General features: G+C 34.8%; 4 protein-coding genes and 1 long non-coding RNA gene across 7 annotated transcripts; 2 read left to right on the forward strand and 3 right to left on the reverse strand.

Annotated features, from left to right (window-relative positions):
* Positions 1–11,796: 11,796 nt before the first annotated feature.
* Positions 11,797–13,842, reverse strand: LOC125499363 (uncharacterized). Its single transcript, XM_048647992.2, has 2 exons — positions 13,496–13,842; positions 11,797–12,504 (listed from the first exon to the last, which is right to left on the reverse strand). Exon 2 carries the CDS (start codon positions 12,378–12,380, stop codon positions 11,961–11,963), a length of 420 nt encoding a protein of 139 aa, XP_048503949.2. The 5' UTR covers positions 12,381–12,504; positions 13,496–13,842; the 3' UTR covers positions 11,797–11,960.
* Positions 13,843–14,177: 335 nt separating this feature from the next.
* LOC125491916 (uncharacterized) lies at positions 14,178–15,394 on the reverse strand. The gene is made up of 3 exons (XM_048633992.1): positions 15,041–15,394; positions 14,790–14,946; positions 14,178–14,644 (listed from the first exon to the last, which is right to left on the reverse strand). Exons 1-3 carry the CDS (start codon positions 15,392–15,394, stop codon positions 14,178–14,180), a joined length of 978 nt encoding a protein of 325 aa, XP_048489949.1.
* An 8,499-nt stretch (positions 15,395–23,893) lies between these two features.
* On the forward strand, positions 23,894–25,102 carry LOC109133593 (uncharacterized). The gene is made up of 2 exons (XR_002038738.3): positions 23,894–24,398; positions 24,845–25,102. It is a non-coding gene; the product is annotated as an uncharacterized LOC109133593 (long non-coding RNA).
* Positions 25,103–28,342: 3,240 nt separating this feature from the next.
* On the forward strand, positions 28,343–30,985 carry LOC104899210 (rho GDP-dissociation inhibitor 1). Its single transcript, XM_010686360.4, has 5 exons — positions 28,343–28,663; positions 29,051–29,114; positions 29,206–29,427; positions 30,405–30,529; positions 30,647–30,985. Exons 1-5 carry the CDS (start codon positions 28,490–28,492, stop codon positions 30,713–30,715), a joined length of 654 nt encoding a protein of 217 aa, XP_010684662.1. The 5' UTR covers positions 28,343–28,489; the 3' UTR covers positions 30,716–30,985.
* A 403-nt stretch (positions 30,986–31,388) lies between these two features.
* LOC104899211 (phospholipid--sterol O-acyltransferase) lies at positions 31,389–53,575 on the reverse strand. Of its 3 annotated transcripts, XM_010686361.4 has the most exons (16): positions 53,167–53,573; positions 51,493–51,628; positions 50,793–50,937; positions 49,298–49,467; positions 49,147–49,223; positions 47,564–47,777; positions 47,298–47,466; positions 43,624–43,723; positions 40,040–40,134; positions 36,151–36,202; positions 35,932–36,003; positions 33,460–33,628; positions 32,666–32,770; positions 32,504–32,588; positions 32,291–32,381; positions 31,389–31,705 (listed from the first exon to the last, which is right to left on the reverse strand). In XM_010686361.4, exons 1-15 carry the CDS (start codon positions 53,377–53,379, stop codon positions 32,300–32,302), a joined length of 1,884 nt encoding a protein of 627 aa, XP_010684663.2. In that variant the 5' UTR covers positions 53,380–53,573; the 3' UTR covers positions 31,389–31,705; positions 32,291–32,299. The 3 variants fall into 3 exon arrangements, with proteins under 3 accessions (XP_010684663.2, XP_048503929.1, XP_057246940.1); XM_048647972.2 differs by lacking the exon at positions 43,624–43,723 and having other exon boundaries at positions 40,040–40,162; positions 53,167–53,574; XM_057390957.1 differs by lacking the exons at positions 31,389–31,705; positions 32,291–32,381; positions 32,504–32,588 and having other exon boundaries at positions 32,666–32,760; positions 53,167–53,575.
* Between the last annotated feature and the right edge of the window lie 18,514 nt (positions 53,576–72,089).

Consider the following 72,089-nt stretch of genomic DNA (forward strand, 5'->3'; position numbering starts at 1 on the left):
AAAATTATTTGATCACCTAAGTAACATTGACCATATTTAATTATGATCCCACTCACTCTGATCAACTTAAACTCATCAAACATAATTGATCACTTCAATAAGCATCAAAATTTATACTTCTATCCTCATCACTACTACAACTTGTTAATAGTTGACCTATATAAAGCAACAAAAAAAAATCTTCTAAATGTCTCCCAAAAAAATTCTCAATTAGAACATCAATTTTTCTGGGTCAATATGGAAAAAGGCTCATTTTTGTGTATTTCAATCCAAAATCCCTTTTAACATTAAAAACAAAAGAAAAGAAAAAAAAAAAACACCCCCCACATTGGATTTCAATGCAGTATAAGCAAAGAACGAAACTTTAGGAGAAAATGATGAAGATCAAACCTCAGAAGCAGAAATATGAGATGGTGAATTCTGACAATGGCAACAAAATTTTGGAATAGTCAAGTTATTATTCCTGCAATGGAAGAAGTGATCATCAGAATTTGGCCATTTTCTGGAGTTCTTTGGCCTAATTAGAACTGTCAAGTTCCATACTGATGTAAATGTGTAAGGTTTTGGAGTAGATACTCCAGGTTGAGTAATATAATTTGTTATCTATGTTGCATTTTAGCAACCTGACAGTAAAACTCAAAAGTTAAAATTACAGAGTTTAAGCCATACATATATAACAAGGACATATGACTGTGCTATGAGATCTGGCACCTGATGACATCTGCAAAAGCTTGAAATTATTCACATAAATCAATAAACAATGAAATTAATCATAAACAAATTACAAAACTGTAATACAAAATATTGAAAATCACAAAATTAATCAATTTGGAAAAAGCTTCAAATTAAAAACATATTAAATGACTAAAACACATATAATAGAAATGAATAATATGTCTTACACATTGAATACGACAAAGCGATAAAATGACAAACATATTGTCTTACAACAAAAGCAAACTACATAAGGTAAAAAATACACTAAACGTCATCAAACAAATCATCATCGTCAGTCAAATTACCAGTCTCGTTGCTGCTTTCATATTACTTGGTTCTCCTTGTTCATTCGGCGCCTAAATCCATGATCTCATCATTATTGTTGTCGTCACCAACATCATAATCTGGTATCTCATCCGGAGCACAAAGAACTGCAGCGGTATCAGTTCTTTCCTCCTGGAGAACATCCAAATCAACCGGGGCATCAACTTCGGACCGTGCCTTCGTTTTAAACACAGCCCACCATTGCACTTTATCCCTCCTAAGACTGGGATCGGCGCGTAGTATACTTGGCTAACTTGGTACGACAATACAAAGGATCATTTTGGGTATTTCTTGGTGTGATTGACTTCCACAAGTTTATACTGTTCATGAATGTTCATACCCTTGTCCGAGTCCATCCAACTGCACTTGAACAAAATTGTCTTATAAACAGCCAAATTACCATGGTACACCAGTTCGATCACCTCCTCCAAAATGCCAAAGTAATCAGCTCTATCAGCAGCTTGTACACATACACCATAATTCATAGTTGACTTGTTCTTACCATATTCCTGTGTATGAAAGTATTATCATTCACAAAGAACTGATTCCACATTCTCACTTGTCTGGAAGGACCCATAGCAAGAGCTCGAGTGACATCGTCACTTGTCATGGCACAAAGGACCTGATTTTAGGGACTAAGTTAGTACATTAAGGTATCTTAATGGTTATCACAAATAATGTACGAAACTCACATTTGTCTTGAACCAACTAGGGAACTCGGCTTCGCATTTGCTCCACACATCATCCTTAGCAATGTTCGGTCTTGAATTGACAATATAATCCTCGAATCGCCTTGAGTAAGTAATGTCACACACGTTAGGAAAAGGACAAGTAGAATGTAACTCAATGGGTCTTTACAACTTCTCACCAAATTACCTTTCATAATCACTTAAGATGCCACTGTTTGCAAGTACGTAAAGATGTGCTCGATCGTACTCTTTGTCATGCAACCATCGCAAACGACCATCTGTTCCCGGTCGACCGCAATCTTCCCTGAACAACTCGGGACACCAAGACCATGTGTGCTAGCGACATCAGGATTGACATTTCTTCCTAAGTCCCTTGATTTTGTGTCAACCCCAGGCTGAAAGTAGTTGGAGCAGAAGTTCGCTATCTCCTCAGTTAGGTAGGTATTGCAAATTGAACCTTCAACACGTGCTTTGTTTCCCACTTTACGTTTTAAGTGGTTAAGCAACCTGTCAGTAAGGTGAGGATTAGCACTTTATGTATGAATTCAGTATTGTATGACACTTAAAACAAATTCAGTTACTTTCGAAAGGGTACATCCACCTATACTGGACGGGGCCACCAATTTTGCTTCATAAGGCAAGTGAACCAATAAGTGCTCCATTGAATTAAAAAATGATGGAGGAAAGATTTTTTCCAACTTGCATAAGATCTCAGCGATGTTGTTCTCTAAGCGCTTCATCTCACTGACTTTGATTGTGGACGCTCCAAACATGCAAAGGAAGCAATTCTTTTAGACCAACCGGCAACCACCTCTCCATGAATACATGACAGTCATGGCTCTTCAATACTTGCAATTTACTATAACTAAGATCCACGCATCTACTCAAGTTTGATGCAAAGCCATCTGGAAACTTCAAGTCACGTACCCACTCACAAAATACCTTTTTCTGAGCCTTGTCGAGTGGGTAAGGTGCTTTTGGCTTGGCCAAATTCCCCACACCATCATCAACAAGCTCTAGTTCCCGGCGTTTGCAAACACGTGCCATGTCCTTTCTTGCACTAAGGGTGTCTGAAGTTTGACCTTTCACATCCATCACAGTGTTAATGAGTTGGTCGAAAAAATTCTTCTCAACATGCATGACATCTAAGTTGTGACGGATAATCAAATCTTTCCAATATGGAAGCTGCCACAAAATATTCTGTTTCAACCAACCTTTTTTATCCTTCTTCAATCGGTTCAGTGCCTCGGGACCATCAATTGCTTTAGGTAAGTCCTTCATGCACTGCCACAGTTCCTCTCCAGACATTATGTGAGGAGCTACGCCATTCTCAACCCTATTCTTACAAAAAGCAGTCTTATTCCTTCGAAATGGGTGGTCAGAATGAAGAAATTGTCGATGACAATCGAACCATGTCACTTTACCCCCATGTTCAAGCCATAATGCCTTGGTTTTATCCATGCAATATGGGCATGCCTTCTTTCCAGCAGTAGACCATCCGAACAACATACCATACGCAGGTTAGTCACTAATTGTCCGAAGCAGTGCTGCTCGAAGGTTGAAATTTTGCTTCCTTGAAACATCATAGGTCATAGCCCCAATATGCCACAACTGCTTCAACTCTTCAACTAGAGGTTGCAAACACATCCAAGTTTCCTTTGGGATTTTTAGGCCCCGGAACGAGTAAAGAAAGAAACATGAATGGTTTCTTCATGCACATGGATGGAGGCAAATTGTATGGTGTGAGGATAACTGGCCAGCATGAATATTGCCCTCCGAACTTACCATATGGAGAAAATTCGTCGGTGCACAGCCCGAGTCTAACATTTCGAGCCTCAGCGGCAAAGTCGGGAAAGGTTCTATCAAAGTGTTTCCATGCTTCACTGTCACTTGGATGTGCTAAGGTACCTTGCATTCGAGGATTGTCGTATGCCATGTCAGTTCCCGAGAGATGTTCTTAGTTCCAAACAACCTCTGCAACCTCGGTGTGATTCGAAAGTAGATTAACACTTTTGCAGGAATAAGCTTGCCCTTAGAAGTTTCTTGTACCGATCACTACCGCATACACTACACTTATCTAAGTGAGCATAGCCCTTCCAAAACAACATACAACCTTTAGGACATGCATGTATCCTCTCATGAGGAAGCTCCAAACCCTTTAGAACTTTCTTTGTGTCGTAGAAAGTTCTTCCCATGTTGTTGTTTTGCGGTATCACCTCATTCAATAAACTAGCAAACCCATCAACACACCTGTGTGGTAGGTTATATTAACACTTTATACTTATGATTCTAGAAGTCATCTCCAGCACGGACATCTTGCTCCCTTCATACAAGGGATTCTCGGCCGCCTTGAGAAGGTCGAAAAACTTCTTTGCTTCACCATTCGGTTCTTCTTCAACTGAGTTTGAACCGGCAAGCATGGCATGATCTTCAGTATTCCCTAAAGCATCCACAACCATATCCATATACGGATTTGACTGAGCGGAAGATGAGGAGGACCCAGTAGCACGTTCACCATGACATAACTTGTCAAAGTAATTCGGTTTAAAACCCTTACTGTACAAATGTACTTTGACTGTGTCCAAATCCAAGTAACGCAAGTTATTACACCTCATGCATGGACATTTTATCTTGTCACCGTCATTTAAATGTGGATGTTGTAAACAAAACTCAATGAACTTATCAACCCCTTTCACAAACTCAGTCTTAAGGGAACGCCCATCAAGTCTGTTATACATCCAGCTACGTTCCTTCCTTTTCATAATTTAAAACTCTACATACAACTAGAAAATATCAATTCACTATATTCACTACTTGTTAATAGAAGTACGTAAGATATGTACTAGACAAATATTAGACAATTTATGAATAATAAGAATTAATAACAAATCCAAAAGATTAACAACACTACATAATAAATACATTCACAAATATATAGTGAACATATACTAAATATACACTAAGTCTATTATACTAAACAATCAACTCAATTCGATACACTAAATATACGTGTAATAAATTAATCACTCAATTTATCTAAAGCATGTAACATTAACAACATCACTTCACTAATTATCATGAATAAATTAAACAAGTTGATGAACAACACCAATACTAAACATGTTCTTTTATCAACAACACTTAACAATTCATTAATTCACAAAGCAAAACACTTAACATATTTACTATCAACAACAACAACACTTAACATATTCAATTATCAACAACAAATTCACCTAACAACAACAACAACAAATTCACTTAACAACAACAACAACCAATTCACTTAACAACAACAAAAATACAATTAAAAACAACAACAACAATCATCACACACAACAACAATAATATAACAACAACTATGAACAACAACAATACATCAAAAATACCAAAAACCCCAATTAACAACAAGGAATTCAAAAATCAACAAAACTAAGGTATAAATTCATACCTTAAACAATTGTAGGAGAGAAACGACGGCGACGGCGCGCATAGTCCGGCGGGAGTGTCCGGCGACAAGGAGAGCGGCGGCGAGTTGGCGTCTATAGAATACCACGTGAAAGCGGCGCGAGTCTGGCGATGCAGGATCTGAAGGCGGCGCGATTCCGGCAGCGGCGCGAGTCCGGAGGGAGTGTCCGGTAACAAGGAGAGCGGCGGTTCGCCGGCGAAATTGGGGAGTTTAGGGTTTTACGCAGATGAAATTTGGTGAGAGAGTGGTCGAAATATTCTGGGAAGGGTCGAAGCAATTTGTTAGTATATCCGTGAAAGTAGCGTCCGCTTTCCGACTTTAGCGTCCGCCTGACGGACGCTAAAGTCTGAAAGCGGACGCTACTTTGCGCCTGCTTTTCAGACGGACGCTAAAATCGACGCTAGTTATCGTCTGCGTAAAAGACGGACGGTATTTCGACGTATACCGTCTGTTTTGTCTGACGGTCGCTAATGTCATACGCTAAATAGGCGGATTCTTGTTGTGCAAGTTTATATAAATCTGTCAACTTGTAAACAAGACTTTAAATTTTCAGTATAGCTCTGAAGTACTTCTAGTCTTCCTTATTCTTAACGAGTTACTTTCTTTAGATGAAAAAATTGAAGCTTGCTCTCCTTGACTGACCGATTTATCTATGGCTTAGACTCTTTTGTTGATGAAACTCTTCCTCAACCTGATACAAATGATCCTAAAGTTTCAAAAGCTTGGGAATATAAATAGTCCAAAGCAGACAAATTAAGCTAATAACAGCAGCTCATCAATACAAAAACCACTGACTTCAATTTCCACAAAATCAATCAAATTGAGCTCAAGTGAAACACCTAAAACAAAAATAAAAAACCCGAAATCCCCACAACTAAAACCCAGTCAAACCCATTTTTTTCAATTCAACTATTAAAATCATACTCAATTAACAACCAATCAAACCAAAACCATATGAAACCCCTCCCCCCCCCCCCCCAAAAAAAAAAACCAAAAAAACCTACAAATAAAAATATCAGCATTCAAATTAAGCAACCAATAACTCAGTAACATACTATAAACTAAAATTCAAACAATTTAATAATGATGCTGGAAAGTTAAAGGTAATTAGAGCAAACAAAAAGCAAAAAATGAAATGCAAGCAGATTAAAACTTACAGTAGGATTAAGAAGAAAAAAAATGGAGGTGAGAGAAAAATAAGAGTGTAATGGAGAGAGAAAGAAATCCTAAGTCGAAGGATGTAAAATAAGGGAAAGATAAATCACATACCTTTGTTTCAGGCGATTGAATTGCTTGTGATGATTATCAACACAATGCCAAACAAGAGATTCTGCACAATACAAAAAAAAAGAGCAAAAAACTCAATCATACAATTAAATATAATGGGTGAGAACGATGAATTATAGATTTACGTGAGGAAGAAATCTGTGGATGTTACTGTTAATTCCCATAAAACTTATAGAAACCCAGTATATATATTTGGGGGACACTCATCAAACATAGAATATCACGCATATTATGTTAATCCCAAATTTTCATCCCTAAAAAGTGGGATTTTTTTCAAAGATATTGTTCAAGGTTTTAGAGTGATGTTGCATCAGCTATGGAAGTGTGGAGATGGAACCAGTCTTCCTGAATTATTCCTGAATTGTCGCCTTTTTTTTTTCTTTGGAAAAATAAGAAAAAACAGTACAACGCTACTTGTGAAACTGAACGCTATATTTTATAACGTTTGTGAAAAGCTACTTGAAACACTAACCACTACTTCAACCTCTAGCATGCCAAACACATAATTAGTATTTTGACTAAGTCAAAACACTAAAAGCTATTCCAAAAGTTGTCGTCGAACACGCCCTTCATCTTCTCTCTCAAAACAAAACTCCATCTTTTTTTTCAGAGTTTTTTAGGGCTTTGTTACTGGAAAAAAAATTGTTGAAGTCCCCCGAACTTCTATCATCTTCGTTAATTTGGGTAAGTTTTCAGATCTGAAATTCTACATTATGTTTTTGTCGAAAATTTGTGGGATTATTCTGAAATTCGAAATTTTTGTGTGTGAAATTTTTTGTCGAAAATCCGAAAATTTTGTGGAATTCGAAAATTCGAAAATTTTCTGGAATTCTAAATCTTTGTCGAATTTTTTTGAAAATCTGAAATTATTCTGGAATTCGAAAATTTTGTCGAAAATCCGAAAATTTTTGTAATATGTTGAATGTCTGCATCTTGTTGTTGTAATATGTCGAAAATTCGAATTTTTGTAATATGTTGAATTTCTGCATCTTGTTGGTGTAATATGATATTAAACCTCCTGTTGGTGTAATATGTTGCATTTTTGTAATATGTTGGTGTAAGATGTCAAATATCTTGTTGGTGTAACCCTAAATATGTTGTTGCATGAACTTTATGTTGTTCACACTGGCATTTGTTATGACAAATGGTTATAGAGATGTATGTAAGATTTATATTTTTATGGTTATTGGGTTCTCAAATTTGTCAATTTCTTTTCATTTGAAATTCTTTATGCTTGAAAAAGAGTTTGTCAATTTTGTTTGTTATTAAGAAAAAGTGGGTGGTTCGAATTTTGTTATGTATGTCTATAATTTCTTAGCTCATTCATTTGGGGGTCTCCTAATATAATCATTTTTTTATATCTTTAATTTGCTTCAAATTAAACGAAGTTTGATAATTCTAAGGATATTCTCAAACTGCTTATTTTGATACGAATGCTGTAATAGTTTCGTACCTGAATTATATTAATTTAGTACCAATTTTATTTTGTTTGGTACTTGATTCTTCATACTTTGGTACAGTGTGATTTTTGATTTGGTACCAATCTCATCACATTTTTATCCCAATATACTATAAGGTTGATATCAATGTTGAACTAGTTTGAGAATAATATTTATATGTATTGATGTAGGAATAAGGCGAAGAAAAAAGGAAATTCCTTAAGGGAAGAAAAACAAAAATGTGGAAAGGACGAAGTTGGACTTTTCAAGAGCTTCAAAAAAAAAGGAAAATTAAAAGCATGTTGTTGTATCATGCTCGGAGATCAGTGATAGTAGTAGCACAGATTATACAAATACATACAATATTTAGAGTAAATAGTTAAATGATGTTAATATATCATGTTAACTATGTTGAACTAAGTTTGTAAGATCTCATTATTGTCTTCTTGTACACAACATAGAAATAATTGTCAATTTATTTTATCTATTTCTATGAAATAGTCATTGAACTTAAACAACACAATTAAGAAAAATGACTTAGTATCTTTTTAAACTTATTTTCGTATCAACACAAAATTAATGTATCATACCATAAGGTAGGAATTTTTCTAATACTTTTGGTACTAATATAAGATCACTTTGGTACTAATATAAGACCACTTTAGTACCAATTAAGACAACTTCGGTACCAATTTAAGACTGTTCTGATACTAATATAAGATCACCTTGGTACCAACATAAGACATGAAAATTATTACCTAACCCCCACATTAAGCAACATATAATGAAAATGGTTATGGTTTTCATTTTCAACACTTCAAAAATGCATATCAAGTATACTTTAATTGTTTGATTAATGGGATTAAAGTTATATAAGTTTAGCCATTGAGTTTTGATAAACCAAAGTCAATTATATCATCAATTTTTAGTTATCGAGATCGATCAATGTCAAGGGTATCAATCTGTTAAGTGGATTGCACCGATGATGTGTTCAAGACTAAATCTTTGTGCACATGTTGATTTCCCTAATGGAATCTAATACCTTCTCACACACTATGTGCGGGATCAAATTATATGTTTGAATCCATTTATCCTAAAGGTGGTACTAAAGGAGAGAAACTTGATGTGTTGGACGCATACTAAATTAAAATCTTCGTTTTTAATGGGTATCAAGATTAAATTATGTGTCGAGTTTTACACTAATATTTTTCTCATTTATTCTATGTAGAATCAAATAACGTGTTTGAATGGTTACATCTTAAAAGTGGCACTTAGATAGACCAATATCAAGGGTACCAGTATATTCCTGAAGCATATCATATTATTGTTGATACATGATCCCAACTCAATGATATACCTCAAATAATTGACATGATGTTCAATTGTCCCCTTTTTTGTTCATTATTGCTCTAAACACTTGCAACACATGTAATAAAGGGAGGGTAACAATGTATGAAGCATGAATGCATGATGTACCAAGGTTATACTTGGTCCTCCCAAATAGGCTCCAATCTCTCCCAATGACATCATATTGTTGTTCATACATGATTCTCACCTAATGGTATACACTAAATAATTGACATGATGTTCAATTGGCCTCTTACTTGTACATTTTTAGCACAAATACTTGCAACCCATGTAAGAAGGAAAGGATAGAAATGTAAGTACCTTGATGTACCAAGGTAATACTTGGTCCTCCCAATTGGACTTCAATCTCTCTCAATGATATCCTATCGTTGTTCATACATGGTTCCAACCCAATGATATACCCCAAATCATTGATATGACGTTCAATTGGCTTTTTTCTTATATAATATTGGCCCAAACACTTGTCATACAATAAGATATATTGGCCCAAACACTTCATACAAATAAATGGGAACTTGATGTGTTGTACTCAAATCATGAAATATGATTAACAATATTAAGGGTACCAATTTGTTCTATGGAGAGTACCAAGGTTAGATGTATATGGTACCAAGGGTGCCATCTATGGAGAAATACCTTTTCATCACATAATCTATTTAAGATGAAATCATTACATTGACATGATTAGTCATTTCATTCTTGCTTGTGTAACATGGTCCATAACCCTTGTTCCTCCATTTGAAGGCTAAAAGTCTCTGAAACGACATTAAACCATCATAAACTCTCTTAAACTACATTTATGCTTATTTATTTCTAAACCCAAGTAATTACATTGACATGATTAGTGATTTCACTCTTGCTTGTGTATCATGGTCCCAAAGATTTGAAATCAAAGTATGAAGGACAGGGTACCAATGTGTGAAATAAAAGGTACCAAGGTAACCCTTCTTCTTCTCATATGGGAACCAAAACTATCAAAAACTCTCCTAAACCACATTTAATCATATTTACCAAATAATTAGATTGACATGATTAGTCATTTCACTCTTGTTTGTGTAACATGGTCCCAAACATTTGCAATCAATGTATGAACGAAAAGGTACCAATATGTGAAATAAAAGGTACCAAGATATGATGAGAGGGTACCAATGTGTGAACTAATATGTACCAAGGTAACCCTTGTTCCTCTCATATGAAAACCAAAACCATCCAAAACTATCAAAAACTCTCGTAAACTATGCATATTTAGCAAATAATTACATAGACATACTTAGTCATTTCACTCTTGCTTGTGTACTATGGTCCGTAACCCTCATTCCTCCCATATGAAGACCTAAACTCTACAAAAGTATCATAAACTCTCCTAAACTACATTTACGCTTATCTATTTTCAACCCCCAAGTAATTACATTGACATGAGTAGTGATTTCGCTCTTGCTTGTATGTATATCATGGTCCCAAAAATTTGCAAGCAATGTATGAAGGAGAGGGTACGAATGTGTGAACCAATATGTACCAACACTTGTTACGTTAACAAATTTTGATTTCACTTTTCACACTACGTTTGATTTATGGAAACTTAACTTTATCCTTTTCATAAAGTAAGATATACATTACAAACATTTTCCACGATAAATGTTAATAAATAGAGATACAAATTACAAGATGTCGTGCTCTTTGAATTCATCCTAAGCGGAGGCGGGGCATATCGTGACATTGGTCGCCTAAATCGATGTTGGGCTGCTCAGAGTTAGCTCCTTGTAGCATGCGTGTGAAATAGCCAATAGATCCTTCATTACATGTTATTCCTCCAATAGACTTGTGGCCTCCAACAGCTTCCATGCCATCGGCATCCTTATCCTGTCCAAATTTAGAGGGCCCAGCATTTTTCTCCTTCGGTCCAACCTGCTATTGATAGGGAATAAAAATATAAACAAGGTGTACATGCAACATAAACAAATGTATTGGTACCAGTTGGTACCTGCACTACATCACATTGGTACTATTAGGGGTCGTTTGGTTCAAACTAAGGAATGGAAAGGATGGAATGGAAATGGAAGGTGTTACCTTGAACACTTGTTTGTTTTGATGTAGGAATGGAATCATTGTCCTAATGACTCCCTTACTATTTGTTTGGTTCAACTTATTAGTAATTGATTTTGATAATATTACTCTTATTTGTATAATCGACATAAAAATATTTTTATATATATAAATTGTATAAAAATACATTAAATTTTGAAATTTTCTAGAAAATTCAAAATTTTATAAAAATATTCAAAAAAACTACACTAATTTTGTTATAAATATTATATTAAATTGAAAATATTCTAAAAAAATGTTATTTTAGTGCCTAAAATTTTATATGAAACAATGTAGCAACATAGATATTCACTTCCAAACAAATAAGATAACTTCAAATATACTTCTTACATAATAAAAACCAAGTTTTATTTCATCAACTAGCAACTTCTTCCGATAATTATATCCAAAAAGTGTGCATATATTTTTAAGATAAACATGACAAAAGTTTGAAAACTAAATGTTAACAACCAAATTGATCAAAAGCATACAAGGGAGACTACTTCTTAAGAAGATCCAACACATATTGTTTCTTCATACTTGGAGGAGCTTGAAGGAAGATCCGAAGCTTTGGTTCTTCTCCAATCAGAATAGTAGCAGCTTGAAGAGCCTCGGAAGGAGATAAACTTCTAACTTCATCACCTCCTCTAAGACATTGTTGCTCTTATCATCTTTAAGTTGCTCCCTTTCTTCAGCTTTTGACCAAGCATACGCCATTGTAGCAAGATTTGAGCTCATATCACCAAATATTTTTCCGAAATTGCTCGAAACATTAAGAAGGGCAACAGACAAATTCTGTGTTTCATCCTTTCTTCTCTCCTTTGGTATCTTCTCCTTTCCCTTGGGATTCTTCAGCACCTTTGCTTTCTTCATAGGAGGTTCAAGACCCTCACTAGTTGTCTCAATAGCTGGGTTTTTCCCCTTTACTATGGTGGAATCAGCATCATCGTCATCGTCATCATCATTATCAAGTGTCACTCTCTCACTAGTTGCCTCTGCTTCCATTTTTTGATCGCACCAACATATGACTCCGCCACATCTCCAGTAGCTCGATCTTTCCCATAAATTTCAGCAAGTGTCTCGAAGTGTGGAAATGGCACCCATAAAGCCCTTTGGCTTTCTTGTGAGTCTACAACATAAAAAGTCATGTTAAGTCCTTTTCAGCAATAAGGAACTATAGACATGACTAATTAACTCCAAAGGTTGTAAACAAAGATATTTACAGCAAATATTATGCATATTGTCATCTACAAATCTATAGACATGACCTCAAATATTATGCATACTTTAAGAAAAGTGTGTGCACATAAAAGTATATCAAATGACTCTGGAATTACAACAAAAATTCCAGAGGAGATCAATCAAACCATTTTCAAGCCCCCACACAAACTTTTTTAGCTCAAGTAAAACTCCATGTAAACTGAATGACAAGAATGAGGTATTTCCATGCACTTGTTAACTAGCATTTTCATGAATCATTTAGAACCATAGGCAACACATTCACCAACACAGACAAAGAAGGGATATATCAGGCCATTATTTAATGTGCTCACATGCAACAAGTAGAAAATAAGTAATAAGTGTTTGACAGAACTCAACAAATGCCAAAAAAAAAAATATTTTCATAGTACCTGAAGGTTGTCTTCATATTCAATTATTATAGCTACAACCCTCAGTTCCAGATATATAATTGATCATTCAATTATTGGGTATCCATCCTAGTATGAGTTGTGTAAGGTTTAAATTGGTCAAAAATAAATCAAAGATAAAAATATTTCATTTTCTCTCTTACTTTCTTATGATCTATTATATCACATAATTTGACACACCATAATAAGAAGGAAACACTGAGGCAAGGTAAATTTTTTCCTACCAAACAAATTTATAGTTGCACATAGAGTGCCACCAGCAGCAACCAAATCATCAACTACCAAAGCACAATCCAATCAACTGTCAGCTAGAAATCTATAGAATATTTTCAAAAAGAACTACCAACTTCTAAAATGCAGGCCCTAATATAGTTAGCTTCTTCTCCACTGCTTTGAGATACACCTCCTGGAATCAACTTCCAGATACAAAAAACCAGATAAACAATAAAGAAGTGGGAGAGTGATATTTACCTTAGTCCAAGTATCAAAAACATTTATCTGTTTGGAGCATCTTTCTTTCATCATCCCATGCAAATCCACTAATGGTTAACATCTCAGCCAAAGCGGTGTATTTGTCTGACCAATATTTTAGCCTTGACTCAATATGAGGTTCCGCTCTTAGACCACAAGAAGGCATCTTAGAATGAAGCATTTCCTCCAATTGTTCATGTAACCGCTTTTAAACCCATTTTCGCTCTTCCATTTGGGGACGATAGCCAACTCATGCAAAGCCTTTATTAGCACCTCATCCTCTTTTGGAGTCCAATAACTCATGTTTTTTCCCCTTCCCCGGCTACCTCCCTCTTGGCTTACATGACTTGTTGCATCCTCTTCCATCCTATGAAGTATTATATATTATAGCTATGCAAATTAGCAGAACTAGCAGTATAACAATATTAACAAAAGCAGCAGAATGATGCTATTAAACAGGAGAATTCTTAATCATATACAATAGAACACCAAATAGTAAAAAATAGTAAAAAGGCATCCTATAACAATAAGCATTGAGATTAAATTTGCCAAAAGTTATCAATAACTTGATTTATATCAAATAGTTGCTACAACTTAAATATCATAGGTACCTAGAAGATTAAAAAAGATCATAGACATTCAACAACACAACTGAAAAATAAAAATATCAATGTGTCAAAGTTCATTGCCGAATTCTAGCTCTCCAACTATTAAACATATCTTGAGCGAGAGTATTTCTGAAGTTATTCCAGGCATCCGAGGTTTCAAGAGTTGAAATGAACTCCATTTCGTCATCCGAATCATCATCTAAATCATCATCTTCAGATTCTTCATCGGAATCATAAGATATGTCATCTGTAGGCATAATTCTCCTAATGAGATTGTGGAGTAAACAACATGCCATAACAATGCGGCCTTGAGTCCGAATAGGAAAGAATGATGGACTTCTCAGTATAGACCACCTCCCTTTTAGCAAACCAAAGCACCTCTCAAACACGTTTCTAGCCCTAGCATGTTTCATGTTGATATACTCTTCGGCACTTCGTGGTAGGTTATCCGTCCATTCTTTGAGATGATATCTTTGTCCCCTAAAAGGAGCTAAAAACCCATCGCAATTGGTGTATCCAGCATCAGTCAAGTAATATTTACCTATATTTAAAAAAAAATTACTACATGTTTCCTATATTTAGAAACTTTTTAGATATAGAATGCTATGTTAAGTTACCTCAAGGAACCCTTAATCCATTTGGCCTCGAAATAGCATTCCGTAGCACACGACAATCATGTGCAGAACCTTCCCACACAGGTAGTACATAGACAAACTCCAGATTAGGCGTGCAAACCCCTAATACGTTCATGGCTATGGTGCCTTTCCTTGTTCGATTGCTTTCTCTATCTTTTCCGTGCACACTCACATTAATGTAGGTGCCATCTAATGCACCTAAACAATTCTACAAAACAAGTAATAAACTTTAAATCATTTGAACTCAAAACAATTCGACCCCTAATTCTATTCAATGGGCATAAAGGATTTAGGTGAAATACCTTGAAAGGTTTCCATCTATCATCTTCACAGTCATCGGCTATTGGTGTAGGCTTAGTAAGTAAGTGCTCATGTAACTTTAGGATAGCCGTAAGACAAAGGTGAAATTGTCTACTCACTGTTTCTCCACTTCTAATGAAAAAGTGTCCAATAGACCTATTTTTCTTATGGTGAGCCAATATATACATAAACATAACTACTATCTCCTCAAGTGACATGTTTCGAGTCCCACTAAGTCCTCCTATATCTCTAAGCATCTCACAAAGCACATTAAAAGTATGTCCAGTCACTCGAAGTTCATTTTTACAAGATACATCACTCTCTCGAATTAGCCTTCTCAAAGTCTCCATACGCATTTTTTTTCTAGACTTTTTCCTCCCCGTCAAATCAAGACTCTTAAATATTGTTATGCTCATCATGTACCACATAAAATACACCATATACGTAACACAAATTAGTGACACTACCAACTGAATTTGTTGACATTTCTTCTTCCTCCTTGATATTTGGTTTAAACGGTCCATTTCTGAAATTAAAAAAACCTCCTAGAATTATCATTGCACCCCATAACAACAACACATAAGTAAATATCCATAAATTAAGTTAAGATATTTAGGTTCATACAACAAAACACAAAACAACAACATTGCCAAACAGAGAAGAGAAAAATATATAAGAAAAAACCACACAAAAACAATCACCGTCCTCTTTATTTTTAAGATATCATAGATCATGTAATTCATATTAGGCTCAGAATGGCCTCTGGCCAATTATATTGCCTGGTGGACTATAGCTGCAAATAACTAAACCACCTGGGTATAGGTGAGACATTTTGTACCAGTTGCACAAGTATTAGAACTATAATTATAGTTAACTTTCTCACTCAACCGTAGTTCTACAGCAGCTATGCCAGTGAAGAAATCATCAATAATCATTATTAATCACCATAAAAATACAATCAAGGAACATATCTTTCGCAAAGCTGATGTTTCCATGTATAATTTAATGGCTAAATCTATCATATTGATCATGTTAAAGATCCATATAACCCCACAAAAATCCACATTAAATATCAATAAAGCACATAGTATAAAGATGAGAAAAAAAAAACACCCTTAAATTTATTGATGATTGGTAAGCTGCACTTATAATGTTGAGAACTGCAGAATTTCATATAAAGATGCTGATCAAATTTTAAAACAAGATCAGGAACAACCAATTATTTTCCCCTTCTTTATATTTTTTGATTCAATCAACAACAGTAGCATCAGGACAGGTATAGGAAAAAAAACCCTAGTTTTAAGAAGAATATAGAGATGGATACCTAAGTTTAATTTTGTTGAAATAATAAGGACAATCTTCACAACCCCTTTGATCTGAGGAGAATTCGACAAAAAAAAAAAGAATAAAAAGCATCAATATAGTGAAAATTGCACAAAAAATACTGTAAAATCACTTGAAAATTACCTATGAAAAAAAGATGATTGGTTGTTCTTGCGTAAACATCATCTTCGGAACAAATTTGAAGAACTTCGCAGTAGATTTGAAGATTTGGCAGCAGATTTGAAATATTTTGAAAAGAATTCGTAGCAGATTTGAAATATTTCGAAAAGATTTCGAAGAAGAAAAGAGGAGAGAGAAAGGACGTGAAGGGTTTGAAGATGGGGAATCAAAGTAACGTGATTTGAATCCTCTGGCGGGAAGAGGGTTTCAAGATGGGGGAATCAAAATTGGGCCAGTAAGGGAGTGAAAAAAATGGATAACCCAACCAAACATAAAATAAGGGAGTGTGTTACCTCAATCCGTTTCCAAGCCCAAAATATTTCCAACCAAACGGGCCCTTAATGTACCCATACAATACCAATGTACTTACAACGGGATACGAAGGTCAATCATAAACAAATACAATTAAAATAGTTATTACCTTATTCGCACCCTTTGCAACCTTCTTCGTGGGCTTTGCACAACCATCTGCAACCTTGTTAGTGACAACTTCCTTCTTTTTCGGCTTCATTAGTACAAAAAGGTTGATTTGTGTCGGACCCTGGACACCTATTTGCGTCGGACTTGGGTCCGACGGCACAGGTCTCGACGCAGATGACTTAAAAATGATCTGCGTCGTATGCGAAAACGACGCAGATTAACTAGCTATTTGCGTCGCACGTTGTATATAGTGCGACGCAGATGGGTCTCCCCAGCCAACATAGAGCTTTAATGTGTGTCGCACATCTCCTAGGGTGCGACGCAGATGAGTTATTTTCTTCGTACCTTGGGATACGTGCGACGCAAATTGGAATTTTTTTTGAGAGGGAAAAGAAAATTAATTTTATGAACGGAATGAGGCTCTGTTGCAAACGCCATTGAAGGATTAAATAAAATAATTACATATAAAAAGAAATACATACATTACAAAAAATAAGAAAAAGAGATAATTACATAAAAAAGAATACATAAATTACAGAAAATCAATTAAATAAAATCACAGATATACAACTCCACAACAATAAAAGCGATATACAAAATCTGGGAGTGAACTAAAAAAAACTAAAAAAACCAATAATAAACTGATATACAGTCGAAATTTCAGATGGCGGCGCAAAGGAGATCGTTCATGACCGGAAAACCTTCATCGGACAAGCCTGAAAATGAAAAAACGAAAATTTAAGATCTAAAAAACGAGAAAAGGAATTTCAGAACTGAAAATTTGAAAGAAAAGCCTAGATCTGAAAAATAAACCCTAACCTAGGATAAATGCCATAAAAATAAACAAAAAAATCAGATATAAAAAAAATGAAATGATATTAAAATCAGACAATAAAACTCAATTCCATATAACTTAGATCTGAAACTGAAATCCATGAATCACATGCAAAACACGAAATGAAACGATTAAACGAAGAAAAATAAAGAAAAAGAAAGAATACTTGATCGATTTCATCGGTGCTTTCTTTGCTTTCGATGATGAGATGATCGATTTCATCGGTGCCAAAGAAAAAATGAAATGTTGAGATGATGAATTTCGAAACGAAATAAAACGAACGAAACGAACTTCGAACGAACTTCTAGAAGTGGAACGAACGAACTTCGAGTTGCCTGAGATGATGAATTTCGACGAGTGAAAGAGAGAGAGAGAGGGAGAGGGAGAGAGGGAGAGAGAGAGAGAGAGAGAGGGAGTGAGGGAGACGCGGCTGGGAGATGGGAAGATGTGCGTCCAGCTGAAGTTTTAGGTTAAGAGATACTGACGAGTAAAGTTTTAGGTTAAGAGGGCAGCCCAACTGATGTGCGTCGCATGGGCTTGGGGTCCGATGCAACGCACCTCAACGACATGCAACGCAGATAGTTGTTAACAATGTGCGTCGGATGGGCCTTGGGGTCCGACACACATGATCGATATGCGTCGCACATCATCTGGATCCGACGCATATTGCTCGTATCTGCTGGTTGTGAGCAGTTGTTTTGCGTCGCACTCTGGCTCCCATGCAACGCAAATTCACGCAAATCGTCATTTTTCTACTAGTGCTTCTCCACGCATGATAGGAAACGACTTTTATTTCGGCAAAAAACCATCAACAAAACCATTAAATACGATACCAAGGTAAGGTTTGCTTGGTACCAATCCTGCTATAATATGCATGACAATTTGATACCAATGCTAGGTCATAATGGTACCATTGTGTGAAAATATTGATACCAAGGTAAGGTTTGCTTGGTACCATTCCTGCTATAATATGCATGACAATTTGATACCAATATTAGGTTATAATGGTACCATTGTGTGAAACTATTGATACCAGGTAAGGTTTGCTTGTTACCATTCTTGCTATAATATGCATGACAATTTGATCCCAATGTTAGGTTATAATGGTACCATTGTGTGAAAATATTGATACCAAAGTTGTTCTTTCGATTGGAACCATATTTTTAGATACTTTGTTCGTATTGAAACAAAGTTTACAATGGTGCCAATTTCACAAACCAATTGCACTTAACATTCCAAATAAACTAACTAAATACTTTTATAATATCATCTTGACAAAGTTGAAATCTTTTAACATTCATGCAAATATTTGCTGAAATTTCATAAAACCCCAATTTAACATAACCATTTTCATTCAAGTTTATATACTACATTCATGCAAATATTCAATTTAACATAAAAATTGATGTATATTCTTGCAAATATCACATAACCATTGTCCTTCAAGTGTTTCACTCTTGCTATTCTAGTTCAAGGCATGAAATTTCATAAAACCACAATCCTATTTTTACATATTGGCTGAAATTTCATAAACCAAACAAATTGAGTAAGAACTTTTCCATTTGCGTACCTGATAAGAACTTTTCCATTTGCGTACCTGATTTTTGTCGAGTAAAGAGTCGTTGTTCGAGCTCTCATCCATGGAGATTGGTTGATTCAAATCTAATAACTTTTCCATTTGCTTCAATTTTTACTCTTTCACAATGTTTAGGAGCTCAGAGAAGAAATTTTTCCCGCCAAATTGAGAGCTCAGAGAAATGAAAATGGTGTGGTAATTTCTCTCTCTACTCACTCCTTAGAGAAAATGTTTTAATGATTTCTCTCTCTCTTCCTTTCCTCATTTTTTCCCTACTCTCATGTTTTTTGGAGAGTGAGTTTCACTCATTTGTGCCATCATCATTCCTCACTTTTTTCTTGTGGGCCCAACAAATTTTTACTTTTCTGTTTTTTTTTTTTTGGTGTTTGAGTCTCTTTTGGACTCCACCAGTTGGTTACCAAGTGTTTCTCTGCGCAATATTGCTCGATCTGGTTCATTATAGTTTCTTGGAAGATGAATTTGATGTAACCTTATTTGATTGGATTTTTTTTCCTTTAACACCTATTGTAGATGTCGTTTGGCTTTCAATTAATGAAATTTCTCGTTCAAAAAAAAGGGGAAGAGGAGGGGGACACCAAAAACGGTAAACCCTTTTATACCCTTGAGTAATAAAATACAAATTCACCATCTTTTACTATTATACCTTCTATTAACAAAATATTTACATCATCCTTGATTTATTGTTGGTCTTCAAAAAATAGAAAAAAAAATATACAATGAACTTTATAAACAACTTTTCGTATATATTAACATGCAATTGACCTTTTGTTTATTTTCGTACGCATCCCGTGCATACAAGACTAGTAATTCTATATGTAAAGGTTGTCAAAATGGAAGTATAGATAATATGGTTGATATTATTAAACATACAATAATATAAAATCTTTCTAAAATTCATATCTTTTATCAATTGTCATATTTTTTTTTTTGTTAAATAAATTTGTATTTCACCAATACAAATTTTTTCATTAAATAACATCCCATATTTCAATTTTATTTATATTCACCATATGTCTTTAATGACTCACGATCGTCAACTTAGTCACTACCTACTATTATGTTAATAAATCCTTATTAACATCTAGTTGAGTCATTTACCTTAATAAACCACCATTAAAACACCACCTAAGGCCAAATAAGAGGAATAGAAATTTATGGAGAAGAGAAAACATGGGCCATAGAATGTGTTTCAATGGTTGTTAATTAAGGCAAATGGGTCAATAGGGATTGATTAGAGTTAAGTAACATATGTAGAGATTAATAAAGTCTAAAAAGTTAATCGGCGTTAATTATTAAGGGCACATGATGAAGTTTTAAAAAATTAGAGGTCTGGTGAATTTTCAAATATCATAGGATATTTGCTAGAAGAAAACTACAGGGAGATAGTCGATGAAAAATCCATCTTTTATATGTCAATTTCTCACCCATTTAAGTCACGAGTGATAAGTTGACCTGGTAGAAATTAGTGTTCGTTTTTGTGTCATATATAAACGGGTTGAAAAAGTTTTGAAACTTGACAGTATCCGACCAATTTGATAAGATGCATCATATTGTGTTGACCAGTTGAATTAAACGTGTTGAGAATGTCATATATAAATGGGTACCCTCTTTCTAAAAACCATTTACTATCTTTAGCTAGTTTAGTGCTACCCCATCCTTATTTATGGTAGTAAGCCCTAATTTTCTACTTTTATGCACTTGTTTTTCCTAATTTTTATTAATAGTAATAATCCTCAATTCCTCATATCTCTCTCTGTTGGAGAACTTTTGACCCACTTATTGGATTCTTTGTCTTCAGTAGTGGAAATTTAGAGTTTGAATGTTAAGCACACCTTGTGGGAGTTTGAAGTTTGGTTTTTATGTTCTGTTACAAAACTACAATTTATTTATGGTATGTTGTACAGATTTGCAATCAATATGGAATTTTCGTACGCTATTTACGTGGTCTAGTAAATAGAAATCTTTTCAAAACTATGCCACAATGATAATAACTCTTATAGAAGGCTGCATCATTTAACAAACAAACGAGGACTGTATTGTACTGTCAGATTCAACTCATCATTATAATCTCTATTATATAAGGGAAAGGGGGAGCAATGGTGTCCTTTTTTGAAATGCCTATTTTGCCCCCTTCCCTTTCTAAATATTACAAAAGGGATGTCAAAATCAAAATCGGCACTCAAATAAAACTACCGAAAATTAATTTACAACAATCACTCACAAATCACTTAAAAGAAGAAACTTTACAAATCACTCATACAATTGAGAAAATCACGTTACAAAAATCACGCAAATCACTCAAATAATTAGGAAACTTTATTAAAATTTAAAACTAACATACAAACTAAAACTAATAACCTAGAATGTCAATACATACAAAAACATTTACAGAAATTTTCTTACAAATCACTATTTCAAGAACCATCTAACAATTAATGGTGGGTCATGATAAAAAAAAAAGAGGTGTATTCGTAGTGAAATCAGAATTTAGAAGTTAGACAAGGAAAAAAAATATTTACTTTTTCATAGTGTTTCCAATATATAATGAAACTTTTACATATATTTGAACTTATCCTTTTCTATTATATAATAGCGATTAATTATCAAGGTAAGTAGGTTTATGTAAAATATCATTCAAGAATTAAAGTACAACATATCTCTATTATACAAGGAAAGGGGGGAGCTATGGTGTCCCCGAATGAAGAGACTACCTCCTTCCCATTCTAAATTACAAATCAAAGGGGGCTTCAAACAAAAATATCAATATTTATAATAATCACTCACAAGTCTACTAAAATCATAAAATTGCATAATTTACGTTATGCAAATCACTAAAATGAGGAAACTTTACAAAAACTTAAAAATTCACTTACAAATTACAACCTATGAAAAAATTGACTTGAAATCAAAGTGTCCACTTTCTTTAGAATTTATGAAGTACTGTACTTAATTCAAAAATCAACTAAAAAATTATAATATTAGAAATCATAAATAAATTCAATAAAATTTCTATTTTGTTCATAGAATTTATCTTTGAAAAGTAAAAAATAAAAATAAAAAGAATGGTGAGTGACTTAAGTGACACAAACTAAACAAATCAAATTTTGCAACTAAAAACAATTATACTTCGTATGTCTAATATTCAAATTTTGATTCTTATGCCGAAGAAAATCGAGATTCTGTTTCGAAAAAAATTCAAGCACGCATCGCGTGCAAAAAATTTCAGTAGTTATATAAAGGAACTTTATTTGATCTAAGTTAGATTGTGTTTCTTTTTTTCCACAACAACTCAATTGATCTTTAACCTATATCAAGTTTCATTCACTCAAGCCTATAATCGCTGAAACCGGCTAGTTCCCAGAACTTGTAAAAGACTAAAAAGCCTCCCACGCATGAATCCGGGAAGTAAGAAGGTAAGAAGGTAAGAAGGTAAGAAAACAACCACTACCAGTAAAACCACATGTCCAATTTCTTCAAAACAATTCATAATAATTAGTAGGTTATTTGTGTTTGCATTTCTTTTGTTTGAGAAGTGTACTTTTAACATCATAAAACCACATTATACATTTTAGAATATACTACCTCCGTTCTTTTTCTATTACAACAATATAGTTTTCATGCTTGTCAATACACAACTTTAACTATTAATATCTTTAATTACTTTTTAGTAAAAAATAAACAAATTTGATATTTTGAAAGTATAAATCGAGACGAATCGAACAAGATTCCACATGACTATATTTTTCCTTATGTAAAAATTACAAGAGATAGTGAAAGGATGGTGAACAAATAGTGTAAAAATCTCATTACTTCATATACATCTTTGTCTAAACTACATGTGTCAATATGACAACGGCTCACCACCTGACATTTTATTTAAACTAGTCTTACATGCACGCAATGCGTGCGATAATGTGTGACAACAAATGAAGTAGAAAATAAATTAATTGGGTAGAAAAACTGTTTTTATATTTTTTTTCTCAAAAAACTAATGTTCAGTTTAAATATCCTACTTTCCCCCTCTTTTCATTCAAATAAAATAGTTAGTTATCCTCTATTTTTTTTCCCTTTTATTCATTTTTTCTATTTTTTGGTGTCCCCCATGTGTTGCCTTATATAATAGAGATTTAGGGCCTGTTCTCCCCAGCTTATTTTCAGTTCAGTTCAGTTCAATTCAGTTCAGTTCGGTTCAATTCAGTTCAGTTCAGTTCAATTCAGTTCAGTTCAGATCAGTTCAGTTCAGTTCAGTTCAGACCAGTTCAGTTCAGTTCAGTTCAGTTCAGCTCTTGACAATACTTTTACTCTCACATATCACTATTCATTTCAGTTCAGTTCAGTTCAATTCAGTTCAGTTCAGTTCAATTCAGATCAGTTCAGTTCAGATCAGTTCAGTTCAGTTCAATTCAGTTCAGTTCAGTTCAATTCAGTTCAGTTCAGTTCAGTTCAGCTGTTTTATGCCGAAGAGAACAGGCCCTTAGATAAACTTTTCACCATACTTAGGCCTGGCAAAAGCTGACCCAACCTGACAACCCGACCGAACCCAACCTGAAAAGAACGGGTTTGGGTTGAGATTTTCAACCCGATTAATTAAATGGGTCGACCTGAATCCGACCTGAAAGATAAATGGGTTAGGTTAAGGTTGAAAATTCCAACCTGAAAACGACCCGCCTAACCTGATTATAAAAAACGGAATTATACTGATGTTTTTTGTTTTGCAATAGAAGATGCTAGAAGCCTAGAACTCACGCAAATCATATATGGGCATATCTAACCGGCCCAAATCCTTCTCAGTTTCTCTTTCCCACACATAAACTAATCTAACCTAACCCTTTCATTTCTTCTCACGCAGTCACAACAAATTCTCACTCTATCTACTCTCTCAGTCTCTCTCCTCTTGGTTTCTTCTCATCTCACTCTCAGTGACGCTGCTCTTCAAGACTTCAACAATGACTTGCTGCTCTTCTAATCTCCATTTCTGTGTTTCAACTTTCAAGAAGTAATTTAGGTATTTCTTCCCATCTTCATTTCTTTGTTTCTGTATTTAATATTTCTTATTTTCTTTTCTATAATGTCTATTTTTCTTACCTACTACTTCTTCAATATTTTGTAATTTTTTCTATGATTTCTATTTTTGATTTTTATGCATGCTTCTATTTATTTTATGTATTTTTTTCAAGTTGTGCTTTATTTTTGTGCGTTTTTTCTAATACTTTTTCTGTGCCTTTGTTTGGATCTGTGTTTTTTTTGTTATGTCTTCATTTTTTAATTTATTTTTTGTATTTTTTCGTTATGACTTTATATTATGTATTTTATAGATTGTCTTTTTTTTTTTGTTATGTCTTCATTTTTTAATTTAATTTTTGTATTTTTTCGTTATGACTTTATATTCTGTATTTTATAGTTTATGCCTTCTATATTTCTGATCTTCTTCTACCATTCTCGTTTTTGCAGTTAGTATGGTTGATGAAGACTTGAAGGAGTTAATTGTGCTTTCTTCAGAGGTAGAAGAGGAGATCGAGATCGACTCTACCTATAAGAGAACGATTGCTTGTAAAAAGATTTTTTTTTGTAGCTAAATGTAACATATTTATACAGTAAACTACTTCTATCTCTAAAATACTTTGAAGTATGAACTATGAACTTGGTTAACTTTGTGTTTGTGGTTCTTGATTTAGTGAACCAGATCAGGTTCTAATGTTCTATTTTTAATATGCTCTGTTTTTGAATCCTTTTGATAGATTTTTTTTTGCTGTAAATGTCTAATTTGCATTTGTTTTTTAATTGAAATGGTACTTGTATTGATTTTTAATTATGATTTTTATTTGGTTAAAATTTGTTTTAATATATAAAAAATATTATCAAAAACTCGGGTTAAATCAGGTTACATTCAGGTTGACCCGAACACGAAAACATCAGGTTAGGGTTGAGCAATTTGACCCGAAAAGTTAAATGGGTCGGGTTCGAGGTTTTTGACCTGAATCTGAACTGACCCGAACACGAACCCGACCTGACCTGATCTGTTTGCCAGCCCTAAGTCCATACTATGACTATACCCTTCAATACTGTCTACTATTACACCTCTTCAATCTAAACCAAAACTCAAAATGCTAACTAAACAAACTTTTAGTAAAAATGTCAGCAATCTGTAACTAAGAAGGGACGTATTAAATACCTAAGTCACAACGAGCAACATGCTCACGCACACGAGAAATGATAAACCTCTAACTGCTAGATGTTTATAAACATCTAGCAGGGGTAAAATTGTCAATATACATGAAAAAAAGTTATCAGTCAAACAAAAAAGTAATCTCGAAAATTGGGCACTGTCAGAAAATTTCGATGCTAATATATGATGTTCATGCTACTACAACTTGTGTTCGTGTAACTATAACTAGTATTTATGCAACTAAAAATAGTGTTTATGTATTAACAGATAGTGTTCGTATTTTTTTAATTGGACACTGTCAGAAGATTCCGATGCTAATATACAGTGTTCATGCTACTAGAACTAGTGTTCGTGTGACTATAACTAGTGTTTATGCAACTCACAATAGTGTTTGTGCATAAACAGATAGTGCTCGTATTTTTTTTTACATATCTAAATAAGAGATAGAGAAGAGTAAAATAAAAATATGATGAAATTATATCAAGATGGATGTCTATTTGTAGAGAATAAAAATATATGAATATTGGTATATTTTTTATTTTTTCTTATAATTTTTTGAGATATACAAGTTTAAAAAATTGGAAAAAGTAATTTGTTTGGATAAAGAATATAATGACATGTGTACCACTTATATGTTGCCACATGAATGTTAGATGTTTGGCAAACATCTAGCAGTTAGAGGTTTATCATTTCTCCACGCACACAATGATAATCTTTAGTGATGCGTTTGCTACAATCAGAAAAAAAATATAGCCAAATAAGAGAGCGAATAACTAGTCCCAATACTGCAAGAACTGAGCGAATCCATATCTTGTCTTGCATTGTATATGCAATGGCAGGATATTCAACCTATTGTGGAAGATATGAAGTAGGTTTGATGAGTTCAATAAAGTAATACTGCAAATGTAGGGTGTCTCTTGTTAGCAAAGACTTAACAAATATGGATCAATTCACAGGGAGAATATGTAATACTCCATATTTTTAGTATTTATTTAAATAATTAAATATTTATTTTATATTCATTTTCTAAAATAAATATTTTAAGCAAAGGGTATTTTAGTATTTTCACTGATTTTTAATTATTTTGGCGGGAACATGGCGCCAATATCGGATTTGTTAAGCTTTTAGTATTAAATCCTAGTCAAAAAAAATTCAGAAAACCAAAAAAAAAAAAAAATTTGGGGCCATATATTCCTAAGGGATTTTATGGTGATTGGAGGGAGTTTTGTTTTCCTATAACTTCCAAATTTATGATGGATGTTACAAATCTTGGTTTAATCTCCTAATCTATGGGGAAGGTTATAAACTATTTAATTTTTGAAATTAAGTACTACCTATTCTACTCCTATAAATACCCGAAATCTTAAGCCATCTTATCCGTTAACCGCCGTTAGTCATTAAGCCTTATTTTGTTATTTTCAACCTAATTAACCACTAACCCTAACCTTAATCCTAACCCATACCCTTAAACCTAACCCATACCCCTAAACCTAACCTAAACCCTAAACCCATAACCCTAAACCCATAATCCTAACCCTAACCCTAACCAATACACCACCCCTCCCCCACCCTCCTACTACCCCGTAGCCCCCCTCCCCCTCCCACGCTGCCCCTCTCCCCTAGCCCCATCGATTTCCACAGCCTTCCCCCCACCCCCACCGAATCCCGCAGCAGACCCCCCACCCTGCCAATTTCCGTAGCCCACAACAAGTGGGTGAACTGACTTTTGCAACCAGCAGCTGGTAGCTGCGTTGTAGAACCACGTGAGTAGAGGAGAGATAGAAGGGAGTTGTGCCAACCGCGGAGGGTCGAAGGGAGGGGATCGAAAATCTAGGTTGCATTTTAATGTGAGTAGAGGAGAGAGAGAAGAAAGCAGCGCCAACCGACAGGGGTTGAGGGGAGGGGATCGAAAATTGATGAGGGTCAGGGCGAAGGAAACGAAATGCGAGGGGGTGGGGTCGGGCTGTGGTTGGGGAGCAGTGATAGGGGAGGTTTGCAAAGGGTGGGGGGGTGGGAGTGCTGTGGTTGGAGAGCAGTGGCGGGGGAGGAGGCAGGGGTGGTGGGAGGGTGGGGGAGTGGGTGGTGGGGTGGTGGGAGGGTGAGGGAGTGGGTTAGTGATAGGAGTTAGTAGTAGGGTTAGGATTAGGGATTAATTAGGATTTAAAGTATAAAATTAGGGTTAATGACTAACGTTGATTAACGTCGTTAGTCATTAAGGGCATTTGAGTATTGTGAAACTATTTGGTACCCGTGTATTTTGAAAAGTGCGAGGGTACCTCGTGAATAAACCGAAAACTCGGGGGTATTTGGTGAAAAAACCGTTATTAGTATATTCCTTGTCATTTTTGTTGAAGCCTATTTCATTATGCATGTTACACCCAAGACACTTTTTTTTTTTTTTGAAAAACTATTTTTTTTTCCTATTTGATTCGTATCGTGTTGTCTTGTTAAGCTTTCCTTTTTGCAATTTAAAACTAGTTTTGGACATTAAAATCCTAAATTTATTTAGTAATTGTATTAAACGAATTTAAGTGTGTCATCTTGTGTAAATCTCAACACTAATCCGAATCATTTCATAAAACATATCATGTCGTATCGTATCAATCCATTTATTAAATAGGTTGAACTCTTTTTTCAAAACTCCAATTCTTAGCATGTGGTCGTATCAAGTCAAATTTTGTGAGCTCTAATTAGAACACCAGCTATTGCGAAATTAACTTAAATATGCTCCCTAACGAGGACAAACCCACTTGAATATGTTCACAAACAAAACATGTATTGATGACCGAGAAAGGCAGAAAGGGGCATTCCCGCCCCCACCAAATCAAATCTCTTATTCCCACTTTTGGCTCTTTCTGCCATTTTCCCCTTGTTACTTTTGAATCTTACAAGGAAAAAAAAAATACAGAGAGAGAAAAATACAGAGAAAAATGGAAGATGAGAAGATAGAAGAAGCTGGGTCATCTTCATTTGCTGGGGAAGAGAGAGAAAACTCAAGAGATGAAGAAGAAGATGAAATTATACATGAATTTGATGATGGGTCTTTTGCTAAGTTTGTTCCTCCCCCTCTCGTTCCTCTCCAACACCATCTTGAAAAAGACAAGGTTTTTTTCATCTTCTTCAATTTATGGGTGCTAACTAACTAACTGTTCATTAAATTATTGTTTATATGTTCTTGGTAATCTGGGTTTTTTTATTTGTAATTTTATGCAATACTTTTTAGCATTATGTGTTTATTTTAAAGTGTATTGTGAAGACCCATAAAAAATTCAGATTGCGGAATTATTAGATGTAGTAAGTAGCTTATACTTCCTTGGTTTTCTAATACTTGCATCATTTACTCTACATTGTTTCTTGCGGTTTTGTTCTGGAAATAGAATTCACAGGTTACAGGTGTAAATATGGTTGGTTTGTATTACAATTTTCCTTATATCTTCCATACTTCCTGGATCAAACATAACTAAGCATGAACTTGAAATATGCTGTTGCAGGATGATGAAAGCTTAAGGAGGTGGAAAGAGAAGCTACTAGGTTGTGTTGAAGGCGAATTGAATGGTTGGCCTTTGAGGATGCCCTTTGTTGCCATTCATTGGATTTCTTTTCTATGTCTAATTATATTTGGTTTTGTTTTGCATTTCTTTGTTAGGCCAAGTGGAACCTGAAGTTACATTTCACTCCATAGGAATAATGTCTAATCACATTGGAGAAAGTAATACTCCCTTGCCTCTGGATGAAAGCGAGAGCAGCAAAGTGCTATTTTCGCTCAAAGAGGGGTCTCAATATCGTTTTAAACTCACATTCACTGTTAAGCACAATATAGTCTCTGGTCTTGCCTACTCTAATACAGTGTGGAGAGCAGGAGTTCAAGGTGAGTCCTACTACAATATGTTTTAAGTTAATAAATGTTCTTCGACAATTCTGTACACGTTCATCTCTCAAGTTCAGTCTTTAATAGATCGTTGGGCCAATTAAACTTCTCTATTTTGCAGCAGAGTACGATAATGCTTTCTGGTTTCCTATAGATATCAAAATCAAACTGATTTGACAGCATTGAACTTAGCCAATCTATTAATGAGAACACTTGTGTACAATGTCTTCTATGCAACAAGCTTTAGTCACCTCACGTTACATATACAATTTCGTAAAGGGGTGGCTTTAATATTTTTGGGGGTGAATATGCTGATCAACTGAATAGTTACCTTGACAATTGAATGTTTCAAAAGAGTATCTTGTTTGGCTTTCTCAAATCATTTTGTGCCTGTCCTTCAGCTGTTTCCTTTTTAGAGTTATCAAAATTCAACAGGATGTATATGATTAATTTGACTAAGTTCACTTCATGACTGCTGAGATGATATGCATTCCTATTTGGTCATTCTTTTAACTAATATATGCAAATGATAACCTAAGTAAGAATAGTTGTTGATATCATGGTGTGATTAACCAACTGATTTGGTTGTGCTAATGGTTTTGTTAACCTTAAGAATTGGTTTGGACTTACATGCTAAAGTTCTCGTTTTCTTTAATGGCCTCAAGTTCTTCTTCTGATTTCAGAACAGTACATTTATACTGTTCATGTTAGTTGCACAAATGTTTCCTACTATAATGCAAACTGTGTTCATGATTTCTTTGAGAAATCAAATAAAAAGTCTCTGTATAAAGAGCATTTACTTCATTCTTTTCCTTACGCTACCAATAACCTTCTTTCTTTTCAACGTAGTTTTTGTAAGTGGTTCATCAGGCCAAGTATTTACTTCATTCTTTTCCTTACGCTACCAATACTGTGTCATTACAATGGTTTCTCAGTGTGTATTTCCATTGTATTTATTCATTGTGCCATTTTTTCAGTGGATCAAAGTGAAGGAATGTTAGGTACCTTTGCTCCGCAACAGCACCCCTATGTACACCTCCTAGATGAGGAAATTACACCCTCTGGTGCTCTAGCAAGAGGAGTATACCCGGCAAAGCTGAGGGTAAGCTTAACTTTTCTCTAAGTTATCTTTTTGCAGCAAGGATTTTTTCTGTTGCCCAATGATAGACATTATATGCCAAGTAACTTCCCTAATTTTGTTTGCCCATGTTGTTTGCAGTTCATGGATGATGACAAGAAATGTCACATGGAGCTAAGTTACAACTTCGAAATTATTAAGAGAAGCTAAATGCTCATGGCGTTCTCATTGCAAATCTGTTATGCTTCTTTCTTCATTTCATGTTGAACAGACTTTACAGGCTTTTGATGATATATTAGGCATTACAGAGATTTGAACCAAAACTTTTACAAAGATGATAGAAAACTTTGTACAAGTTATTTTACGTAAATTTGCTTGCGTCTTCTTGTAAATATTCACATATACAAACTATATTGTGTATCATGATTAACTTCTGGAAGCTGCACAACGGGCAAAGGCTCCGCGTAGCTTTGTTGGCAATCAGGTTAGAGTTTTTCAGACTTCAACAATCCGTTTACAGTTCATTAGCCTTCAGCAACCAGATTATATATAGTTTATTAGACAGAGATATAAAGTCTGATGATCGCTGAAGTCTAATAAACTATAATCAGATAACAATAATGATGCAATCTTTGAAGGTGCAATGTAATTCCGCTGTTTCATTGAATAATGATGAGTAAGGGCTCCCTCGGCTCAATGTGCAATCATGCGTGTTTAAAACCTCATGTTAATATATCGCTAATTTGAGAGGATAAGGATCTTGTTCAAGTGATTATTGACTAATGTTCTGTATATGCAAAAAGGTTTGCTTAAATGATTTTGATGAGTTCGAGTCAAGAGATGGAATTTCTATAACCAGTTGAACAAAACTTCATAGAATCCATACAAGAATTTGTTACTCGTAATGATAAAAGTAGAAATAATATGTAATTATGTACATCAGAAATTAATTATCAGTCTACTGAGTTACATGCCTCTTTCGTGTTGATTGCTAAATCTGCTTTCTTGGATGGGTCTAAGGTAACTTCATAGTCATCAAGAATCACAAGGCAATCTTATGTTTAAGAAGATATACAGCGAGATTTGTAACTCCGAACATGTGAGCTCTTCTGATACACCGCCAGTTTGTGTGCAAGCGCAATGAAGTGGCATTCTTTACCAATAAAGTGGACGCAAGAAGTCGGTGGCTCAATATGTAATCTGTTATTGGAAAGGAGATTAAGTACATGACAAACAAGCAGACAATAAAATTAGTTGTACAGATCATTGCAATGTAAACGTTCCTCAAGATAGCTGAATTTGGTCATTGGTTTTACTCTCTACCATACATTCTAACGTAGATTGACTAGCCAAATCCACTACTTACGGTTAAACTTCTCTTTTTTTCCCCAAATAAAAACGCTCTGGAATTTCTGCCACTATTTAGACACAATGCACTCATGCCTATGTGAGTCACTTTGGACATTTTCAGAAAGAATATTGAAGTTATATCTGTGCTCATTTGTTTAGTAATAGAAGCTGTAGTAGTCTATTCAAGGTCACTCTGTTCATCAAATATCTAATTCCAAAGCTTTCTCAGATCACTCTTTTTTTCCTGTGAGAATAAGATCACATATGGGTGTCAAGTAGGTTTTTTTAAGTGGCACAGTTCACATTCCAACTTCTAGGGATTCGCATTGACGGGGATTCTAATATTCTATATTGTTAAAGGGAGGAATATCAGCAGCGAGAAAGTAGGAGAGGTAACAGAAAAGATAGTTGCTCCAGAATGCAGCATAGCAGTACCTTTCCATATTATATATAATGTAACAAAAGATCTGCTGAAGAATTCTTTAACCTACAACTCTGCCCAAGGTGAACATCACCAAATGCATACCTGCATTGGAAGGGATAGATTGGTGAGATTTTCCGAAAGGGAGGAGGGGCTGGGTTAAGATTGAAAGAAAGAGGGACCTGAGTACAATGAGAATAAGAGTTTATTTGCAAAGAGAGAAATACCTATATTCACAATATTCAGGCCACGCACAACGAGCTTTTCCATAATCCCAATAACAGTCGTCATTCCTTAAAGGTCCCCTCTTTTCTGTTTCCAATGATACAAAGATTTAAGGAAATGTAATAGATAGCTGAGTAACCTAACAAATAAAGAAAAAGCACCACCTTTAGTGACGAACTTTGACTCTGCAGCAGGATGCATATCATGCCACATCTCAAGCCACAACTCTCTCATTAATGCTGGAGATCTGACCATATTCCTGTGATTTACTACATGGAAAGCACATTGTTTTACATGAGAAAGTTCACAAAGAAAGCTCCTCTTTAAACCACAAAAGGACATGGTGTCTGACATTCCAAATTCTCAAGATCATCTAGACTTGAAGTACTCAAGCATAAATAAATTACAAAACATAATTGTTTCACCCACATTTCTGACATGGGCAATATGCCTACCAATATTCCACAATATTCCACTCTCTCTCACATCGAGAACAAGGAGCGTTCTAATGCAGCAATTATGCCCTCTTTTTCAGCATTCAGGTGATGAGGAATCCAAAGTCGGTAATAGGTGGGTGTCAAATAGGGACCTAATGTACTTGAAATACAAACTAACCATTAGGCTAAACACTAATCTCTCCTGAGACAGCAATGAGGATTCGATAGCAATTTTCTAGTGACAAATAATTACTTCCAACATACTGATTTCCAATTCTAGTCACATCTACTTCTGAGCTTCAATCTAAAAATCTCAGCGTGCTGAATTCCCATGATGAAGTGACTAGAAAATGCTAGAACCAAAGTGCAGTTATCATAACCTACCAGGTTCACTAATCATGAATATAACCACCACCTTCTGCAGAATTTCCAGAAGGTTATTGCCAGTCATAAGTGTAAACAGAACTAAAAGGTGTGCTTTCTTCTCTATTGAATTAGAGCCTTGTCCACAGATTTTATACCTTTATCAAGCTCCCACACAGCTGTCCTCCTTCCAGGAATGCTTTCAGAATCTTCATAGTATGTTATGTACTTTACTCTAGGTGACTTTGTCATATTCGGAATTATGTCAGCTCCTTGATCATGTATTACATTTAGTTCTAACTGAACATCTGATCCGTCATGCTCTGACTGCAATAACAAAGTAAGACAGATTAATCTGAAGAAATTTCTAGTTGTTTCAGTTTATTAAGGACAAGCAATCAATAGTGTTACAAGTAGCAAATCGGACATGGGATCACAATTACAAAATATGGAATAGGAAATAAGTCAGCAAATCAACACTGTTCACTGGACACTCAACACTGTCATTATAATGGACTACTTGCAGAGTTTTCGGGATCTCAAGGGATAAGGAAAAGCTGTGATGACTTATAGTATCTTGATGAGTACTTGGTTAGGACTTAGGAGGAAGCATCTATTTATAATAAAAGCCTTCAACATGTGTTCTTCACATTTAGTTAGTTTGTCATATATTTTGTTTCACCTAGATACACATTTGAAGTTAAGAATATTAAAATAAGAAATGACGAATGAGTTGAAAGAAGTTTTGTTTAAGTAGCCTGTTTAATAAGAAGGCCAGATCATCCAACATCCATTCACTAAGCAAGTTATGTTTGAGTTGAGAGGGTTTTCCAAAGACTACAGTTCAAACATGAACCTTCCCTTCAATGACCTATTTTCCAACTCTAACCAAAAGGCAAAATCCTCAAGAGTTCGAGGAATGGTCCAAGACATGTCTAATTACCAACTCTTAATTCTTTGGTCCCCTCTTCCTAACCACTCTTTCCATGTCTCATGCACCCCTCTACTTGGGGTGGTACCCTTGTACCAAACAGACATAGGGACATAAATAGGTACGGGGATGGGCACAAAAAAAGCAATATTTGAAGTTGAAGAAACGTGTAAAAAATTAACACCGAAAATTGTAATCCTTATAATAGTTAAAGTCACCACTACGACATTAAAAAAATAAAAATAATTTAATGTCTTAACCAATACTAAATGAAGCGCATCAATTCTCAATGATCAAACAAATTCCAAACCCGGTTCACCAAGTGAGAAGTCAACAAACTTTAAAATCCCACATCTTCTATGAATCAAATGCATCTCAGTAGCATCCCACATCTAGGTCTTCTCATCATCATATTGTTCGGAATTCCTTGACAAAAGACGAAGGGTATTGTGGATGTAAACCAAATCTAGGGAACGACTTGAATTAAGTTTGTTCCTCTTAAGTGAATGATCAAAAGATTATGTATACCGATTATGCTCATCAAGAGAGAATTGGAATAAGTTGGCCATGCACTTCGAAAGAATTGAAGCCAAACATTTTCGGCCCCGAAGTTAGCCAGCCAACTCTTGTGATCCATACTATAAAAAATTGAAGCATGGGAACACCATTTAAGTGTCACTTCCCTTACCGAGGAAGATGTTAGGAATAGATTCACCACAGAAACGTCTCCAACACGTTGGACAATCGCAAAATATAGGGTACATGAATAGTTTCATGGGGACGGGAAGCATGCTTCATGTGGCAGTGTGGCAGTGGATCCTAGATCTGAACCCGAAATAAAAGGAAAAGTACACACGTAGCTTGAACGAACTCACCAAGGCTTCTATTTGAATACCCCTTTCTTCAACATTCATCTCTCTAACAGTTCACTCCTCAACCAATTACCTCAATTCGCCCTAAATCTTTTTTAACATTCCATTCTTCCTTTCTTTGTTAGAGATATAAGAGAAATGAAAGGAGATAAACAGAGAGAGAGAGATAGAAAAGAGAAATATATGTCACGTTACTCACCGGATAAGAAAAGAATAAAGGACTAAAGAAGAGTTCAGGAAAATTTAGCGTCTCAACTCGTATGAGTGTATAAGAAAGGGGCATTCGGAATAGAACCCATAGATCCATCCAGGAAAGTATCATTCCCTTTTTGGGGGGTTCATATTTTGGACACTTGTTAAGCACACTTCCCATCCCCGAAAGGTGACCATGAAGGCATGAAACTACTCGAAGTCCCATACTTTCTATCGTCTCCACCATTCACGACATGCCCAATATAGAATCCTTCATATCCCCGTCTTGGGTACAAGAAATGGCTCTTAAATGGCATCCCCATGCTTCATAGGGTGGTACGATGTCTTCTTTCATGCAGCCCAATCTTAGCCTCATTGCAAACATCCTACCTCCAACAAAGTTCAACCTGACAAAATCCTGACTTGGTTCCTTTAATCTGGCTGCAGCAATCAATGATTCCAAAAGATTGGAGAATTTATTTCTTATCAGATTAACAAGGACACGAGGTGAACAGCCATCACAAAAACACCTTAAAGTGGACTAACAGAAGACTCAATGAAGGAACACTCTCTGGAAAATGACAAATTTGAATTTGAGAAGTAAAATCTTTAATGTGTCATGAGATTAAGCATACCTGAGGAGTCCTTGTAATGTTCACTTTTTGTCCCAGCCAATTTTTGCACCAAGAAAGGGAATGATACGATACCTGTCACAAGTTTTAGCAGAAAACAATTGAGAATCTAAGTTATCATGGACAGAATTAAAGGGGCTAATTTATTCCATTAGATAACACTAAACAACGCATATGCTCTATTACAGAAATATAATGTAAGCATAAGTTTATGGGCCATACAGTCTCATCTCCACTTGTAGCTCCAGGGTTCCCTTCAACGAGATTTCCAGACCTGGAAGAAGATAAGATTCACCTCAACTAATTAAACCAGCACGGTTAAAAAGAAAACATAAGCCAGAGTCATGCTTAAAAAGAGACGGATTGCTTGTGAGATTTCAAATGCAAAAGCTTACTGATCAAGATAGTGGATGAGATCTTAGAAGAAGAAAATTAGAGGTGAAAAAGAACATGGATATGCAAAGGTAACACATCAAACACATACATTCTCAGAGAACTTACATTTTGTGGAACGCAAATTCAATTAATCAAGATGTTTCCTCTACGAAGATGACACTTGAACACAGATGAGAAAATCTTGGAGAAATATCAATCATACATATATATTTTAAAGACTTCTTAAGGGATATTAGAATGTGCCACCTAAGAAACCATCAAAAATAGAATAGCTTCTAACATTAGAAACTTACTAGGAAAGGTACACCTAGGAGTGATAATGAAATGATAGAGGTTTAATGATAACTGAAACCTTCATAATATCCTTATCTATAGGTCTTAGCATAGGCATATGACTACATGCAAAACCAAAGTGCCCAACCCGATTGCACACTCAATTTAATTAGTTTTTATGTCTTTTAACCTTTTCTCATTGATTTTTCCAGTCATTCGCTATTCCATGTTACTATAACGGTATTATTTTCTTAATTTTTTGCATTAAAATCACATTATGTTTCTACATGTTTGCATATGATATTATTTTTATTTGTTCCTGTTGAAATGCTCTAGAGATGATCATTTTGGCCCGGCCCGCTTTTTGGCCGGGTTTTGGGCATAATTTTTTGGCCTGCGGTTGGGCCCGATCCGATGTTTTTTGCTTTGGGCAAGCCAAAAATAACTTTTTAGTCTATTTTTTTTGCCCGGCTCGATTTTGGCCCGAAAAGCCCGCTCATTTTGGCCCGAAATAGCGGGCTTTGGGCACAAAATTTTGGCCCGACCAATGGGCAATTTTTTAGGCGCGGCCCGACCGAATCCGGCCCGGCCCACGATCACCTCTAAAATGCTCAAAATGAGTTTTGTATCTTCTTGAGTGTTCACACTTCTTTTCCCCCAATTTATGTACGCGTTTAAATATTTTACATTGATTTTGTTTCTTATATTGTTTAGCATCAAAATTGTACAAGCATTTAGGTTTTTATATGATATCATGTTTCTTCATTTATTTCCCAAAACGCAGAGAAGATATAAACGTGGTTTGCAAATGAATATGATGCTTTGTGGAAAAACATCATTAAGCTGAAGTATGGCATTGATCACTTAGGAACTTAAGTGTGGCTCGTGAGTAGAATTAGGTTGTAACAAAGTTGTTTGGCCTAATTAGCGAAAGAGTTGAGTTTAAAATCCCTAGTGGTCGAGGTTGTTTCTTCTTGTTGGGCCCAAGAAGTTTTTCCTCGTAAAAATCCCTTGTGTTCCTTTAGTTTGTTTATTTGTTTTAAGTTTGAAATTCCGCAAAAAGTTACGTTTATTTCTACACATACAATTCAACCCCCCCGTCTTGTATTGTTCCTACTTCCTAGTGAAATAACATTAGGTATTGGGAAAAAGATTTAGTCTCAAGGCTTCTGGATTGCCGTGTTCAAGAGGTCTCTTTGGAGGGGAATGATGAGATGATTTGGCTAGCAAAAGCGGCTCCCTTTCTGTTTATAGTTTTTGGTTCTTCGTTGAAATTTTTTGCACATAAATTAAACTGCTACTGATATTTGGAAGACAAAAGCTCCTCCAAAGGCTTGTTTTTCCGCTCGGGTTCAGACAAAGAGAAGATTCCTACTGAGGATGTTCTAAAGAGCTGGAGCTTCATAATTACTAGTCGTTGCAGTTTGAGCCATATGGAGAAGGAATCTGTTAATAATCTCCTCTTTTTTGTCTGGGTTCTTTCTCTGTGGCACTCATTCTTAACCTTGTTTGCATATAGCTGGGTAAAACCTTGCCTTGTGAAATACGCTCTTGTTCCCTGGAAAAAGCCGAAAAAAGGATGGCTTGCCACGGATTGGAAGATCTTTTTATAGGCAACTTGGTAGTCCACTTGGAAAAAAAAATACAACAGATTTCGAAGGTTTCTTCCACTCATGAAGGTTTCAAGTTCCATTTTCCAAAATAATTGTATCTAGATCAAGTTTCTCTCCCTTTTCCTGTGTTTTTTTCTCTCTCTCCTCTCCCCTGTTTCTATCTCTCTCCTCACCCCTTTATTTATATTATCCCTTAATTACTGCTTCCACTTTTAGTGCTCTGTTTGCTTGAATTTTTGAAGTTTGAGTGGTTTTGTAAGCAATGGATAATGGATTGACAGCTAAATACATACTCTCTCCATCCCTAATTCTTTGCTTCTTTGACTTTTGCAGTCTCCAAGACACGTCTTTGACCATTAATATCTTTTATTTATGCATTAGTAAAAATTATAAAATGTAGGTATTATGATAGTATACATTATGAAGAATCTAACAAGAACCCACTGGATAATATTTTTTTCTACAAAATAATAATATTTATGGTCAAAGTTTTTTGAACATTAACCAAAAAAAGGAAATGAAGCAATAAATTAGGGAGAGAGGGAGTAGATACTCTCTTGGAGTTCTATCTGTTAATCTGGAAACTGCAAATTGCTAAATTCAATTGCAAAAAACATTATTCTGCAGTTGAGTTGTTTACATTATTTTATTTAAGCTTTCTGTATCAGTAGCCATTTGGAGGTCAATAAAAAGAGTATCATATTCCACTAGTTTTCTGCCATTTAGTTTCTATCTTTTATGCATAATTATCGAATCAGAAAGGAAAATGAATATAGGTGTCGAAATGACAATTTGATAAGGACAAGGAAGCAACCATTATAAGGTAAAATATATTTTGGATCACTAGGAATAGTGAGTCGAATACAATCATTTTAAGTATTTCATAAATGTTTATGCAAAACATGACTCTAAGCAAGTTCCCTATCAATACAGAACAACTCTGGGAAGTCGAATATTTCATACAAAAGCAACTAAGAGTCTGCAGATCTATCTCTAGCCCAAATACATGCCTTCAACGTTGGCAGCTATATAATATTAAGTATTAATACTTGTTTATCGATAAAAACTACTACCGAAGCGATTTCATTGAATTATTTAATACACTTCTATTCAGTGGTATGAGTATGAATATAAATGCAGGTCAGATATATTTTAATTTTACCAAAAGTATAAATTTTTTTGGCATTATTTCTTTGCTATAAGGATTAGAGTCAGTTCATGCATCAGACAAATTTAAAAACCTTTTAACAACATCATTGTAATTTAATAGTTCTGGATTATATTTTTTTAAAATTTAACTAGAAATTATATTTTCCAGCACTAGGATTTCCTTATACATGCATTTCAAAAGTATCAGTACACATAAGAGCTTCAATGGCTGATGTGGTGACAAAGAGGTTCATAATGATTCCAAATACATGTTACAGAACAGATTTTCAGCCATTGCAAAGCAGAGCCTTGATTTTATTCCATGGGCAAATATGTAAGTAATTATGCAGCCTCAACCCCCAACCTCCTGTCTAATGATCCCTTTTCATAAACTAACTTTCTTTGTCTGTATCAGCTCCATTTATGTTATAGGATATGTACATACAATCTTGAGATCAATACAAATTTAGCTCTATCCTTTGGATGATGATAAAAGTATCTTATCATAGGTTAATTCTCTTTAGATATATGATATAATGCCAACAATGAGTTGTACAATAAGAACAGGAAAAGAAAGCAAGAATCAAAGAGAATTTCAGGGAGAGATCTGCATCAAACCATAGCAGAAAAGTATGTTTCCAGCTAAGCTAAGAAGATGAAGCATAAAGTCTATCACTTACCTCGAATACAAAGATCCTTCTATCTCATAAATGATATCAGTTACGATCCAATTATCAGGATAAGGCTTTCCACTGGGAGCAACGTAGTAACCAACCTGTTTTGCAATTGCCAAGATGCCAGAGCTGTCATTCACCACCCATGTTTATAAGGTAAATATAGGAATAAGATCAGAACAATTAAACAAACATAAGAAAAGCACATGAGCAAACCACATGCGGTAAATCTACTAGGATATTCACTGTACAAGAAGCTATGTTACTCAGATACCACCGATTGAGTGTCTACTCGGATACAGGTGTCCAAGTGTCCGACTCGGCTATTTTGTAGAAAAAAGACAAGTTTTTAGTTTAAAATGAAGTATCCAAGTGAAGTGTCGTGTCAGACATGACACGACACCCGATTTTTGAGGTAAATGAATGTGTCGGAGTAACATAGACAAGAAGTACAGGGAAGAGTTCTATTGATAATCTTCAAAGGGGTGAAAGGTTTACAGCTTTCGAGAGGCTGCTCTCTCCAATTACATCCACCAAATAATTCTCATACTTCTGTTTCTCTGTTTATATCAGAACTACTGGCCAAAAGATGTCTTTCTTCTCACTAGATCTTCTAGCTTCTTCTTTGTCATTCTCTCTCTCTACAACAGGTTTCCTATTAGTCATCATAACTAATGTAATACAGAATAATTAAGGTTCTACTTAGCTGCCCTTCTGCTGTAGGTAAAACGAATAGGTGGATGTATTGCATTACCCCTCCCCAAAGATTCACCTTGTTCTCAAGGTGAAAATCAGAGAACATTTCTTGGATCAAGACAAAGTGCTCCCAAGTGGCTTCAAAATCAGACAATCCCTGCCACTCGATGAGGACTTCTTGGGTGGAGGTGTCTCCGAGTGATGTTGTGCACCCTAGTAAGGCTTCAGGTTCTGCTGCCAATTCCAGGTCAGAAGTGAGCTGGGTAGGTAAGGGAGAAGGAAGAAAATGAGAGGGCCCCATAGCTGGTTTTAATTGAGAGTCGTGGAATATAGGATAAACCTTGCTAGTAGCTGGAAGAGCCAATTTGTAAGCCACTTAACCCACTCTAGCCAAAATCTCATACGGACAATAAAACTTGGCTGCCAATGTCTCAAATGGTCTCGAGCCATGGATTTTCAGCATATGAAAGGAGTTTGTGATACACCTCATCTCCTACCTCGTAGGTCACTTCTGTGTTTCTTCTTATCTGCCTGAGTTTTCATGAGCTGTTGAGCTTCCAGCATATGGCCTCGCAAATCATCTAGAATGGCATTCCGTTCTTTTAAGTGGTTTGAGGAGCCTACAGCAGTACTGCCGTGTCCATGGAGGGCTTGAAGAATCTGGGTACTCAACAATGGGTTAAGCCTTTAGCAACAGCTGTTGGGGGGAAGTAAGTCTGACGCAGCCTAACCCAACCCGGGAATGGACCATAGGGAGCTGCATTTTGGGAAGGGCCTTTCTTATTCCAATCCTTATGAAGATAATTATTCAGCACACTTAAATCGAGTGGATAAAAAAATTACGTCAATCCATTGATATATGGTATTCTACAAATGAAGATTTGCGACAAGAAATGATTCGGGTATCTAGGCATGGTTTATGCCATGATCAGTATAGGTGTTCTTGGATTTCTAAGTTTGGGGAAAGATGTACCAAACAAAGGTGGCGAATTAGCCAGGGCAGCCTTCCTGACACAGGCAACAGAATGTGCGCGAATCACTTATGATAAATAGGATGAGCTTCAAAAGAATGATTCAGAGGGGAAGGAAGAAAGAAAACGAATACTAAGGTTCACGGGGTCCTCTAACAATCTTAATATCAATTGAATGCAAATGGTCAATTCTTCTCAACTGAAGTCAGCCTTAACGGCTTGCTTGACTAGCGAATCTGCCGTTTCCGCGTCTTTCCCTTTTGAGGGCTGCTCCTCAAACCTTCGAGTGCCAATCTTCGCTTGGGCTGTCTCGTGAATATCTTTGATCCGAACCTTTGCATCTACTCTTTCTTAGAGGATGAACCATGACTTCTGCCAGCTCTTCTTTCCGATCTTGATTGCTATAAATGAGATGAGGAGGTTCGTGCCCATAGAGAGCATGAAATGGTGACATACTGATGGAGAGGTGAGGTGTTATATGAGAACTCGGTCCATGCTAAACAATCAGCCAAGAGTCTTGGTTTGCTGCTGTGAAGCAACAGAGATATTTTTCAAGACATTTGTTGACTACCTCCGGCTGACTGTCGGTTTCTGGGTGGTAGGCTGTGCTACGTAGCAAGGAGGTGTGGTGCAGGTGAAAGAGTTCCTTCCAAAACTTACTCATGAAGATGTGGTCCTGTCTGAAACAATTGAAGCTGGGAATGAAGATTCCGGCAACAGAGAGTGCGGTGAAGGGGTGTTTTGACCCAATGAAGTGTGCAAATTTAGTCAAACGATCCATTCTTGAAAAGTGTAATAAAATTGCTACTGTTTCTTTAGGGTTGATGCATTTCCATTCTTGGAAAGTGTAATAGAAATGCTTTCACCATGTCTCTCAAAAAACAAGGAACTTTATTAGAGGTTTGATTTTGAAAGATCCGGTCATTCTCATTCAGCCCTAAAACCACAAGCTGAATGCCACAGAAATTTCCGATCCATGTGCCTTCATAAGTTACAGAACATCTAAAATGCTCCATAAACATGGAATATCAGATGCATTCCGAAAATCTAAACATAGATGCAATCTTGCACCATGGGAACAATGTCCATTAGGTTTCTTGTTGGAGGAACACATTCATAAAGTTCATGGGTCCCCTCTACTTCTCCCTAGCAAAGCCAACCCGGATTTATGCATTGGAAACAAAAAAATGGCACAGCATATACTCATCAAGGTAGAAAATGACATGAATAATAACAAGAGGAAAAACCAAAAGACATATTTGTTGCCATAGAGCAGAAACATATGAAGGACCAGGATGGAAACACAGCATACTATATCCGTCAGTTTTCAACAATTATGGGCACATAACAAACCATTATAAGATTATAGGAGGACTTCTATGGAATTTATGCTACTTATACCACTTCCAAACTTTTCCTGATCTTTCCGCAGGCAAAGTCTCTGCTACTACAAGCATTTATGTAGAAACTATATGTGAAAGTCCCTTCTCCGCAAGAACAGGGAGAGCATGATGAGGGGAAGTTCTGCCTAGTTTTTACTCCATTCTTGTCACACACTTAACTTCTTTACCTCAACTACATTCAATACCTTGTCACCTCAAGGCAAAGAAATAATTAGCGGAAAAATATGCATAGACAATATAACCAGAAACAGTTGTCACGCACAATTGGCCAACTGGGTTTCAGCGTGGTGAGTTATCATTACATACTTCCACCTCTAAGCAACGAAACAAGTTACATAGAGAAGAACTTCACGTAATTTAAGTAAAAGATTTAGAGATTAAAAGAAATTATAAAAGTATAACAGATATGACTAATTAAAATATCTTGATGTTTAAAATAAGTGTCAGGCTTCATATTATTCACAGAGGTGACTCATAGAGCACAAAACCAGCTAAATCTCTACGAAAGTAGATACAATACCTCTGTTTTTGAATCTACCCCATAAATGCAGAAAACATTTCTCAGAGGTGGTCTGTCCCAAGGAGTGAGTGGATTCAATACAGGATCTCCATGATATGACCTAAAAAAAAAAACTAGAGAGTTTATAACTCCAGAATAAGGTATCTTTTACAGTTTTAGAGCTGAATCAGAAGTAGGGTCTTACATCAAAGGAGTTAATCATTTAATAATCAACTACAAACTTCTGCTGTGAGGCCGTACAGTATTTAACTATCGTTTTTTAGCCCCTTCTAAATTACCAGAGGTTCAAATGGATCTGAACACCCTTTTAAAGCTGCATCACCTGCTCAGTCCAATCAACAATAACAATCTACTATAGCTGTGCTCATCTATCTGTCTTTGCAACTTAAAAGGAGCTTGTTAAAGGAAAAAAGGATATAAAAAAGTAAGAAAATCATCACATTTCACCTCTTGCCAAACTAAGGATCGGTAATTCAAACATGTTTAATGCCTCATTTGATAAAACATTAGGCATCTTGATAGCATATCCCAGTATCACAAGTGCAAACCAGCCTCTAAAGATGGCCATGATTGTAGTTAGTGATGCAAGCCCAATAGTCCAACACGTTTAGTAGGGCTGGACACATGTTGTGGCCTAGTGGGTTTCGACCTTTGAGTGTGTTCGAAGAAAAATTATAGACGAATTGGAAAGACTATGCCTGCCTGCGAGGTGAAACCCGCACCCGCGGGGTTTTCAATTTTTTCCGGATTTTTCACGAGGTACCCCTGAGGTTTTTACGAAATTCACAAGATACCTATGGGGTTTCAAAATTCATCGAATACCCCTTAAGTTTGCATATAATGTACCAAACACCCTCAATAACTTACTGGTGTTGTTTTGTTAGCTTAAATGACCCAAAATCAGTTGACCCTTACCCTAACTGGTGTTGTTTTGTTAGCTTAAATCACCCAAAATCAGTTGACCCTTACCCTAATTCCCCAACTATTTCACATTATGCCCAATAAAGTCTTACAAAAGCAAACAAAATTGCCTAAGAGGAAACTTAGGCCACTATTAAAACTATTTTGACGGCAAAAAAAGGCAATTAGTGGCAAATTAGGTTGGGTTTAAGTGATTTTAGGTCATTTAAGTTAAAAGAATCAACACCAGTAAGTTATTGAGGGTGTCTAGTACATTATATGCAAACTTAAGGCGCACACAATGAATTTTTGAAACAGCAGGGGTACCTCATCAATTTCGTAAAACCTCGGGGTGAAAAATCTGTATTTTTTCTAGTCTTATTATGTTAAGATTCTTTAGAAGATTATTTATGTCCTAATAGATTGCAAATTGTATTGGGAAGATAAATAATTAGTTTACTAAGTCTAGTTGGATTAGGTCTTATTAGATTTTAATGTTACTAGGGGTAGGACTCCATCCTCAATGTAAAGGGGGATTGGGATCATTATTTTGTATGCTCATCAAATACGGGGAGATATTACAAAACTCTTAGTTTCTAGTTATAGTTCCTCAGAGAGATTGTAATTCACGCCTTCCCGGTATGGTTTGGCTAACATTTATTAAAGGATTAGCAAACGGTTGGTGATTTTTCCACTACTTGTTAAGGAGAGGTTTTCCACATTAAATTTGCATTTGTCATTGCTTTAATTTTTGTTCCTTAGATTTGTTTAGATTTTTTCTTGCTACTACGCTTCCGCATCAATCCTAGTAGAACATCCCTTGCTAGAATCTATCTCATTCCACAACTCTATGAGTCCCCTGATTTCATCCTCTTTCTCTTTTAGGCTCTTTACCTTTAGTTTAATTTATGAAAAATTGACTTCCTCAACAACCTTCATTCTAACCAAAACTCACTTCAGCAGTTCTTAGATATGCACTCTCCAAATAAAGGGTAGAATCTAAGAAATATTTGGATGAGATATCTCTTTTGAACATTTATAGAAAGAATCTCTCCAGAGGCGGAAAACACCATTCCCCGAAAGAGCACAACTATAAGACCCTTAGCCACCAGTTGTATACTCCCTCCATTTACTTGATGTTTCAGGATTTCAGAGTTTGGAAAGAGATTAAGGCCCTATTCTTTTCAAATTAAAAATTAACAATTGTTAAAAATCAAATAGAAGTTTAATCAACAAAATTCGATTTGAGAAATTTAATGAATAAATATCAGTTCTAATAACTAAAATCAGTGAGCTATGGTCTATATATGAGAAAAACACTCACAGAATCGCCTAAATAATGGTTTGAATAACAAAGAGTTTTAATTCAGCTGGATAAAAATTAGGTGAAGTAAATAGGCTGAAGAGTTTTTGTCTATGGATTATTTTTCTCTCCTGTTCACACTAAATTTAACCAGATACAATTCTCATTGCGTGGAAGGTTGGAGCAGTTATAGACTTGTAGAATTCATTGGAACTTTAATAAAAGGAAGAACCATAATTTCTCTGCCCTAGTAAATGCACTCTAAAACATTCTAGAATATCAATGATCTAATATTCAATAAGAAAAGCCTTACATTAAGTTAAAAGAATAGGAGTATAATCCTACCAAATGCAAACTACAAGTCACACTTTATCCATATATATATATATATATATATATATAGAAGTGAGTTCATATGAGAATGCATACTTACATGAGAAATGAGAATGAATTTTACACGTTATAACTCTTATGAATAAGTGATGTAACTCTAATGAAAAAGTGATGTAACTCTAAAAACAAAATATTTGAATTTTCAAAATGCAAAAAAAAAAAAAAAAAAATTTGAATTCAAAATTTTTTAGAGGGATATAACTCTAATGAATAAGTGTTATAATTCTAAACCAATCGTGTGGTTGAGATTCATTCTCATTTCTCATGTAAGGAGCATTTTCATGTGATCTTGCCTCTATATATATATATATATATATATATATATATATATATATATATATATATATATATATATATATAATATATATATATAATATATATATATATATATATATATATATATTCAATACTTTGACAAATTTATTTGGGTCATTTCCCAATGAAGACAAGGAAAAAGCATAGAACAAGGTTGCTCTCACAAAAGACTAGTTGATATTCCAATCTAAGAAATCACCATGTGCTGAAACAAATTATCATATCCCAGTGCTAATCTCTTACTTGTAACGATTCCAAACTTAGTGCCAGCTCACAAGATGATCACTCTACTCCAATTCTTCCAGAGACCACAGAAAATTCACATTTTTCTCCAGGCATGTACATAGTAGTTGATAATACCAATGTGACACTAGCCAAAGCAGATCAAAGAAGAGCTTCCTACCATCAACAAAAGTTGGTCACTTTTACAACCTACTAAATCCCAAAATTCCTAGTGACCTACTGCTAGAGTTTGAACCTAAAAGATTCTATGAATAGAAGGAAAATCTAAGACCACAAACCTCCTTCAGAAGAGAATTGAAATGATTGATGACCCCACACCAATTCCCATGGCACTAGAACAAATAAAGTCATTATAATACCAAACTTTGTACAGGATCTGGAAAGGCGTTCAAGCCTTACGTCTCATATCACTGAGGAGGCAAAAAGGGTCTTTAAATTGGCAATTAGTGAGGGATAGATCGCATTTCTAATCATGTGGGAAACAAAATAAAACAATAATAGATAGCAACAGGAAGCTCACTTTTGCAACTGGTGCAAAAGCCTTTTGCTATCTGGATCATAATCCTGTATTGCTTTGAAGAAGGTTCCGTCTGATATTTCCCGAGCAGTGAAGGATAATTGAGTTGGAAGACTGCATTCCATGCTAGTATTCTCCATTACATCCACAACAGATGGGTAAGCATCAGAACCTGATAATAAATTAAACAGAAAAAATAAACTTTGCTTCAAAATAATTATAAAGTTGCATGTCTAACATGTATGAGTCATAAAGCCTAGAAGTCTCACTGTGAAAAGAAGGAATCTCAATGTTGATAAGCTTTGTAGGCCACCCTGAATAGTTTCCATTGAACTCCTCGTCTTCACAGTGATATGCGTGATGAATAGCCCTGCTCTTCTCAGAAAAGTGCTTCCAGTACTTATCATCTGTTCTACAGTATTTTGAAAATGGCAACATCCACATTGATGAACCAAAAGAATTGAACATTAAGCGAGCAGTTCCCTGTAAGGAAGATCATAATATTTAGGTTACTAGCACACAATGAACAATCAAAAGACGCAGAAACAAGAAACAAAATAAGAATCAGATTTAACTTCAAATTCTTAAGGCTTGTTTGGGCCGTCCTGCAGAAAATGTATTCTGTTCACTAATCTTTCAAATACAAAGTAATCTTCCTCGCTTTCTTTGTTAATTGGCAGGTCACTTCTAAAAATAATTTCACTAATAATATTTAGATGCCATCTAAATTGGTCTTAAACACTCGAAAGGCAGATCCCAAGAAAAAAATAGGATCCTCAAGGAGTCCTTACACCTTTAAGATCATCCACCAAAAATTCCAGAGCCAACTAGGCACAAAAGTCACATTCCTTTCTCCATCATAAATTTTAGAACAATGAATGAAAACAGAGAAAATTCAAAGCAATGAACAAAGGAGCAGATAAGGCATCACCAAAATTTCCTGTTATCTGCAGCTATACGAAGGAAATAAAACAATTCTAGATTTAAATATAAAACTATGCAATCCTTCAACTTTTTTAGAAGATATGTTTGTAGGATGTATTTAGCTTCTCTTCGATGCCTTGATGCAGAGGCATTGACAGACACACTGGAGATATTCAAACTACTTTGTCTAAGTGAAGGAAGGACATAATCCTCTTTTGATTCTCTGCTCCAGCACTCTGTCTCTTCTATAACATAGATATTTCTTCTGTAAACATTCTGTACCCAGATTTGGTACAACTGCTAACTTGACATATATACACATACGAATCATGTTTTGGCCTTCCTGTTCATTCCCCTTGTTGATCTCTGTTAAATTGGAAAGCCTTCAAATACTGCTCATACACTCATATGTGTGGAACTTTTCAGAGACACATAATCTTGCAAAACCTCACAAAGGAACTTATTGCCTCAATGAACTTAACACTTGACCGCTTATTATGCCTCACAGATAAGATTATGAAGTTTACTAAGTCATGTGTAAGCACTTTTTAAGTTAAAAGGAGTCACTTTTAGACAAGGGTCACAACTTATTAAAAGGGTCTCTTCTACTCTAATTGACCCATTTAGGGAAAAAAGTGGCCCTTGTCTTACCAAAAAAATATTGTGAGGCGGTCTTATAAGATTTTGTATATGAGGTTAACTTTCCCTTGGCCTTTTTCTGGATTTCGTATTTACAGAATAAGCGGTCTACTATTGGACCTTAAGCTGGACAAATGACTGGAAAAAAGATACCATAAACCCATAAAATGCTCTTGAGCAAATTAATAAATACATTATGGACACTAGAAAGTTTAGAAACAACATATAGTTCAGATAAGCTGTAATATATATATACTATAGGAGCACAAAGCAGAAGGAGAAAAGAAACCTCAGAAACTGGAACGCCGAAGGTGCAACCAAAAATTGCAGCCTTGATCGTCTCCGTTGCACCAAGAAAAGGGGCTCCTGCAAAAAGCCAGGATCATTCACATGCGCACAACTGGATAACTGCTTTCAGATATATGGTTAAGCAAGCATACCAACAGCAAAATAGGCATGGATGTGTTTATCAAGCCAATTCATATATTCTTTTGGAGCTATTTCAAGCTTCAACCACTCTAGAAAGTATCGAAAAACAAGGTTTCCAAGTGAATGAGCGTACACTAATGACGGGCCCCCACGAAGTTTGTAGGCAGTTTCAAAAGTCAGCCTGCAACATCAGTATAAATTAAAAGGTAGATAGATAAAGTGAAAAGAGGGCGAAGAGAGCACAGACCAACTACTAACAACAAGGGTTTTCACGAAGATTAACAGAGAAATGAACCAATGCACCCTTAAGTTCCTGAACATTAGTAAACTTCACAGGAAAGTGGTGGACATGTATTGTGAGAAAAAACCACATTCTAATGAGAGCTGCTGAAGCTGGAAAGTTGATAGGACAAGAGAAACAAGTAGCCAGGAAACAACCCATTTATTTACTTCTAATCAAATTAGATTAAGCACCATCTCTTTATCTTTAAGAAATATAACAAAAATAAACAAATTCTTTCTTTGCCAAAATGTCCAATAAAACAAGCTTTTACACGTAAGACCTATTGTTCATGCAATTTGGGATCCTCATTTTGGTCAACCGGCTGTGGAAGCTTTTACTCGGGGGGTTTCTCTTGGCCCAGTGAATATCGCTTATTCTGGCGTTTATCAGTGGTGGTATACAATTGGTTTACGCACTAATGAAGATCTTTATACTGGAGCTCTTTTTTTATATTATTTCTTTCTGTTATATTTTTACTAGCAGGTTGGTTACACTTAGAACCGAAATGGAAATATGGCAGATGAAAGATCTCCACATTCCCTCCATTCCTTTAATTAAAGTTTTGCTCACAAAATAAAGAGTTGTAACTTGTAAGCTATATGACTGGTACTTAAATCTAACAAGTAACCATGCATTGATACTTCAAAATAACAAGTAATAATGCATTGGCATTTCAAGTGACAGATAATATGGAATTGGAAAAGTTAGTTAAGTAGACAAAGGATAAAACATGGAGGGAGGAGTAGCAAATGAAATATAAAACAAAGTTACTGTAGTGTTCCTTTGGACTTCATGATCACACACTGACAAGAACAAACCCAGGAGAGAAGGAAACTGAAGAAGGTCCAGGACCAAGATTCAGTTGTATGAATGCCAGTACATTCTTAATTTCATTTCAAAGAAAGGAGCACAACAGCAACAAGTACAGGAACACACTTGTTGTCAAAGAAACAGCAGCATCAAGAAAATTATAAATCAACTATACTATTACTCATATTCTAAATGATCTAAAATCACAAACATCTAAAGGACAGGATTTTTCCTTTTTTTTCTCTCTTTTTGCTTTTCACAAGCATATTTAGCATTGAAACAGTTTATTTATAGGTCATCGGAGCTTAACTAAGAAAGAACCTGAGCGTAATTGACAGATTTGGATCTATGCCCAGAAAAAGAATAATCAGTAACAATTTATGTGTGCTTGAAATAATAGGATATATACTAACTTGAGTTTGTGGAAATAAAGGTCTCGTTCCTCAAGTTTTGATGGTGATAGTCTCCAATCATAAGGAACAGCAATTATTGCATTTGGCTCTATACCAAACTCAATACACCATTTAACCCATTCTTTCCACACAGAGGAGAGAGGACCTGACAAAAAAAATTGTATGAAAAAGTAAATATGATTTTGAAAATTTTAAGATAATAAACTTTCTCAGCATTACAATTCACGAAACAGCAGCAGTGCAGCAGTGAACAATCAAATCATTAACAACGATTGCCAAGTATATTTCGAAATGTAGGACTGTATTGGGTTTATGTTGAACTTAAACATGTTCTTGTACCAACTTAATCACTGGTCAAAAAAGATCACCAGCACTCAGGTTAGGTTAACAAGTCAGACCTCTATAAAAGTTTTAGGTTCTTCCATATATGCTGATATTCACTCATGTATCCCTCTTTAGATATGGCAAACCACTTGGGCTGGAAGATCATAAATCATCTCACATATTCATATGCCACAAAGCTCCTCCATCAGAAAGCTGATTTGCAACAGGAAACAATTATTACACAAAACAAGCTTCACATCTTTTTTTACACGACATAAGCTCCATCACCAACGACTCACATACGATGATACGAATGGAGAGGAAGGATGAGTGAACTATGAAAAGTAAGCAGTTTTCAGATATCTCAACCATATACCTGTTATGTAACCTGGGTCAAGTTCTGTTATTGCAGAGAGTCCACTATCAGGCCTTGACTTGCATTCAGGGTGATCTGTCTGGTTGTAAGGCTCTAGCATAACACATTTGAGCCAGCAATTTACAGCAGAAAGCAGCTGCAGATGAATATGAAAGCTTTAGATCTGTTTAGATATCTATGCTATCCTTTTTCATTATATTAATCAAATTTTTAAAAAACATGTGTGTTCTAAACGGCAGAATTAGGTTCAATGGCCAAGCAAGAAGAACATCTTAAGCCAGACAACTTGTGACTTGACATAAAGTGTCAGTTGTTGATTCACAAAAAAACCATGGTGAATAAGGTAAAATACTATTTACTAACCACTAATTTTGAAATGATCTAGCAAAGAAGTTACTAATATTAATAAGATACTTGTTTGACTTTTAAATTTCTGATTTCCTTCATGTTGGACAGTCAATAGTCCCCATACTTCTGGAATATGAAAAATGTTGTTGCTGTAACAACTACTTTATCAAAGTATATGGAGGTACAAAGGTACGCAGCTTTACACTAACAAAGACAAAACTACTAAAGGATTTGCTTTCCCGAGAAACAAAGTTCAAGATTCTAGCAAAGATACGTTCTTTAAGTGGAGAGCTCCCGAAAAACATTACACTTTAAAAAAGGAAAACACATTAGCATGAATCTTAATTAGTTGAATAGGGAGACATTCATTGAGTCCTTGTAATCTGCTTCCTGTCAATATAAGATAAAGGGACGAAACACATTTAGGTTCCACCATACAGGATCATAACCCAATTAAAGTTTCTAAACGCAAGATATAATCTTTAGAAAGGAATCATGAAGCAGTGAACAGACAATCAAGAACCAGAAGCAAAGCCATTGAAAAGTAGCCCTAACCAAACTCATCACCTGAGAAAGAAAAGTAACTGAACCAACAAAACAAAAGGGTAAACCCATCAACCAAAATGCATATCTGATAGAAAAAAATTGAAACAAAAACCTCCAAGTACCCATCACATTACTTATTTTAAATTAAAATAAGAATTTGAAACAAAAACATTTGATGGGCCATGTCCACCTTATCTCCAAGATAAACGAAACAAAATATATCTCAAATCTTCAACTGTATATCCAACAACTGCAACAGCAAATTAAATTGTACCAAACTATACATTTAGAACGAAATCTTAACTGTATATTTAACTTCTATCATTGTAAACTACCAGCATTTCCATTAAGAAAACTAGCCTTGTATACATGCGAAAGCATATAGAAAATTAAATTAATTGCGTAGAAGAACCTTCTTTACCCTTTGTTTTTCAAAAAAAACTGCTGTTCAATTGAAATGTGATTTTTTTTTTTCCTCTTTTTTCGTTTAAACGAAGCAGTAGTTATCCCCTTTCTTCTTTTTTTTTTTTTTTTTTTTGGTATCCCCCATGTGTGATGTGTTGCCATATATAATAAAGATGTCCCTTGATATACAAAAAAAATTCATTTAGGATATGAACAGGGAATTTCTCACATCACCCACAAGTGGGTGTTTAAATCAAAGCGAGAAAAGCTATTCATACATACATTCATATTCATTCATTCATTCATTTTAATGATCAAAACAATAGACAGGAAAAACAAAAGAAGGTAATAAGAAAATGAAAGATTGTTCATTACCTTGGTTGTATCAAGCCAAACTAAATCAAGAGGATTAAAATCAAGGGGAGAATAAGGGCAGTCAAGAATGGACCAAGCTCTCAACTGGGTTGAAGCAAATCCTGGGATAATTATACCAGACAACTTCCTGAAATCTCCTTTGAACTCTTCCCCGTCCACTAATAATAAGTGTGGAACCAGAATTAGCAATGCTATAACAATTGTGCCTTGCATTTCGAGCTCCAAAAAGTGTGGAGAAGCCTAAGAAAGACAAAAGAGAGAGAGCGTGATGATGTAGGGTTAATCACAGATTAAGTAGTTTGGAATGTTCTGCCATTGAAGCTGGAAAAAGTACGAAAATGAGAGAAAGGTCACTTTTGGATTTCGCAGGTGTAATTGTAAATGGGAAATATGAGAAATCCTTTCCGTTGCCTTTATGGATGATAACATTAAGGGCCCGTTTGGTTAGAAATATTTTGGGTTTGGAAACGGATTGAGGTAACACACTCCCTTATTTTATGTTTGGTTGGGTTATTCATTTTTTTCACTCCCTTACTGACCCAATTTTGATTCCTCCATTTTGGAACCCTCCTCCCCCCAAAGGAAACAAATCACGTTACTTTTGATTCCCCATCTTCAAACCCTTCACCTCCTTTCTCTCTCCTCTATTCATCTTCGAAATCTGTTTGAAATATTTCAAAGCTGCTGCGAAATCTTCAAATCTTTTGTGAAATCTTCAAATCTGCTGCGAAATCTTCTGCGAAGTTCTTCAAATCTGTTGCGAAGGTGATGTTTACGCAAGAACAACCAATCATCTTTTTTTCATAGGTAATTTTCGAGTTAATTTACAGTATCTTTTGTGCGATTTTCACTATATTGATGCTTTTATTCTTTTTTCTTGTCGAATTCTCGTTAGACCAAAGGGATTGTGAAGTTCAGAGGTTTTTTTGCCTATACAAAATTAAGCTTATGTATCCATCTCTACATTCTTCTCAAAACTAGGGTTGTTTTTGCCTATACTTATCATGATGCTGCTGTTGTTGATTTTTGTAATAAGTTTCACTAATTTACTGGGTAAAGTAGTTTTCACGAGTGATTGTTTTATTCATGCACGACACATGTTCGATAAAATGTTTAGCTGAGTTCAATCATCTTCTTATGTTATTGTCCATATGTGATTATATTTTGAGATGTTTTTAGATATGCTGTGGTGATCAAATTTCCCAAAATCACATTATTTGATTGCAACATTCTACTGCTGCAGTAAGACAGTAATTACACAAAAGCAATAGAACTTGATTTTTATTATGCAAGAAGTATAATTGAAGTTATCTTATTTGTTTGGAAGTGAATACTTATGTTGCTATATTGTTTTCATATAAAATTTTAGGCATTAAAATAACATTTTTTTAGAGTTTTTTTAATTTAATATAATATTTATAACAAAATTCGTGTAGTTTTTTTGAATTTTTAATAAAATTTTGAATTTTTTATGAAATTTTGAATGTTTTAGAAAATTTCAAAATTTAATGTATTTTTTAACAATTTATATATAAAAAAATATTTTCATGTTGATTATACAAATAAGAGTAATATTATCAAAAACTGATTCTACTGATAAGTTGAACCAAACAAGAAGTAAGGGAGTCATTAGGACAATGATTCCATTCCTACATCAAAACAAACAAGTGTCCAAGGTAACACATTCCATTTTCATTCCATCCTTTCATCCCATTCCATTCCCTTTCCATTCCTTAGTTTGAACCAAACGACCCCTTATGTATCTGATATATAAGCATTAAATGCATGTCTTAAAATGAAAATAATTTAAGAATTCATAATAATATTTCACATCATTTGAGGTAATAAATGCTTCCTCTCAAAAAAAAAAGTAATAAATGCTTGATTCAATTTTTTATTTCCATTTTAAGCACCTTATACATAGCTCTAAGGGCTATATATATCATTTTCCTAACATTTATTATGGTACATTGTATTAGATTTCAAAAAGGGTTAATTTTATCTTAATGTGAAGGCCCAACTATAGTATAAAACTAACTGGATAAAGTCAACGTAAGTCAAAGTCAATATAAGAATGTCTTTAGGATCATCAAGAGATGAAAGTTAAGAATAACAATGATACAAGCAGTTAAAGAATAATCATGAGATGAATCAACATAAGGAAGAACGTGCAAAGCTACGGTTATACAGCGCCAGAAGATGGTTGAGATTTGAATCAAAGATTATTCAAATGTTTTCCCTCCAAGGAGGTATGGAAGCTATGTATCACGGTGGCTTATAAATAGAAGAAGGATCATCAAGCAAACGACAATCAAACATCACACAACAACTTGCAATTACTCTTTTCTTGCCTAGCCTTAGTCTAGTCAACCCCCTTCTGGGGTTATATTTTAGTTCATTAGATTTAGAACATGTCCTGGCGTCAAATTCTGTAATTCTTTTGAAGCAAGAAACCATGGAGGTAACAATCTTCGTGCTTTCCCTTAGTTGTCCAGCCTGGCTTATCCTCATGTATATGTGCTATAAAATATGTTCTTAAAGTTTATGGTATGAATGAGAATGTTTTGCTTTAATTAAAAGATTAATTATTGCTTGCTCTATTCATTGCATTTTGCCTGAATTTAATAGGCGTTGTAGTTTAATCATTAATTAAATTGCAACAAAGTTGTAATACCCCAAATTTTCAAAGATTATTTTATTATTATTTATTAAGATTTAAAATTATTTTCGCTTAAAAATTATTTTGTGATAATGAGATTTCATTTGTCAACTGCGTTTATTAAAATAATAATTTAACTTAGTTTGATTTATTTTAACAAGTTTCAACTAAATAATTTACTTATTATTCATTTCATTATCAAACTCTTTAAATTGATACCTTGGTCCACATTGGTAATCCAAGCCCAACCATTAGTCCATAGTTCAAGTCCATGTGTCTTTTACCAAAAAGAAAAGTTAAAACAAAACAAAAAAAAAAAAAGAAAGAGAGTGAAAATCAGCTTCTTTCACGTCTCCCTCCCTCCTTCCTCTTCTTCAAAAAAAAAAAAATCAGCATTCAGCAGTAAAAGAATTAATTAGTTCAGCAACTTGCAATACTTGTCAGTAAAAAAATTTTCCCAACTAATATCAGATTATAGGGGAGGTAAACATTGAAGAAGCTACAACACCATAGCTTCACCTCCCTACACCATAGCCTCCATTAATGGGGACTTAACCAAGCTTGAAAATTTCTGACCAAATCCCTCTATAAATAGTGACTTCAATCTCATCAGATTCCTCAAGCAAAACCACTTCAAAGGTTTGCTTCATTCTCTCTCTCCCTCTTTAATTTCTGAAATTCTGATTTTTAGAGATAAAATAAAAATAAAATTTCAAAACCACCATTACCACCAACCCAGAACCGTCGGAAAAACCTTCGAACCACCACAAAAAGAAAATCCGACCACCTGAAACGCGGCCAACCACCGCGACCAACCAGCCACCCGCATCACCTAAGTCGCGCCTCCCTTGCGTGCAGCCCCTCGCGACCCAACTCCGCGCCCAGCCACCTTCTGTCGCGACCCCATTCGCGACCCTCGCCCCTCTGTCGCGACATTCTGTCGCACAGCCCCCTCGACCCCGCCTGCTTTCCCTCGCCTGAACTCCGCCGGAAATCGCCGGCCAAAAGTCACCCCAAACTCCTCTTCGTACCCCTCCTGTCGCCTCCCCTGTCCTTCCCCTCTCCTTCGTTCCTTTTCCTTACTTTCTGTTTTTGAAACTGATTCAAAGAATCAGTAAAAGAGGACCCCCTTCCCTTTTTAATGAGTTTTGTTATTTTACCTTTATTTTAAAAAGCTAAAACTTATAAACTCCCTAAACTAGCTACATTAATTAATTAGTGTATTTTATAAATCTTTTACAAACTTGATAACGTTTTCTGATTTTCTAAATTAAAACAAGGAGTAACATATAGTTATTCTTCTATGTTTAAAATAGTTGTTTAAGTTAATAAAATTAAGATTGAAGTAATTTTATGAATACTTAAAATGATTTCATATATAATGTGAAAACTATAAAACTTTATAAACTCTCTTAAGTTCATTAAGAATTTCTTTAAAGTTATTTGAATCATTTAAATTGTTTACTTTATAAAAAAAGGGGTTATTTAGGAACTAACTTAAATCTCGTTAATATTGTAGACTCCGATTTCGTAGACAAGGACTATCAAGAGCGCTAACACGTTCGTGAACTTAGCTTTGGGCACGCGTCACGAGGTAATCTCCGATGTCCATCTAAACATAGATCCCGCTAGTGTAAAATGAATTGGTTACGTGATTATTATGTGCTTATAAAATTTATAATTATGGACTATAATTATGGACTCGAATAACAAGTGGACAACGACACTGGATTCTGATTATGATTTATGAATAACGACGATGGACGATGTACGATATGACAATGAGGTTACTATAACGTTATTAAAAATCGGTTAATGTTATTTAATAATGATATGATTATTATTATATTATTATTGTTATTATTATGATTATTATTATTGTTATTATTATCACTTTATTCATGAATATTATTATCGTTATCAACCTTGAACTTTATGGAAGTTAGAATTGATAAGAAATTGTGATAACAAAATGATTATGAATCTGAGACGATAAATGAACTCAAGTGATTGGAAATATGAAATAAGTTATTGAAATTTCTATGAATGAATTGAGATTATGATGGATTGAATATGTTCACACTGGATTGAACAAGATGACGTAATTGAACAAGATGACGTAATTGAACAAGATGACGTAATTGAATAAGATGCCGTAATTGAATAAGATGACGTAAATGTATATGTGAATTATGTGATGACGTGAATTAAAAGATGTTAATCACGTAAAGTGAAATATCGGAGGGAAATGATGAACAGGTTGCCCTGTATGAGTGGTTCAGCGGCCCCTACAGGTTATCTAGTTACTATGCTGATTATTCTGTTAATGTCTTCCTTCTAACTTGATGTGATCCAAGTAGAAGGGGTGTGCACACTAGGGACTCTGTTATGGCCAATATGATTTTTCGTAGGTGGTTACAGGGGGTTTCCCCGGCCTACAAGTAGGTGGTTACAGGGGGTTTCCCCGGCCTACTATGTTGAAGTAAGTGGTTACAGGGGGTTTCCCCAGCTTACTGGCGTTCTCTTTCCTCTCCATGAATAATTGGGATAATTGAATTAATGAAATGATTATTCAGTGTATATATATGTGTACATGTGTTATGACTTCCAAAACTATTAGTATACTATTTTACAAAGTATTTTCAACTTAAGTATTTTACGGGATGGAGTTGGAATTACTCAGTTTATCTGATTTTGGGAGCTTGTCTCTCTTGTCTCTTTTCAATGTATTTGTGCAGGTGGGTGATCGAACGGGGGAACAAAAGGGAGACCACTTAGAGTTGTCATCCACTTAGCCTATGATTAGCTTTCGCTGGAACTCTGAAACTTTTAATTAATTAGTGATGTCTAATAAACAATTTACTTAGTTGTTCTGATTAATGAATTTGAGTTGGTGTGTTGTAACTTAGCCTTGCAATTGTTTCCAAGGAGATAATTGCGGCGGTAACACCTCCCCGTCGGATCGAACCCTCATGGATCCGTTTTCCCCCGAAAACCCGAGTTTTATCGAAGTGGAAAAAGGGTTCGGGTCGGCGGGGGTGTTACAAAAGTACATTACCAAGGTTTTAAAAATCTAATTGAAACTGGTAGCCCCCAGGAACTAAGTCTCTCGTGGCATTCAGTATTAAACTATTGGATGTGTATTCACTTGTTTGCAAGGTCAACAAACTGATTTTGCACCAACAAGTTTATTTTGGCGACCACGGTGGGGAGAAGATTCATAATCAAATTGTGAAATTTCTTCTTCATACTTTTAACAATTGAACAGTATAAAACAATTATTGTCATTTTCATTAAAATATCGGACACACGTTCTAGAAAGAATAAACACGTTGCTCAGGGTGAATCAAGTTTTCAAAACATGGAAACTAGTTATTCAATTCCTTTAGAGACTAGGGCACAAAGTAACAATGGTGAACCAATTCATCATGGTCGGGAAGAGTCAAATGAAGAGATCCCTCAAAGGGAAAGCTCATTTCCCAGCAGTACTGGTCGTGGACTTATACATTAATTATATGGAAAGTTCACAGAGATAGTAAATCATTTACTATTGGAAGCCAGAGAGAGTCAAAAACAACAATCTGATTCTAACTATAAAACTTTAGCCCGTGAGTCTACCAGCGTTTTCACATCCTTCAAAGGATAAGTGAAGAGAATAGAGAAATTAACTCTAGGCAAATTGATCGAATACTCGTAGATATCAATGATAATATGAGTGCAACTTTCACGGTAATGTCTAAATCTCTCAGTACTGAAGTAGTTACTCGCTTAGAACCACTAGTCGAAAAACACTATTAGTTAAACGAGAAATCAGTTAAGGCCTTAGAAGAGGTCCCGCTAAATAGAGCGAGGGGAAGTCGTGGCGTAACGCCAGATCCTCCTCCAATAGGTTACCCTCCAAGGATACATTTCCCATCCTGAAATTAGAGATCCATTAATCTCAAATGATCCATAAACTTCCTCCCATGAGCACCCAACAAGGACAATATCCTTGAACCTTGGAGAGGGTAATCATGAAAACCTTAGGAGAAGTGATGGAATGTCAGTAGGTGTGGAGCCAGGCTAGCACCAGGCGTCAGGACATCATCAACTTTCGTTTTCCACGAGTGGTAGACAAATTGGTGACAACTTACACCAATCTGGACCATCACAAGGAGGACAGAGGCAAGATACTTTTGTTGCAAACAACAATAGCTCACCTCATGCATATGTGCCTCTTAACCAACCAGTTAAGATTCCTTCTACACCCTATGCTTAAATGCCTAATCAACCAACTATGGTTGGTATGCCTCATTATGGGAATATTCCAGGGTATGGTCAAACCCAAGCTCCACTTACCCAAGCAACTGGTGCTTATTAACATGGAATGTCCACAAATGGGCATACAATCCCACTGCAAATGGCACAAGGAACACCCAATCCTAATATTCTGCATCGCTAGGAGACCCCTATAGGAGGTTATCAAAATCAACCTTTCATTCCTAATCCTAGTCCTGTGTATGATCAAGCAGAAGGTGTGGGGAATGGAAATATGGGTTACCCAGGGAGGCATCAGGATCCATTGGCGGCACAAGTTGAGGCACTGGTCCAAAGACTAGTAGGAGATAATTCTAGGAAAAATCAGAGGCAAATAGGTCAAAAATCTTACCCTGAATGGATTGATAGAGCTAATCCATTTCCTAGAACGTTTAAAATACATGACTTTACCTTGTTCTTAGGCAATGATAGAGTTTATGCTGAGGAACAATTAGTTAGGTTCAAATGTCAATGTAGGGAAGCAGCTGACAATGACTTCTTAAAACTGAAAATGTTTTCCATGTCTTTAGACAGCTTTTTGGTGGTATACTAATTTACCACCAAATTCTATCCACTCCTGACAGGACATGCAATTGCAATTTACGAATTATTTTGAACGCACTGAACCTGGAGTGACTCTAATTGATCTAGCCAGAATTCAACAAAAGTTAGGAGACTCTGTAGAAGACTACCTGCTTAGATTCAAAATGGCTAAGATTAGGTGTCATGACATTCCTGAAAGAGAGTTATACAAATGGCTCGGGACGAAATTATGTTAATTCAGTTTCGAAAAAGATTTAATGGTCATGCCTTTGGCGATTTTGTTGAACTGCAAAGAAGTGAATGTGGCATAAATCATTCATGGACTACCTTATAAGTGTTCCCCTTTAGGGAAGAAAGATTTTCAGGCGCCAAAAAACTTTGAAATATGGGGAAAAAATGACATATACATTTGATGCTAAGAAATCCAATGCTATTTTAGATTGGTTATGATCTAAAAAAAAGATAAAACTGGTAGAAAGGCATAAAGTAAGAATGTTGATGAAGCTAAGGGTAAAAAATAATGTAAATGGCATGATGCAGTAACTCATGACACTTCTGAATGCATCGTTTTTAGAAATAAAATCCAGGATGAAATTGACAAAAAAAATATCATGTTTCCTCATGATGAAGATGTTAATGTAGTTGGAATGGACGAACCATTTGAACTATTATGTGGAATGGTAGATATTAGCAATATTTTTACTATCACTTTGCAGGCATCTCAAGCTACCGAAGTAGGTGACCAACTTTTCAACAGAGTGCTTGATGAAAGAATCTTGGTTATGCCAAAGATAGTCAATGAAGAAGGATTGGAAGATATGTCCGGATGTCATATGAATGGGTCACATACAACAAACCAATGCCAAGTATTCAGAGGATTCCTAATTAGGCAACTAAGTCTCAAAAGACTGGTTGTCTTAGAAGTGGAACAACATGCCTTTGAGCTAGAAGCCTACAAGGCCAACTTAGCCAAAGCTAAGGCGCCTGTTAGTTCCAACCCAGCTCCGAGCCTGGCGACGTGTAACACCCCCAACAAATTACTCGCTTTTAAATAAATAATTTAGTAAATAATATTTGAGTAGTTTAGGAGTATGACCGCCACATGACTAACACGCTTTCGACAACCAACTACTAACTAACAAAATAACTTGCAGCGAAGACTTTAACCAAAAATAATAATTCTTCTTTATTAATAAAAGTAAATATTGTCTCAATACTCAAAATAAATGAAACACTCTAATCTAGGTGAAGACTCCCTTCCTAGTATGCTCCCATGCACATCCAAAATTCACCTGCAAAACTACATACCAAAAAGGTAAACAGGGAAAAGCCAAATAGAGAAAAGGAAATACGCGTCAGTATAAAATTGAGTATGAAATGTACTAGATAAGTAACACATTTGTTAGTTCGTAACAATTTTTCATTTCGAAAACTCCATCACCAATAATTCAAGAATAACTCTTTAAGAATAAACTATTTTCAAACACTTAATAATAATTCAAGAATAACATTTTAAGAACAAACTCTTTCCAAACACTTGAATAATAATTCAAGAATATCCTTTTAAGAACAAACCCTTTCCAATCACTTGAATAGTAATTCAAGAATAACCTTTTAAGAACAAACTCTTTCCAATCACTTAATTCAAGAATAACCTTTTAAGAACAAACTCTTTCCAAACAACTTGGTTTAAAAATAACCCCGAAAATAATTCCTCTTCTTATCTCCCCTCCTATTTTGCTAAGTGTGCGCCCCCCAAGCTAGTCATCTCACCACGGAGCTATATCAAGGGGTAACTATAATTGCCAACAAGTGGACTTTGTCTCTCTCTTGATATTAATCAAGCGGAAATAATAATAATATGACTTGTAAGTCATGAATAAACCTCCTTTCCTCATAAACAACTTTTTGAACATTCAAAGTTCATAAAAACCAATCAACCTTTCCTTGTAAAAATAATTTAATTTTCCAAAAAGGATAACAAAATTCTATATAAAAATGATTGATAAAATCATTCCTTCTTTTCACTTCCAAGAGTGAATAATAAAATATTGTAACCATTTCAAACCAAATTTCTAAACCAATCCAACCATTAAATCAATAAATAACTTTATCACATAAAACCATATTTCAAAAGATCTAGCTACATAACGTACCTTGATCTTGCACAAAAGTCTATTAGCATCTTCACTTATTCTTATACTTGAGCTTTCTCATAACCAACCAATAAGTAATTTACCACATGAACTTGATCATGAATTTAAGCATGAATGACCTATCATGAGCATAATATTTTTGAGTAAGAAATATGGAGATTTTTTTTTCTTAAACCAAAGAAAATTGAAACTTGAATAAGAAATATAAAACTAGAATAGATAGGAAGAGAAAGAAGAACTTTGAAGTAAGAGATTATAGATTCTTCAAAGTTTTTGTGTGGAAAAGATGGCTTAAGGTATGGGTATTTATAGGAGTAGAATAGGTAGTACTTAATTTAAAAATTAAATAGTTTGTAACCTTCACCATAAATTAGGAATTAAACCAAGATTTGTAACCTCCATCATAAATTTGGAAGTTATAGGAAACAAAACTCCCTCCATCACCATAAAATCCCGTAGGAATATATGGCCCCAAATTTATTTTTTTTTTTTGTTTTCTGAATTTTTTTTACTAGGATTTAATACCAAAAGCTTAACAAATTCAATTTTGGCGCCATATTCCCGCCAAAATAATTAAAAACCTGAAAATACTAAAATACCCTTTGCTTAAAATATTTATTTTAGAAAATAAATATTAAATAAATATTAAGTTATTTAAATAAATACTAAGAATATGGGGTATAAATATCATTTGCTTTATCTCTCAAAGGAGTGTCAAGAGAGAGAAAAACATAAGAAAACTCAACACTTTACTGAGAAGAGAGGGAAAAATAAGAGATATTGGCGGGAATAGGAGGATTGGCGGGAATAGGAGGATTTTTGGCGGGAGAAATTGTAACAGCCCGCACTTCCGAGCTGCTAACTAATCACACTTAACATTCATTAATCTCAATCAACACTTAATAAACCTCGAATTTATATTTATTCACAGCGGAAACAAAACCTATAAAAACGATCCTGGATCTGTGGGTCAGGGGCCCACAACATAACAACTTGAATATCACAGATTACGAATAATTCCAAACAAAGCATCTAACTTTAACCTCAACCCACCATTTCATAACATAAAAATCTTCTTCTTGATCAATAATCATATTCCAAGTCCTCGACATCAATCTTGCAAAATCACTAACAATGAACCCTGCCCCCACCAGGATAGGTTCCAAGAACAAAATTAGAAATACTGAGTACACACACTGTCCAACCAGAAATTTATTTTAGTGGCTTAAAATATAGTTGTGCGGTTTATTACTCATCAAGTGGAACAATCCCAAACTTCAAAAAAGACTTAAAATCAAATAGTTAGAAATGTTTTTATTACGACACCAACCACCCTTAAATAGAAAGTCCGATAAAGAGTACTCATACATATACTACAGATAATAAGTTCCTTGCCATAAGGACAAATTTCAACAACAGTTGAATACATAAGCTCATCCTAAAACCTCATTTTTGGTGGCTTAAGACCATTCATATATAATTCATGCTAAAATCCAGCATGCTTCACAAGTAAGGTGCTCGCTTAAAAATTTCAGGATTACTATCCTTGCACAATCGCATTAAAGTAAGAATTTTTATCATGAGGATCACCACTTAGATCATTCAAAACCCTTTGGGTCTATAGCTTTAATTTATTTGGGTAAAGCGAACACGAATAGAGAGGGCTCCTTACACAAGGAGCCGACTGTCTCTAAGCTAATGGAGGTCGTCACCCCACCGTTTAAATATTTATGCTTGCAAGCCTTAGCCAGGACATGTCTCATTTTTATTATTTGCTGGACTTCACCCACACAGCGAGGGTTTGGAAGGAGATCACCCATCCTCCAAGGGTTGTTGTTCATACCGTACCTTATTTGGTATCAGCCTTTACCCACTTGTATCCATAGTTTATTTACATAAATAGTTTAAATGCACAGTTTATCAATACCACACGTGTTCCAAAGAACACATATTATCCATGAGAGGAAAAAGAATCACAACTACTATTGTGTTGCTAATCATTGCAAGACTTGATCTTCTTTTGAAATCTTTTGTTTTACGTCAACAATTTCACATATTAGTTACGTGTAAAGATATAAGGAAAAATCAATTCTTTACTGCTTGTAAAAGTCGTATATCACTTAGTGTGCTCATTTAAACTTTACCAAAAGGGTTGAGTTAACTTGAACATTTGGAACTTTTGTCAAAATAATTCAGCAAAAACATAACTTAAAATGAACATAACTTCCTGCTCGGTACTTCGAGTTAGGAATTTTCAAAACTTAACTTCAATAACTTTTGGATCATGACTACTCAAGGGAACAATACCCGCTCCATAACACATGCGTATTGAGCATCTCGCTCCATAAATGTTGTTTACTTTCCCATAAAACAATAACTAAATCATAATGCTTATTTTCTCAATAACATAAACTTATATCTTTCAAAACTTATACTCTTGTTCTTAATTCGTATCGCATACTCAATTTCAAAGTGTATCAACGACTTAAACTTCCGTCCGTAAATTAATATAAAACAAAACAAAGTTGAAATGTAATTAACATATCCAAAATACCTGAACCTCAATAATCTTATTATAACACAAACTCGAATCTCAAATAATCTCACTTACCTCAAATATTCTTTCAATGGAAGTAATATACATAAAACGTATTCGAAATCAAATGTCTCTCTTCAGTCGAATCCATAACATAATCAAAATGTAAAGTATGTTTCTCAAAGACTTATAAGATAATTAACTATTATCGAGACCCAATTCTAAGCTCGTGCGATTAACCTGTAAGATTTTACTTGTAGACTATAAGGTATCCTCTAACATGTTTTGGCAATTCCCTTCATCATAATAGTTTCTCTTTGTACTTGGACTCCCGTCTTTAACTTATAGCATCTAAACTATAGCATTCCAAAACTCTCATGATATGAATTTTCCCCTTGAAGGTTTTCTTTTTCCCAATACATGAACTTTCATTGTCATAATATAACCTTATTACATTATCATAAATCACCTACAATTACTATGGCAAGTCAAAATATCTCACTCCATATTTTCCAATACTCAACTCGTTGTCCTAATCCTTCTTAAATTTATAATTCACAACCATACGTCCCCATGTATTTGTACTGAAAGCTCATATTAGTCTTAACACCATACGTTTAGTATTCAGGCCCGATCCTGATCTTTTTGGGGCCCTAGGCAAAATGGTAGATTGGGACCCCTTACAAATTATAATAAAACAAAATAAAAAATTTGATAGTAATTCTATGAAATAAATCCGTTGTTCAAGCGAATGCAAATTTGCAAATAAATTTATAAAAAAAAAATTGTTCAAGCAACTCATATGCCATCATCTAATACATGATAATAAAATATCATAAAAAACGAGTTCTACGAGCATTCCGAGATGCAAAATCATTAATGATAATATCAACATCGATGTTTTCCAAAAGTTCTTTTTCTATTGATAAAACCGCAAGACCATTTAACCGCTCTTGTGACATAGACGACCTCAAATAGGTTTTGACCAACTTCAACTTTGAAAAACTTCTTTCAACCGATGCCACGGTCACCGGAGCTGTTAAAAAAATTCTATAAGCGATTGAAGTATTTGGATAGCAATCTGCAGATTTAACAAAATCAAGAATTTCAGTGGCTGACATTAATTTATTTGGCAAAGTAGATTGTAACACTTTCAATTCTGAGTAAAAATCATTCAATCCACATCAAATGAATTACCATGAGAAAAAGCAGAGTGAAAAATAACACAACATTCTCTCAATTCTTTTTCCTCCAATGACCTTAACTTGTTTGAATCAAACAAAAATCCAAAAATACTTTCAAAAGTTTTTAGTTGCTCAAATTTGCTTTTCAAAGAAGTAATTGCCATATCAACAACAACCAAAAAATACTCAAGTCTAAATAATTCTTCAGGAGACTGGTTTTGTTCATCCTCTTGGTTATTTTCATCAAAATGTTTTTTTTTCTAATAATACGACGTTTTGTAGGAAGCGTAGGCTCTACATCCATATCAAGTGCAATACTTCTAGCAATATTCATACTAGAAGTGAAGCCTTCCTCTCTAAACTTTTCGAAATAGGACATCATACCTTCAACTTGTTCTATGGTGGTGTCGATACACATGGACTTAGATTGTAATTTTTTGCTCGCTTTGTTTACAACAAATAGAATCTCATACCAAATAACCATACCAAGCAAAAACTCAAAACTTCCAAGTGCGTTATATAGAGACTCCGCTTCACTCTTTGACTTTGCATCATTATCACAAGAATCATATAAGATTGATAAAGCCAATCTTAATTGGGGAGCTTGAAATCTAATAGCTTTAACACTTTTTATTCGACTCTCCCAACGAGTATTAGATAAACATTTCAAAGTAAGATCCGAAACATTATCCAACAAAATTTTCCATCTTTTTGTAGAACCAGAAAACAGATTATATATGCGTTGAACAATTCCAAAAATGAAATAGCTCTAGTGCGAGAATGTGCCATGTCGCTAAGAGCAAGATTCAAACTATGACAAGCACAAGGCATATATAATGCTCTCGGGTTTATTTCAAGACGTTTTTGTACACCTTGGTGCTTCCCTTTCATATTGGAACCATTATCATAACCTTGACCCCTTATATTATCAACATTAAGATCAAGAGACTTTAAAACATTTTGTAATTCAATAAAAAGTCCCAATCCCGATGTATCATTTACCTCTAAGAACTCTAAAAAGTACTCCTCAATTTTTATCTTTTTTGTTGTCATATTCACACATCGTATTATTAAAGTCATTTGTTCTTGATGAGCAATATCCGGAGTACAATCAAGAATTATGGAAAAATATTTTGCCTCTTTGATAGTCTTGATTATAAAACTCTTCACACTATTGGCTAAAAGGAAGATCAATTCATTTTGAATTTTATGCCCAAGATAATGATAATGAATTTCATGATTTTGAATACGTCTAATATGATCTTGCATTATCACATCAAATTCGGCAATCATTTCAATCAATCCTAAGAAATTACCATTACTATCTTGATATAGTTTTTCATTGGATCCTCTAAAAGTCAAATTATGAGTAGCAAGACATTTCACGGCCAAAATATTCTAAGTAAAACTTGCCTCCATCGATCTTTCTCTTTCATAATCACTTCTTGCAAATTTTTATCAATTGTTTCATTCTTATCTAGCCTTACTCTCATTTCATTCCAAGTAAACATATTATTCATATGCTCGTCGGTACTATTTTCATGTTGTTTGAGTCTCTCACTAATACGCTTCCAATATCATAAACCTCATTTGCTAACAAACTTTTGTTAGTAATAGACTTGAACAACTTGCAACAAAAACAAAATACTTTGTCAACATGTTTAGAATAAACCAACCATTTTCTATCACTAATCTCACCATTGTTCAACTTTCTAGAAAAATAAGCATATGAAAAATGCCTATTATTGTCATCAAGAGGAAAGTCAAGATTTAATTCTCTTATAGGCCCCTTTTCAACTATAATGTCTCTTGTTTTATTATCAAGGTTATTCCAATTCGTAGGATCATAAATATCAACATAAGGAATTTCTTGTTCTTCATCAATACCATTATTAGTAGGAACTGATTGTTCTTCATCAATGTCAATATCAACATTTGACAAATTAGGCTCATTTAGAACATCAATATATAGGCTCATTTAGAACTTCTATAGGCTCATTAGGAACATTTTCATTATTGTTATTTACTTCATCATGTAAATTTTCATTTGGTTGATTTAAATTCTCATGAACTACATTTCTAACAACAAATCTGTCAATAGCACCTTGCTGTGATTTTATTAACTCTTCAGCAATTTTTCTTTTTTTTCCTTTTTTCACTTCCTGATAAATGTTTTTTAGGCAACATTGTAATTTGCAAATAAAATAAATAACACACAGAAATTAACAATCAGTTTGACAGAATTGAGAATACTAAAAGTCTAAAACCATATTACAGAAAAGAGAAAGGAGCAACAACACCTTGAAACCACCGGAAGGCGGCGCGACAGGCGAGCAGCCGTTTCACAGCTTCACTAATTCACGAACAGAGCAGGCGAGCAGTTTCATAGCAAGCAGCAGGACAGTAGGCCGCAAGCGGCAGCAACAATCGACGACTGCGATGGGATCCGGGCTCCGGTAGGCGGAAAGCCGGCGACGGAATAACCACCGTCCACCGACGACGCGTCAGAGTCGCAGAAAATCAGAACTCAGCCAAATCAGAATCGAAAAAATTCCCCAAAACCTTACTCATATTCTTAATTTCATAATGTATTAATAATTTCACTTGATTGAGACTAAATCGTATGAGTATTGCATTATAGAAATCCAATTCTTCCCTATTTAAATTGTGGAAAAAAATTCCCGTTGCCATATTTAAGGAAAATTTAACAGCTAATTTTTTGGGAAAATGAAAAATTTCAATGAGTCTAATGGAGATTAGAGAAAATTTTGGAAATTAAAAAAAGAATTTAATGGATCTTGAAAAGAGAGAGAGAGAAGAGGAGTGAAGAAGTAACGGAAGAGAAGTCGAAGAGACGAAGGATTTGTTGAATGCTGAAGGCCTGAATTACACGCGTGATTTGGGTTAGTAATTAGTTTTTTTTTTTTTTTAATTTTTTAGGATTGGGCCCCTTTTAGCCTTGGGCCATTGTCCCTTGCCCCTCCAAACAATGCTCAGGGTCGGGCCTGTTAGTATTGTCATTATATAACTTTAATTACCATGCTCTCTATTATCTAAATTTATATTTTTCTTTCTCAACATCCATTGATATAATCTTACTCATCCAATAGAAGAAATTATGCTCCAAACTCTTTTACTTGACCCCTTTGCGGATATGATCTTTTATTACATAAGTATTGTAAATTATATCTCTCTAATCGATACTCCTCTAAACCACCACCAAGATTGGATCCTTTATTTCACTGATACGACATTCATATATCTCAAATCCTACACATCCTCTGAACTCACAAACCTCTCGTGACAACTCCATTAACTCATAAATTAATATTTGACCTTTGAAATTCACATCCAAATTTACTATTCCCTAACTATCTAATCTACGTACACCACATAACATCTTCCTTCTTAATTAGAACCTCCCAACAATTACTTCATCCTTCAATTATGACATCACAAATCTTCATTCTTATATAACCAAGCTCCATATTATTTTTGGAGACATCTTCGGGTGATACCATTCAGCCTTGTTTATACGTCATAAGTAAATCTTGGGATATTTGACTACTTCTAATAATATCCTCAAAGCGACAATTGTATAACAAAACTTCACAAGTACCCATCTCACAACAAACTCATTCTAACTTAGATTCCAAACTCCATATAACATAATTCATCCATGATATTCTGTAAAGATATAACTTATTTCACTAGACTTACGTGTTTCCAAACTTAAATCCGAAAATAATGTTCATTAAATTGACCCAAATTTGAGAGACTTTTTCCTTTGAGAACTTCTTCATAAAAAGTTAAGTAGGAGTAAAGATCCTCCCCGTCATTAATAGAACTAATAGAAAATTCTGATTTATAATTTCACGAGTTCATATTTGTTCATAACTCCAAGTCATAATTTTCAAAGTTCATTATAATATATAATCAAAATCTCAAACCATAGTAAAGAGTTTTTCATACTTTCAGAGTTCCATATAAAACTTATATCACAAATATTTTCACAATTGCCTTAAACCTGAAATTATAACTCAACATCCTTGATCAAAATTCCTTTCTTTTTCTCTGAAACTTTCAAATATAACTATAGTTTAAATCGAAAGCGAGTTCATAAAGATATCGAGTTGACGTCTCGGCTTAGTTCGTAAATCAAAGTACTTGTTATAAAACCACTTATATAGTTAGATATACTAAAGATCCTTGCTTTAATTCTCATAGCTACCCTTTCATATAAAAGATCAACTTACTAAGCATAAGAAACTTATTATAAATTTGGTGTGGAAACAAGTAGGTTTAATAATATCACACATCTATATTATTGAAGGATTCAACTACCTCCAATCAGTTCTTCATAAAAATATCACTCAGTAAAACTCATCATATATATAGCTTTTAATCATAGCTTAAAACCAAATATGTAGTTAACAACTCTTGTAAACACACGAATAACACTTTGAATAATTTTGTATTTATATAAAAGGCTTATTAAGCTCAGCACATGAAATCACATAAAACACGAGTATACATTCAAAGGTGGAAGGACATGTGTGTACCTTGAAATAATTCCCAATAATTCGACATTCTGGATAACCAACTATAGCTCGAGCTTCATAATTTATCTCCATATACATACTCCAACAACGACCTCAAAACAATAACAACAATCATTAACCATCCTCACAACAATTTAGATAAACAAATTGAATTACTCATACTTTCTAAGCTCTTCCATGAACTAACCACCACAACCCTTAGATACAACCCATTCTACTAATCCAACTCACAACATCAATTCTATCTCTAATTAACATCATTCTGATTTCAGAGAGAATTATCAAACGACATAATTTATAAAAATCAGTTTTTATAAACTTACTTAAGAGGCTTACTTCATATTAGAAGCTTCAATCCAATAAGAAAGATAAAATATTCCATCTTTAAGTTTAGCAACTTTGATCTTAACTATATTTGCTAATTAATAACAAAATTGAGAACCAAGTTTATTTCTAAATTAAAATCAGAATATAAAATCCAATTGCACCACATTTGAATTGGAATCAAAGAAGATGAGCAATTAAGAAGAATTAGGTTATACCTTCATATGGAAAGGAATACCAAAATAATGGCAGAAACAGAGCAAACAAGTTAGCAATGACAACATGGGAAAACAAGCCAACCACAGCAGCAGTGCAACACAAAGTACAATAGCAGTGCTGAACTTGTGTAAGGCGTAACTCATAGCTCCGAACTTCGAATTGAGCGATTTTTGTGCCCAAATTCATTAGCTCAAAGTGATCTACAACTTTTATTCAGAAACAAAGAGCAAAATTGGAATTCATGTTGTAGATAATTGAGGCAACAGATTATCGGACTAAAAACAGAGGAGAGAGAAATGAAGGTAGCAACACCAAACTTACAAAGACCATAACTCAAAGCTCCGAACTCCAAATCAAGTGATTTTTGCGCCCAAATTCATTAGCTCAAAATTATCTACAACTTTGATTCAGCAACAAAGAGCAAAATTGGATTGATGTTGTAGA

This window comes from Beta vulgaris, chromosome 7, assembly GCF_026745355.1.
Source record: "Beta vulgaris subsp. vulgaris cultivar EL10 chromosome 7, EL10.2, whole genome shotgun sequence".
Lineage (NCBI taxonomy): Eukaryota > Viridiplantae > Streptophyta > Magnoliopsida > Caryophyllales > Amaranthaceae > Beta > Beta vulgaris.

Excerpts from the sequence above, each read along its gene's own strand:
- LOC125499363 (XM_048647992.2), bottom strand. The coding sequence starts at position 12,380 with ATGGAAGCAGAGGCAACTAGTGAGAGAGTGACACTTGATAATGATGAT.
- LOC125491916 (XM_048633992.1), bottom strand. The coding sequence starts at position 15,394 with ATGCGTATGGAGACTTTGAGAAGGCTAATTCGAGAGAGTGATGTATCT. Across the intron at positions 14,947-15,040 it reads ATAGATGGAAACCTTTCAAG|AATTGTTTAGGTGCATTAGA; the intron begins GTATTTCACCTA and ends CTTGTTTTGTAG. Across the intron at positions 14,645-14,789 it reads TGTACTACCTGTGTGGGAAG|GTAAATATTACTTGACTGAT; the intron begins GTTCTGCACATG and ends TTTTAAATATAG.
- LOC104899210 (XM_010686360.4), top strand. The coding sequence starts at position 28,490 with ATGGAAGATGAGAAGATAGAAGAAGCTGGGTCATCTTCATTTGCTGGG. Across the intron at positions 29,115-29,205 it reads TGTTGAAGGCGAATTGAATG|GCCAAGTGGAACCTGAAGTT; the intron begins GTTGGCCTTTGA and ends TTTCTTTGTTAG. Across the intron at positions 30,530-30,646 it reads TATACCCGGCAAAGCTGAGG|TTCATGGATGATGACAAGAA; the intron begins GTAAGCTTAACT and ends TGTTGTTTGCAG.
- LOC104899211 (XM_010686361.4), bottom strand. The coding sequence starts at position 53,379 with ATGCAAGGCACAATTGTTATAGCATTGCTAATTCTGGTTCCACACTTA. Across the intron at positions 51,629-53,166 it reads TTTGGCTTGATACAACCAAG|CTGCTTTCTGCTGTAAATTG; the intron begins GTAATGAACAAT and ends ATTCATCTGCAG. Across the intron at positions 36,004-36,150 it reads CTACAAGTGGAGATGAGACT|GTATCGTATCATTCCCTTTC; the intron begins GTATGGCCCATA and ends AACTTGTGACAG.